Source organism: Archocentrus centrarchus, chromosome 23, assembly GCF_007364275.1.
Source record: "Archocentrus centrarchus isolate MPI-CPG fArcCen1 chromosome 23, fArcCen1, whole genome shotgun sequence".
Classification (NCBI taxonomy): Eukaryota; Metazoa; Chordata; class Actinopteri; order Cichliformes; family Cichlidae; genus Archocentrus; species Archocentrus centrarchus.
Window position 1 is genome coordinate 2,219,843 of NC_044368.1, and position 72,089 is coordinate 2,291,931.

The following is a 72,089-nucleotide window of genomic DNA, read 5'->3' on the forward strand; positions in this document are numbered from 1 at the left end:
GTGTAGCTAGCCTGTTTTACCATGCTAGCATAGTGCCTGTCAGCTGGCTAACTGTTAGCTGGCACTGGTTAGTTGTTAGACAGCTACATTTGTGCTTAGCTGTCCTATTGCTAGCTATTTACTGTTTAACTGGCTAGCAGTTAGCCTAGCAAACTTTTAATCAGTCAGCTAGCTATAGCTGGTTCCACGTTTGCCTTTTCTGGCAGTCTGGTGGCTAGCCTTAGCCTGTTTTTAGCCATAGCTCGTTAGCTCTCCACTTCCCAGCCTTACGAAGCACAGACAGAATGACGTGTTTTTAATTTCTGTATTTTAGTGTTTTTGATGGAGAAAAAATGCCTGAAAAGATGAATATTTGTTTGAATTTCACGAGCACCAGTTTGTTCTTTGTAATGAACCAAACCTGATCACCGAGGGGGGGTTAAAGAGGGTTTATCACAGAGGAGATGGGAGTTAATAGACATGTTATAAATAAACTCAAAGTGCATGAATTAAAAAAAATAAATTAAATGTTGGAAACCAAAGTGTGAATGAAAGACAGTAAAAATGTTTTTAATAGCCATTTTAAATAGTATTTAATAATTTTTATTGTACAGAAAATTAAAAGGTGATGATTGAACTTCATGCAGCAGAAAGTACCTTTCATATAAGCCCAGAGGACAAAAAAGTTTATCTAAAGATAAAACCAACTTCTACACAAATCCTCAGGAGCAGCTGAAGATGTTTCTCCAAAGATGGCTGTAAGCAGCTTTATGCTTATTTCTTTAGCTTCTCCATAAATTTTCCTCTAACCATAGGGAGGTCCTTCCATGTCGTGGTTTTCTGAGGCTGGAGAACGATGCGTCGTGAACGCACCATCTTAAAAATGGAGCAAACAGAGGGCTTCCATACAGGAAGCATCTAGCATTAACGTCAGTGATGTTCAGCTGCTCATAGCAGCACTGGGTGGTGGGTGAGTCCAGCTCTGAGGTCAGCGATTGAAGCGACTACCATGCTGCCTGCTGAGGTATGCAGGGTGTGGTAAACACATTAAAGGGTAACCTGTAATCTGCAGTGAGCTGCAAGGCACCCTCAGGTGCACTTACAGCTCTTTCTGGCATGAAGAAATTTCATTGCCACTTCCTGCTGCGACTGGGCTCAAATGATGCCGATTTATTTATATTATTGATTGCATTGGAGTAAATCTGCTAATATGCTGATCGAAGTTCAGTCTTGATAAATTTATCAGACGGGGTGGGATAGGAGATGCTTTTTATTTATTTGCTACACGTTAATATTTATTAATCTAATCTACATATTATGTGCAGTTCATACTGTAAACTTGAATGTGTGTGTGTGTGTGTGCACGAGTGCGTGTATGTGTTTATTGTATGTAGTACCGCGTGTGTGTGTGTGAGAGAGATATCAAGGTTTTCTTAAGGCTTGTTCCCTCAAATACACACATTTACACACACACACACACACAGCTGTATCTGAACGCACTCTAAAAATTCGGAGGCGGGTGATGATGAAGATGATAATGATGAAGAGGAGGTGGAGGAAGGCTGGCTGTGAGCGGCGTCGGCCTGGTGATGTAATGTAGCACGCAGGAAGCGGACGATGATGCCGCGACACTCAGAAGGAACTGTTAATGTAAAAACACAGACACTACCTGCTCCGCCCATCTCAGGGGAAGCTCCGCCCCCCTCCTCGAGGAAAAGGATAAGGAGGAAGAGGGGGGGGGTCCTCTCTGATGTTTTTGTTTGTTCTGAGGATTTGACTGGTTGTTTTTTGTTTTTGTTTTTTTTAGTGAGATGAAGTGCAGAGAGTCGTAACTGTGTGCCTTCAGTATCTCATCGCCATGCCACACCCACCCACCCAACACACACACACACACACACACACATTTTCAGTGGTGATGTCATAGTGTTAGTCACAAAAATTAACAACAGAACCTCCCAGGAAGTCCTTCAGTATCCTTCGGTGCCACTCACAGCAGCATGGTGAGCTTTACTGGCCAGAGTCTGGATGCTGATCAACTCCTGGTTTATTTCTTTAAATCCCAAAGACACCACGCCAACCTGTATGACCTATGACCTCTAAATCCCTGATCTGAAATTAGACCCTTGGATAGTTCTGGTTTTCCAGTCCAGCGGAGATGCAAGCACAGTTTACAGAGCCAACAGTAGTGCAGCAGAAAGCTGAAACAGTCTCAAAAGTGGATACAAGCACCAAAATTTCCAGTTTGGCTATCGTTTCCATCCGAGTAAGCAGCTGTTTTGTAGAATTTCAACCACTGGATAAATTTCAGAGGTTTTACTTTTGTTTTTTAAGGCTTTCGACTGTAAGTCAGATTTATAGCTAAGAACTCCCTCCGTTGGTTGCGGTGACATGTGTTGCATGTTGCTTTGGTGGTCTGATGACAGCAGGACTCTGCCCTGTGCCAATTTATTCACATCCATTTAGGCAAATTCCAGGTGTTCAGTGGATGAAGGTTCCTTTGCTTTCTTATCCAGCTCATGGGAGCTCATCCCAGATGTTGGGTGACAGGTGGGGCACACCTGGGGGCCATAGGTTGGACATAGAAGAATACATGTGCCAGTTTCAGTGCTTGTATCCACTTTCCCTGTAATGCTCTCTGCTGCGTGCCAACTCACCAGCCACAGTAGCTTTAAACTGCTCCGCACGGATAGCCACAGGTGTGTGTCTCTGTGTGTGTGTGTGTGTGTTGAGATGTTTGGGGGGGTATAACATGGCTGCACAATGTACAGACACATATCAGCCAACTGTCGCCACGTGTCGCCACGGTACAGACCGGCAACACCTGCTGACGATAGGGCTCAGCTAACACTAGCCGTTCAACTGCTAGCACGCGGCTGCTAGCTGCTGCACTGATGTTTGTTTTCTCTGCAGTGATGCTAACACTAGCCTACTGCTAAATGAATGCTAGTAGCAAACAGCGAGTTTTACCTGCTAGCATCGAGCTCCGCACAGTGGGTGTACGTGCGAGCCATTAGCATTAGCATTAATGTGGTTTTAAAGTGTTCTTTTTTTCATGTTGGTACCTCAGATCGCTCAGTTATTATGATTATTGCCGCTGTCAATGTTGTGACTAACACCCAGGGCATTTGGTTGAATCTACCAAAGTGCATTCCTTTTCAAAGCTAGCTCAGAGCTAGCTGCTCAGACAGACATGCAGGTAGGCAGGAAGTACAACAGAAGGCAAAGAGGAAGTGAGCGGGAAAGCGATTAGGTTGGTCATACATTGTTTAAAATTTTATTTAAAATATTGTCACTGGCTGCAGTCATGCTCATGAAGTTTGATTTAAATAACCTCTCGGTAGCATTCAGTTTTTTTTTTGTTTTTTTTTTAAAACAACCATATTTTGGCTATCTCACTAGCTCAATGCTCAGCTAGCCTAAACACTCATTAGCTATTTAGCTTTTTTTGGGGGGGGTCTTTGCAGCCAGAGGTTAGCATCTGATAGCGTGAAGATGCGCTGTATTTCTGTGATGTTTGCCAGCTGGGTTTTATGATTTTATCTGTAAATAATGTGCAAAGTGTTTGAATAATACCATTTTTGGATGGGTTTGGGTATTAAATGCGCTGATGTGCCACGCCGCAGCCAGTTTTACAATGTACTGTATCTACTGTACAGACCACAGAAGTTGACACTTTTCTAGTGAGCCTTTGTTAAATTTTATTGTGGTGCAAAAAAAAAGATTATTATTAATAAAACAGTTTTATTGTTCATCTTTGTGTGTTTTTTTTTTTTTGTGAGTCAGTGTTAATGGATGCCATGGATGTGGCCGAGAGGAAGAGTGCAAACAAAAAGCCAGCTATTTATTGTAGTCTGATTTTTAGGAGTCCATGAATACAGAATGTAATATAAAAATGCAGAGTAGAAACAGCTGAAAGTAATCAAGCATAACAAAAATTGTAAAAGAAAAAAATCTACCAAAATAAAACAGGAAGTGACTGACTACACAGAGACAAAAGCCTATCACACTTACAGAATTAGACAAGCAGGAAGGCTGTAAAAATAACAGCAATACAAAACAAACCCTTAAATACATGTAGATAAACAGGAAATGAAACAAACTTAAGGCTCAAGACACAAAGGAACATGACAATGAAGCATGAGTTTGGCTAAAGTTTTGTTTGTTTTACACAGTTGTGTCCATTTTTAGACACTGTGTCGTTGTCAGCTAACATTACCGCTGGTTACCAAGCTCAGCTTAGGAGTCGCACACATGGTTAAATCAGACTAATATTTGGTGGGAAAAATGGGCATAAAACCAAATGTGTTTACTGGAAAATATAAACAGCCAACCATTTAGTGTCTGAGTATGTGATGAAGCAGCACCCACATGTCGTTTTCATCATGAAAAACTTTACAGTTGTCAAGAGCTGATAACTTTGCTGTAGTTTTATTACACCAGGCCAGCCTCGTGTTCATTTGGGGACGTGCTGGTAGTGAGACTTTCTTCTGAGCAGCAGTTCTCCAGCTTTCTGAGGGTTCTTCGTTAGACACTGGCTGCTTTTCCTCATTTTCACTGCAGTCCTTGTACCTTTTGTCAGTTAAGCCACTTAATGCTGATCTATGAATCATTCAAACATAAAAAGGTTTCTATCTCAAGGGATGACTCAGTGTTGTGTCTACACGTAACAGACAGCTTAGCAAAGAACCAGTTTTAAATTGCATCTTCAGGCACTTTGTTACTAACAGCATGTCATAAAAACACATTTATTCCCATTTCTTTAGATGAATCTATGACAAATACCAAAATATTTTGGTACCAACAAGGTGATTCCCAAAGAGTTATTAGCTGAAAGCAGATCTCAGCATGGCTGAAAAAACTGGAGGTCAAAGCAGAAGCATCAGGCCTAGAACAAACCCTATCTCCAGCAGGTGAACAGTATCTGAAACAGGAAAAACATCCAGCAAAGACCTGATACAGGACCTGAGAGATGCATCTGGACCCTCAGCTGATCTGTCATGGTTTGGGCTGCATTTCAGCCAGTGGTATTTTTGAGCACAGCGAAGTGCCATCAGATTTTGATCCACCATGAAATACCATCTGGAAAACCTCTGATTGGCAGCAGTTGCATTATTCAGCATGACAATGATCCCAAACACACTGCCAGTGCAGTAAAAGCAAACCTGGATAGAAAAACACACAATGGAACAGCATCGGGCATGGGTCGGCCTCCCCTGAGCCCGGACCTCAACATTACTGAGGCAGTGTGGCATCATCCTGACAGAGAACAGAACAAAAGGCAGAAACATCCAAAGTAGAGCTTTGAATGTCCTTCAGGAAGCCTGGAGAACTGTTCTTGAAGACTGCTTAAAGAAACGTGAAGAAAGCTGCCTCAGAGAGTCAGACTATGGTGAAGAATAAAGGTGTTCACATCAAATATGGACTTTCAAGCTTGTTAGTATTATACAAACTCTATTCCATGTCTTTCTACAGAGGACACTTCAGGACGTGTTGGGATGCTTCTCTCCTTCCACGGCGTGCTCTCCGATGACTTCTGCCAGACTCTGTGCAGGAAGCTGGGGGATTAGGTGGGAGTTGCCATGACAGCACAATCTCCAAGGTGCTAATGAATGCAGCGTTTTCAAAGAGGAGGATGTGACATCACATGCAACAAGGAGCCAGGAAATGGTGAGGTATGCTGTCATGGCAACCAGCTCGGTGTTATTAGCACTGTTTAGATTAGCACCAACAACAGAAAGTGTTAGATACAGCACACCCAGGACGCCGAGGTGTCACTTGGTAAAAATAGTCTTTATTTACAAGCAAATTTATGTCTGAAAATCCATGAGATCCACGTGGAGGCCGGATATCAAAAAAAGCTGCAAGTCAGAATATTTACCTCTGCTTCAGCATCTCAGCTGCCACATCCTCTGAGTCAAAAACTGCATCTAACTAGTTTACTGGAGGTCCTTTACACCGAGTACGTCATTTTAATCCATAATACATTTTATATTAATGAGTTTTATTTTTGTTTTTTTTAACCTAAAACCAGTATGATACTTTTGTCACGTCTTATTCTGTCAGGCCAAGAGTAAAAAATAAATGAGTTTACTATTATAAAAACTCATGATTCCTACTCATGATAACTAATCAATATCAGTGGCTGGTTTTTGATGCCTGAAAAAATGATGAAACCAACATGTCCTTAGGGCCTTGGCTGGATTGGATGATTCCCAGATGACGCTCCTTGTGACAATAAAACCTTAAAAAGTGGAAAATGTTTGCTTTCAAAGTAAAAGTTGAGCCTCAGCACTGCAGCCGGCACATTTCAACTTTTAGTTTGGAGGTCTCCGTTCCCAGTTTGTGTTGCCCAGTGAGCAGTTTGTGAGTGTTTGCAGGTAAGTCGGCATCTCCCAAGCAAACTACAGACAACTGCGGCAATCAGCAACTAAAGCAATCACAAATAGATTTTGCAAACTGCTTGAAAGATAGTTTGACTGTTTTGTAGCAAACGTTTCCTGCCAGGGGTTCACTTTAGGCTTGAATGGGACTCTGCAATCAGTTTTACAGTGACTGCCATCAACTTCCAGCAGCCACATGGTTGCTCCAACTGCTCCAGGACTTGCACAGATGGCATAAAAGAAGGACAATTTATGATTAACAAAACATTAACCAATGAGCGTTTCATAATCCTCCATTTCAAAACATGATATGTCCAAGTTTAAGGCACTTCCACATTGTTTTCATTTGTCTGTCTCAGTTGCTTTGGTGGCTGCGGCTCAGGTCGTAGAGCAGGTTTCCCAATATTTGGAAGTTTGGTGGTTTGATCCCTGGCTGCTCCAGTCTGTGTGCCAAAGTATCTTTTGGCCAGATGCTGAACCCTGAGTTGCTCCGATGTGTTCATCAGAATGTGATTGTGTGAGTGTAGCAAATTGGTGGACAAATTACCATTATGTGGTAAAAGTGTGCTGCCTGGTGGCTAGCTACACAGCTATGGTTACAGTGATATAAACACACTAGCACAAGGAAGATGGAGGATGAGGATTAAATTGCTATCAATGAAAGTTCATGTTGAGAGCCCCTGATGGGCGGAGACAGACGTCATCATATGACAGGAAGCAGTCACTGTAAACAGACCAAACTTTAGACAAGTGCATCTGAGATGATCCAACCACAGCACGAGGTGAGTCACTATGGTGCTGCAGCATGGTTTGGTCTTCTTGCTGTGAAACCGTCCTGAAATCTTAGTGATTCTTTCCTGAAGCATCTGAATATTTGGTGTTCAGGCCACAGCGAGTGTTTTTTAAAGACATCCAGAGCGAATAACCAATAGCTGGAATTTTCCAGTAACAATCGACAGGCGTGTCAAACAAGGTGTAAAGACTGGACATTTTTCCCGTCATTACTACCCTCATGACTCAACAAAAGCATGAGTATGCTCTTTGAAAGCACAGCTGTTCCTGCCCTCTGATAGCTTCAGGGATTTTTGCACCACACAGATAATTGTTGAACTTGAACTGCTTCCAGAAAAGACGTATTCAGAGTCTGTAACCTGTCCTGGGTGTGGGACACAAAGAATGCGGAAACCTGCAGCACAAGCAGCTGCAATCATTTAATGCTCAGGTTATAATATCCTGTTATCGCTGATTTAAAAAACAACACAAAATTCAGTTCGATCTTTTTTAGTGTGTAATATTTGTTAACTTAGGCAGCTGGGTGTTTTGAACTCACCGAGCATCAGTATGTTAGGTTTTTGCATGTTGGAAGAGTTTCAAGGGTTTAACGCCACCTGACTAATCTGAAACTCACGCTATCTGCTTATTATGGCCAAAAGACTTTATATCATCAAATCAAAAAAGTAATGTCAGACAAATTCAACAAAATTTTTCCTTTTCTACTTGTGTTTTTTTTTTTTTTAAATCACACTCAAAATGTGAGTGTAGAGAGGTGGTGCCATGTCTGTACTAAAGGAATAAATACATTTAACTGTTTATAAAATAGCAACCAGCTGCAAAACAAGGTGTCATTTCAGCTTGTCGTGCTCCTCAGTTCTTGTAACACAGGCTGGAGACACGAGTGCACCGACGATTTTGACACGATCAGCTGTGGTTTGCGTGGAAGGAGACAACTCGTCTGCAAACATTCACCAACTACTCTCCAATCAGTATTAAAAGAAGTCCAATGCAAACCAAAACCATCCAAATGATGGACATGTTAATGTCACGTGGTTAGTAGTTACATGAGTGCAGAACCTCAATAAATGGCTATGGGGCTGTGATGACATCACTAATACAGTGACCATAAATGAGCCTTAAGGGGCCCTCTCAGATACACTTCTTAATCAGATTCATGTCTGATTGTCAGTAGTTTTCTAGAATAAAATATTTCAAGGGATGAAGGCAGGAATGTTTTAGGACATTTAAGCACTCAGTCCTTCAAAGTTTTAGGGTAGGCTAAATATCTGGTAGCCAACTACGGCTCTGTGGATGTGGACTCAGAGGAGCGTAGCTCCGGTTAACACGGCTTAGTTATCCCTCTAACACAGCACGACCGCCGCTGAAGCACCTGTTACTTGCCCTTACTTGCTGTGAACAACTGGTCAACACGGAGCATTTCACTTAGACGGCAGATCAAACATACTTTGAATGTTAATTACGTGACCGGTTTCTGAAAGCTGAGAAATTGTGCTTCGCATCCAACATTGGATTATTGTGGGAAGTTTTGCCAGAAGTCCATGAAAGGCGGCACTTTTGAAGTACGTTCTGTCGCCAGCAACGGGTTCAGTATTAAAGGGTTAAAACGAGTCAGCCCTACAAAGCAGCCAGCTATGGGGCTGCTCCTTTTAACCAGCTGCGCACACATTGTCCACAAAAGATGACAAGAAACACACAACACAATGAAATTCAAAGACATCCAACAACAGCCTGCACCCTTTTCAGCTCGGCTCCCCAGAGTCACTTTCTCAGCCTTTCCAGTTGGCTATTTACAAAAGTTCTCAGTGAGCTCAGAGGTTAGGTACACCTATTACTATTACTCCTACTGACACTTAATGCACCATCAAAGTGTCTCCATTTTAATCTTTCTTTAGCCATCCTCTCAATGGATGCCCACATATGACGCAACTGCTTTATCTCCTCCTCAGCTGTGTTTCTCCATGTCTACTTAGGTCTTTCCCTTCTCTGTTTGCCCACCTTTGCATCATTGTTCATACTGAGGATTTGGCTGATCCATCTCCATCTCCCCTCACTGCTCTCCAGGTCATCCAGAAAGTAATAGTTGGTGAACTTCTTTGTCTAGAAGATTGTCCAGATCTTTCTCAGGCATGTTGCATGGAAGAAGGTGAGCTGTCAGGGTGGTGTTGGGTCACGCCTCAGCTTTCTGACCCATATAGAAGGGCTGAAGGACGCAGCTCCTGTGGAGTTGCAGTTTGGTGCAGAGATAGTGAAGGCAGGACTTCCAGATACCTTTCATCGATCTAATAAGTCTTCAGACTTTGCACAGCCTGTTCTAATGAAACAAATCCAGCAATCGCCTTTGACCACAATCAAAGGTGGTTCAAGCCTCCAAAGGAAGTACAGCTGGGTTGATGGATGGCTGACGTCCTGGTTTGGTGAAGTGTTTCAGGATTACCAGACTGAGTACTGATGGCAGCCCAGCAAACATTTTAACGTGCAGTCAGGTGGTGATAACCTGTCGATGAACACTGCTGAGGCAGTTTGGACAATAATGACTTGACAATATGAGGCGATGCCCTATGTCTCCTCTCAGTACACTCATCTATACTTTGTGAAGACAAAGTCAAGTTTAAAATCATAAAAAAAAAAACATTATGTCCCCTCAAAGTGACTGTTTATGCACCGTCCCCATAATTCCTATTAAACAAGCACACACAAACACACAGAGGTTGTCACATCTTCTCTCCTGCATGCACATTTCTTATTTTCCACACACTTCTTCTTTCTTGCCTGTCATTAACGAGATAATTGGTTCGCCATGGTAACGAGGTACAGCCATGTGATTGGAGCAGCTGTGCTCCATTTAAGGCTGGGGGGGTGGGGATTAGCAGGAAGGACACGGCTGCTAATTATAGCAGCTGTAGCAACAGGCTAACAGGCTAACTGCTCAAAGGAGCACTGCAGAAGCAGCTGCTGCCTGGCTCAAGGGCAGGTGGTCAGAGGAGGAGTCTACCCATAATGCAAAAGGAAGTCATTCAGGAATCATTTAGTTTTGGATTGTTTTAAAGCTTGATTTCTGTATTTGCTTTGAAACAGACTCGACTGAAGGTGCGTAATAATAATAATAATAATAATAATAATAATACAAACTCCCACTGGGCCATTCAATATAAAACGAGTCACATCTGAGAAAGAATTCCAGCTGACCTCCTGTAGAAAAACCTCAGAAGGAGCATTTGGGCTAAACTTCTAGCTTGTTCACTCACTGACACCAGACTGATTATAATTTAAAACTTATTTTATTATTACTGAACAACAGTTTTTAATGTCCAGAATGAAGAACCCAAAAGATGATTTTGTGTTTTGGGTGGGCGTGAGTTTTCCAGGTTACTTATATCTTATAAATAAAGTGTGCCAAGAAAATATCCCCCACACATCACACCACCAGCAGCCTGAACTGTTGATACCAGCAGGATAGATCCATGCTGTTTACACCAGATTCTGAGCCTGCAGTCTGAATGTTGCAGCAGAAATGGAGACTCATCAGTCCAGGTAACATTTCCCAGTCTTCGGTCCAGTTGTCATGAGTCTGTGTGGGTAGTAGACTCGGTTTCCACCCACCACCCTTACGGACTCCTCTCTCAAACAAAAGTGTTTGTTCATGGTTTTTAGTATCGGTGTGTCACGGCGACGATGCCAGTCAACACCTTGTGTAAATATCTGTGATGTCACCAGCTTTGAAGAACTGCAGCATTTGATCCCCAAATCATCCAAATCAAAGATAGTCACTGAGCATGACAAAGAATTACTCTAATTTTCACCTTTTTCATCATATTTTTCTTCACTAAAATCAATAATTGGTTGTTCAAATAGTTGCAGGTGATGTTCTGTTGATCACGTTAGTCATTAACTGACTCACGGTTGCAGCTTGAATTGACGTATCAGGTTTTAACAGTTTACTGGCACACTGGAGACATTTATTAATGACTCACAGGGAGTGATTTTTCACAGCCCGACAACTAAAAAACGAGGTTATAAAATACGGTGATTGTTAATTAAAGCTTCTCGGCTGTGATAGGTGAGTTAAGAGGAGCACAGTTTAGCTTCATTCTGCTGGAGTCCACAGGTGTTTGAAAGGATCAGGACCAGGAAGTGGCTCATCCTCTCAGCTGTCGGATTAATTTCCAAAATAAACTTGACATTATTTGCCCAGCCCCGCCCACTCCACCAGGTCAGCCAATCAGAGTTGGATTGAGCCAGACGAGCAAAGTAAGAGGTACAGGTGAGTCAGCAGGGAGGTGTTTGTGCATTTCACATTTAGAGACGTCACAATGTTCAAAACACTACTGAAGTGAATGGGACAGACTTTAAATTCTAATAAATAAGGATTCTTCTCCACGAATCACAACTTTATTGTGATGGAGGGGTTTGTGTGTCCCAGTGATCCCAGGAGCTGTGTTGTCTGGGGGCTTTGGCCCCTGGAAGGGTCTCCCAAAGCAAATTGGTCCTGGGAGAGGGGCCAGACAAAGAGTGGTTCCAATGACCTCTATGGAAGAGTCCCACCCTAGAGTCAGACCTGGTGAGGGAGTGCACCCACCTGGCGGCTGGGCCTTAACCTGTGAGTCCCGGCCGAGCGCAGCCCAATGAGGAGACGTGGGTCGTCCTCCTGCCCACCACCAGCAAGAGGGAGGGTGTGGGAGTTTGGGATGTCTGGCCTGTTATTATGGGCCATTCAGTCCCTGTACAGCTGCAGCGAGAGCTTGGTCTGCATTGGTAGCTATAAGTCATCTCTGCTTTTTGTGGATGATGTGGTCCTTTTGGCTTCATCAGGTGGTGGCCTCCAGCTCGTACTGGAGCCGAGTGTGAAGCAGCAGGTATGAGAACGAGCACCTCTACATCTGAGGCCGTGATCCTCAGCCGGAAAAGATTGGAGTGCCCTCTCCGGATCAGGGACAAGTTGCTGCCCCAGGTGGTATAAATATCTCGGGGTCTTGTTCATGAGTGAGGGAAACAGGGAGCGGGACACTGACAGAAGGATCAGGGCTGCAGTGATGTGGATGGATGGATGGATGGATGGATGGATGGATGGATGGATGGATAAGTGGCAATTTATTTACTCCATTTAATGTAAAATATGTTTGAAATTGTGATATTTTAAGTGGCCTTGAAACACGAAGAAATGAGCTCAATAGAAGAATCAACATCCTCCATCCTCCAGGTTGTTATTCTATTTAAATTCTTGATTCTGACCTTTCTTGCTGTTATTTTGGACTTTCCTGTTTATTGATTAATAAATTCTCATTAAAACATCACTGAACTGTGCATATAAACACATATTTGTGTGCATGAAAATATGAAAGACATGATTTCCATAAAAAGTAAAATACCCTCAGTGTTTACAGCCTTTAGTTTGGATTATGAGCAGCTCGATTCTCATGCACACACATGGCTGTTTACACATGTTGATTATCTCCCATGTGCGTATGCGTGAGTCAGACGAGACTGAAACCTCCGTCATACTTTCCCGAGGCACCGCTGAGTCAGTAAACGTCTCTGAGCTGGAGAACAGTGACGTGGTGATGGAGGTGAATCCGGAGGCTGCAGCAGCTCCGAAACCAAAGAAGAAGAAATGCATCAAACACACAGAAACAGCTCCAAACCTCCCTGTGTGTGTGTGTGTGTGTGTGTGTGTGTGTACCACGCTGTGGTAACCTGATAGGGTGTGACTTGCTGAAAGGGATTATGGGTCTAAATTAATATCGTTTACTGTGCAAATGTTAACCCAAACAGGCTGCATGCTCCACGCAGCAGCAGCTGTTTGTGTGTGACATTCGTGGCTCGCTGTAAATTCTTTTGTCTGTTTCCAGCCTAATTAACCGTTTCAGGTTTCGGGTTCGGGGTTTTGTTCCTGCTGTTTTCAGGGTTTTTCAGGCACCTTTTCTGCACTTGGCTGCAGTGAAAAAATGTTTGAGCGTTAATGAAAGCGAAATGTGACAAAGTGCACTGAAACTGCTGCTGCTCCAGAAATAAAAGCGTCAGATGTCTGTGAGGATGAGGAAGCTGTAAATTCTCCCACATGCTATTATTTCATGTCTGCCCAGACCAGAGACGAAGAATCTCATCAGTGATGTTTGTCAGAAATGTTATATAAAAATGATGAGCTTCATGTCACATGCTGGAGAGGCGGAGCCACAGGAATAATCTGACTTTTTGCTTTCTGAGCTGTATGGACCAGAGTCCTGGGACTTTGTGCTTTATGTGAAGGTTTTTAAACAGGAGTTGATGTTTTCTCTCAGAAGTTTGTGGTCTGGTCTTGATCTGAGAACCAAAGCAGCCCAGCTGGAAGCCGTGTGGACCGAGAAGATGATCCTGAACAGGAGGCTGGAAAAAGTTAATTTTTGATTTTTATGAAACTGTTCTCAGAGCCGTGTGGTCACCGATTACATAAACTAGGTCTGGTTAAGATCTACTGGCTGGATTTCCAGGAACATTTGTGGCGACATTGGACGTCTCCAGAGGTGTCCTCCTAAATGTTTTACCTGCGATTTCTGAAAAACAAGAGCAGCCCAATGCTGCAGACATCAGGAAAAAGCTGAAAATTCGCCCCACCACATGAGTGAAATGAGACTCTGCTGTGTGCAGATTTATTTGTGATATTTCTGTGAGAACATCGAGAAGAAGAAGATATGACTCCCGATGTCTAATTCTCTCTCGTTGTGACATAGTGAAGTCAAAGTCCCCTGAGTCCAAATCTGAATCAGTGCTGAGAGTGAATTAAAAAGAATAATCCTGCTAACAAACAAACAAACTAATCCCACGGTGCTGTAAATCTGTACTGTTTGGATCCTCTGTGGACATCAGCACACAATCCACGACTACCAGAAACCTGGTTGTTGCACACACGAGGTTAGAGAGGAGGACAGGTGTAGTGACGTGTTTCCTGGTGCATGCGGAGAATATGATGATTATGATTATGTTACCATTCATATTTGTACGGTATGTCCTGCACGTGTATTTAATTGCATTTGAAGTTTAAGCTGAGCAAGCCCATCTTTCTGTCTATTTTCACGTTTTATAAATTAGATGTACTGTTGTCTTTAATAAAACTTCAAACTAACAACTGAGACCATAAACTCATCAGGACGCTGTTTACTGAGGTCATAGGTCAAGTAGGAAGTAGGATCATTTCTTCAGACTTCTTTTTGCAACCAGAGGAGTCGCCCCCTGCTGGAAATTACAAACACCGCAGGTTTCTAGTTTCTCGCTTCTCGCTCGACTCCACATTTTAGACTCTTTCCGGTTTCCGAGCAGAATGATCTCCACGTGTTTGCACTTTTTAAATCAGTCACGAGTTCATCGCAGGCTCCGCCTCCGTGTTGCTGCTTTGAAGCAGACAGCTGGCGTATATGTGAGCTTCGTCCTGGCTGATCGTGAATGGAGAAGGTCTGCAGGCAGAAATATGAGCAGATGACAGAAAGATGACTCTGCAGCTCTCCCGGCGGTCTGGGCTGTCACCTGAGCAGGTGGAGGTGCAGGTGGTGGTGTGTGTCTCTGACCCATAGACCTACATAATGAAGACAAAAGCCTGCTCACATGAGTGAACTCCTGCAGGTCGATGAGGTCCTCACACCGAAACCTGCTGCTGGTTCCTCGTTCTAGTTTGCAAACCAAAGCAAACTGCATTCAGGGATCGAATACATGACATTAGGTTTGAGATCTCTGGACTCTACTGAAACTAGTCTAAGCTCAAGACTTAGACTACAGGATATTATTGTTGTGTTTTAATATTTGTAACTGTATTTGCTGATTGTTGTGAAACAATCAGAAAGGTGCTATAAAAATACTAACTACAAAAATTGAACTAAAAAGCTCTTTAAGGTTGGATATCTTCATCTCAGCCCATTCTCTCAGTCCCTCTCCAAACCAAATCCAAATCTATCATAATCTGAATGTAATGTGAACTCATTAAAATGCAGCACAGATCTCCACTATCAGCTTTCTATCTCCGTTTTGAGCGCAGCCATGAATGTGAAACCATTCGAGCCCACTCGATAGCCGCTCTAACTTTTAGATTAACGACTGTCAAAGTTTGTATCATCAGAGTTTGTGTGTTGGCTCTCTGGGGCTCAGTCAAACATTTCACCTTCCCCAGAGGGTTCGAACCCCTAAATATAAAACCAGCCATGGAAACTGTCCCTCTACCTGCTTCTGTCCCCGTCTGTCTGTATAATTGAATATAGACTCCAGGAGGCACATGCTGATCTGCTCTGAGGGTCTCTGAGTTCAGGACAAATGGAAAACCGTGTGTGTGTGTGTGTGTGTGTGTGTGTGTGTGTGTGTGTGTGTGTGTGTGTGTGTGTGTGTGTGTGTGTGTGTGTGTGTGTGTGCAGAGGGTGTCAGATTTGTCGGGCCAGAGGTCAGTTTATTTCCAGTGTCTGTCTTCATCACACAGCTTTCTCTCACACACAGTTTCTCATTCACAGCTCTGCATGAATATTACTGAATGAGCTTTAATTAATCTTAATAAGAACCAGCCTGCACTGGTTTATGTGGGTTAAAGCGACCTGTGTTTGTATCCAGTTTTGTGAAAGATGAAAGTGCCTTACAGAACGATCGGCTCTCTTTGAACCCAAACTGTGATCTTTTTGTAGCTTTGGTGCTTAAATGTAACCAAACAGTGACTGCAGAACAATCAGTCCCACACAGGACCCCAAACTCCAGGGTGAGTCCTGAGTGTGACTTTGGTCACACGGCTGAAGCTCCATACAGGCAGAAGTGTCTTTCATTGGGAACGAGTTGAATAATAACTAACAGAGGTCAGATTAAAGTGGGAATGCCCAGCATGAATTCCATCGTTCTGCAGGAACCACAGCTGGTAGAACGGTTCCTGATCTTATCCTCAGGGTCAGTGGATCCATTCGTAGTAAAGAGCAACTCTTCAGTTTCACTCTCATATCCTGCTGCCAAGCAAACGCTGATGTCATCACATCACTGCTGTCCTGGGTGATTCTGTTTAAATACAGTTTATGTTTGGACAAATGTCCTCTGCACAGATTATGTTGAGTGGAATTTTTTTGGAGCTTCAGGGAAGGTGAGTAATCCAGTACTCTGGTTGTAGTCATATGTCTTCTGCTCTCATTCTGAGGTAGGCTTGAGGAGAAGTGAGGGTTTAAGGTGGAGACCATACTCTGTTTCAGACACAGACAGCTGAGACATCAGCAGTGACTGAAGTCCACCTGAAGAGCACATATGTAGCTGGTGCATCTTAGTGTTGCGTCTGCAGAGAAGTCTCCACGGTCTCAAAAAATTTGAAAACAGTTTGAGAGTTTGTTAGTTTGGAGATACAGAAAAGTAATTTACTAACATGGGTACAAGTTTAACAAGCAGTAAAATGCACCAGCTTATTGATTGTAAACAAATTCATCTAAATATCAATTCATGAAGTGCTTCATGAGATTCCTGAGGGCACTGATTTAACTATGAGGGGCCTTGAGAATATTCCTGCACATTGCAGTGATGTCATAGAGTGACGTTTGACCCGTGAAACTCTGCTGCCATCTAGTGGTTTACATTCATTCCTGCAACATGTCATTCAGTTTAATTCACATAGAAGCAAATCACAACAAACAATCACCTAAAGGCACTTTATATTGTAATGTAAATACCATTAAAAAAATACAGAGAAGACCCCAAAAAATGACCTCCTGTGAGCACTTGGTGACAGTGGGAAGGAAAAACTCCCTTAACAGGAAGAAACCTTCAGCAGAACCAGGCTCAGGGAGGGGGGGGGGGTCATCTGCTGTGAGGGGGGAGAGAGACAGGACAAAAGACACACTGTGGAAGAGAGCCAGAGATTAATAATAACTAATGATTAAATGCAGTGAAGGCTTTTCAGGGAGCTTTTAGGACAGCCTGATAATAATGAATTACAATAGTCCAGCCTAGAAGTAATAAATGCATGAATTAACTTTTCAGCATCACTCTGAGAAAGGATGTTTCTAATTTTAGAAATATTGCACAAATGTGCATTGAAGGACATATCCTGGTCAAAAATGACTCCAAGATTTCTCACAGTGTTACTGGAGGCCAAAGTAATGCCATCCAGAGTAAGTATCTGGTTTGACACCATGTTTCTAAGATTTGTGGGGCCGAGAACAAGAATTTCAGTTTTATCTGAATTTAGAAGCAGGAAATTAGAGGCCATCCAGGCCTTAATATCTTTAAGACATTCCTGCAGTTTAACTAATTGATGTGTGTCATCTGGCTTCATTGATAGGTAAAGCTGAGTATCATCTGCATAACAATGAAAATTGATGCAGTGCTTTCTAATAATACTGCCTAAGGGAAGCATGTATAATGTAAATAAAATTGGTCCTAGCACAGAACTCTGTGGAACTCCATAATTAACCTTAGTGTGTGAAGAAGACTCCCCATTTACATGAACAAATTGGAGTCTATGAGATAAATATGATTCAAACCACTGCAGTGCAGTACCTTTAATACCTATAGCAAGCTCTAATCTCTGTAATAAAATGTTATGGTCAACAGTATCAAAAGCTGCACTGAGGTCCAACAGGACAAGAACAGAGATGAGTCCACTGTCAGAGGCTGTAAGAAGATCATTTGTAACCTTCACTAATGCTGTTTCTGTACTGTGATGAATTCTGAAACCTGACTGAAACTCTTCAAATAAACCGTTCCTCTGCAGATGATCAGTTAGCTGTTTTACAACTACTCTTTCAAGAATCTTTGAGAGAAAAGGAAGGTTGGAGATTGGCCTATAATTAGCTAAGACAGCTGGGTCACTGATGGCTTTTTAAGCAGAGGTTTAATTACAGCCACCTTGAAGGTCTGTGGTACACAGCCAACTAATAAAGACTGATTGATCATATTTAGGATTAAACCAGCAGTTTCAAATTTCCTTCGATGTCACCTGCTGGCCCCTGGAACACAATCGACTGTGGTTGCTGGTGTCTCTAGCTTCATGTCCTCCATATTCCTTCTGAGTGAGGCACTCGAATAAGGCTTTTAGGGTTTATTTTTGTTTATATTTCTTATGAAGTTAATTTTATTTTGATTTGAAGAATTCTGCACATGTAAAACCTGGAGAAATGTAGCATTTATCCTCAAACTGTAAGATCATGTCTAATCACTTTTTTGTGAAAATAATGTGAGAACATATAAAACAATGACCACTGTTTTTTCTCTGAAATGTGAATGAACATATTCAAATGTTAAAACCCAAATTTTTGTTACAATAACAGAAAACCGGACATTTGAGAAGCTGCTGTCAGAAGACTTTTGACATTTTTGCATAAAAATGACTTGAAATCTGTGTTAGTGCACTAATTTTCAGCTCTACTGCTGACCTGTGCTGTGATGTGTTTGTGTAGTTAAGCCTCAGTGAACAGTTATTAATATTAGTGAACAAGTGGTTTCAACCAGTGTCTTCTGTGTAGTTTCAAACTCTGTCCTCTAGATGTCAGCACAGACTTTGGATACAGACACACACCACAGCCTCAGCGACCACATTTATGCTACATGTACAAGTCATTATTACTGTCAAAGTGCGCGCACACACACACACACACACACACACACACGCACACACACACACACACACACACACCACTCCCCGTAATCTGTAAGCAGTGGTGGTTACAAAACAGTTCTGACCCACTAAGGTCTGGACTCTGCAGTCCTCTGAGGCAGGCAGTGATGATCGGCAGATTCATCAGGCATGGTTAGGTTTCATCAGCAGGAGTGTGGCCTGCAAACTTGGTAGTGTGTTATTCATACCAGCACTGCATTATTTATTTTACCGTGCCAGATTTGGGCCATAAAGGGGTGAAAATATGTTAACTGCTTGTGCTGGTATCAAGTTGTTGTTTGCAGACTTTAGTCCTGTAAGCTGGAAGATTTGTCCGTCCTTAAACCACAGTCAGTGGGTCCTCACCCCTCCTGGAGCCCGAGCTTTGCAAAGCTTGGTCCAAACTTCTAAGTCAGGCTTTTTTTCCTTTTTTTTTTCTAATACAAAGAGTCTTTATAATGAGCTTCAAGCAGCACCAACCAACCTTCACCTGCACTCACTGGCTCCTTTTCCACCGACAGGGTTCTGGTGCCGGTGCCGGTGCCAGTATTTGAACCGTTTAGTGTTTTTTCCACCATGAACGCACTTCGGTGCTTGGCCAAAAAACGGTTTCAACTCGGGCCCCGCAAGGTAGCTGGTCTGGAACCAAGAATCAGCAGAAGGGCGTGACTCTGCCATCTCAGCATGACGTTTTCTACCAATATTTCACTGCATAATCTTTTCTTTTTCTCTGATCCTCCAAAGTTTCTGCAATAACAAATTTGCATAACAACACATGCTCACAGGTGTTTCTTTTCATTCACCTCTTTCACTCTGTTTATACTCCACTCTGCATTTAATCATTAGTTATTATTAATCTCTGCCCCCCCCTCCCTGAGCCTGGTTCTGCTGGAGGTTTCTTCCTGTTAAAGGGAGTTTTTCCTTCCCACTGTCACCAAGTGCTGCTCATAGGGGGTCGTTCTGACTGTTGGGTTTTCTCTGTATTATTGTAGGGACTTTACCTATAAAGCACCTTGAGGCGACTGTTTGTTGGGATTTAGAGCTATATAAATAAAACTGAATTGAACTGAAAGTTTAGACAAACGTCTCAAACAGAATGGAAACACTTGATCAGCTCTCACTGGTGTTTATGTCCATCAGGTCTAACAGTCTGCTTTTCCTAACTTTATAAACGTCCTTTAGTGCACAAAGCTGCATAGAAACAGTCGCCTTTACATCTGCCACAGAACAGGCCAAGAATTTAAACTCAGCATATTAAAACACCAACTTACAACCTGCTGCAAAGACCCAAGAACAGGAAGGCATCACCTTTGTCTCTGAGCCAGCCCACCTCGCTCAGCTCCGTCGTGTTGATTGTGAAAACCAAATGCTGACTTGCCGTAATTCATCCCAGACGTTATCTTAAGATAATGTGGTTTGAACCACATCGGGTGTCATGTGGTCAAAGACAAGAGAACAAACATCTGACCTCGGCACAGGGGAGCTCACCAGACTGCAGCTTGGTGTAAATTCATGTGGGTTTTAGTTATATTAGTTATATTTATGTCTCATGCATTTTCCTTTTAGACCACCACATGCCTGTTAAAGAGCTTGGTCCTGTTTTAGTATCTACACACCGTTAAAGGCACGTTCCTGATTGGCTGCTTCAATCAAACTGAATGAACCGACTGCATTTGGAGCAGAAAGTTGCCAGTCTGGAGTTTTTGGTGCTTTTGAGTCATGAGTTTGTTTCGGTTTTAAGCCCGTAGCGTCCACATTCCCACGGCTGCTGCAGCCTGTGAGGTTTCTGTGGGAGGACTGAGTTTCGCACTCGAGCACCATCGGGGTGATGGGATCCCAACAGACGGAGCAGACGGAGGGTAAAAGGATGTTTGTGTGGGGAAAATGTGGAACATGCAGCTGATGCTCAGACGATAACACAAAACACACACACAATGACTTTGCGGGTTCATGAGGACGACAGATTTAATGCATTTTATGTGACTTTGGGTTTCAGGGGGGAAGCATTGATGCAGAGTTCCTTGTTAGACGTGAGCTCACTTTTGTAAACTAGAGCCAATCAAAATGTGGGACAGGAGGCATCAAACACGCTCAGACTGTGAAGAGGCCATCAGCTGCTCGGTTCAGTGTTGCAGAGCTGGAGCGTTTCCCTTTCACCTCAGAGCTTCTTCATTCTTTCTTTGGCAGCAGCATCAGTCAGATTTATTTAACAGGGTTTTTCCAGTCTTTGTGACCACTCACACTGTCAGCCACGTTACCTTTTTCACACATATTCATGCAGCACTATTCTTTGCACTTAAGTTGTATTCACACCTATGAGTCAACCGTTAACATTTGGACTGTGGGACGAAGAAAGAGTACCTGAAAAGAACCCACACAGAACAAACCCAGCTGACCAGGAAGCCCCCCGCCAGACTAAAGCTACACACACACACACACACACACACACACACTCACACTTTACTGAATGCAACTTCAGGTTCAGTCTTTTGCACATCGATACTGCAGCGTGCAGACTGGAGGAGCTGGAGATGAAACCACCGACTCTCTGATGGTAGATGATTCAGTCTGAGCCACAGACACCTTTATGTGTGCCAGTTAGTGCTAAAATTTCTCCACCCAAAACTGGAGCACACAGTTTTTGGATGGTCTGTTAGTACGATTAACCGCACAGGAGATAATCAGGGAGTTAGCTGAGCTGAAGCCTGGCAGACAGCTAGCAGCTACAGCCGCCTGTGTCACCATCCACCCGTCAGTCAAAGGAGAAATGCAGCTTCGAGCTGTGCCAGCAGCCAAACGGGTTATTAAAAGAAAACTCACATCACACACAGCCGTTAAGAAAAGGCAACGTTTCCACGGACTAAAGAGTATCATCTGTAAACATGTTTGTTTCTGCTGGAGCCTCAAAAATTCAGCCCTGATGTTCTTGTTTTTTGTCAGAGCTGCAAACACACTTTGATTTTTGCAAGCAGGCTTTGTTCCTGTACATGCTTTTCAAAATAAAAGTAGTCACTTTGACCCGGGAAGCCATTAACAGTAATTAATGGAGCTCAGCAGTGAAATAACGAAAGCAAATAAATAAATCCTGATGATAATAATACAGAGACAGATGCATATCCACACAATATAAATCTGACAGATTTTACTGAATGTGGGTCAAAGATCAAACATGAACATGCTTCACTTTGGACGCAAATATTACAACTTACTTTTATTTATGTTTTCTGCTTTTGCAGACTGTTAATATGAAACAAAACACAACTTCAGTGTGTGTGTCTGTGTGTGTGTGTGTGTGTGTGTGTGTGTGTGGTTGCTGTGAACCCACTGAGAGCTTCCTTTACAACAAGAAACAATACACAACTTCATGGAAATGCCACAGTGAGTTTCTGTGTGATATGCTAATGAGCTGTGTGTGTGTGTGTGTGTGTGTGTGTGTGTGTGTGTGTGTGTGTGTGTGTGTGTATAATGACAGTCAGCATCTTCAGTGAAACCGTGAAGCATCCTGAGACAAATTAAAAACAAAGTGGAAAGAAAGCTGAATCATCTTTAATGTTCACTCAGAATAAAATTCATGCACTTCAGTCTTAAAGGGACAGTTCAGGGTTTTTTTTTTTAACCCCATTAAAACATCTGCCTCCACCCAAATACAGTGCACATGAATGATGTTTTTATTATGCACTGAAAAAAAGTGTTGTTTGTGTGACAGCCTCCATCATACTTCATTTTATTCAATGTAAATTTATTGCATAATTTAAAGCTGCAAAGGCTAAAGTTAGTGCAAGCCTCCCTCCATAACTAAACTTTAACTCTCTTAACACAAACAGAGAACACGGTGTTAAAGGTTAAACAGTTTATTGTTGCAAAGTAGAAACAGATGTAACAGTTTTGAGACATCCCCTCCTCTCCGTAGTTTCCACTGGTACTGGCTGTGAGGTCTGTGGGCACACACACTACTCTGGGCTTTACTTGAGTGGCTTTGGGAAGGGGCTGGGGCTGCACAGAATAACTCACGGGTTTGGAGCCTGAGTTCTGCACCTTGCAGATGCAACAATTTGGTGGCAGCTGAAGGAACTTTAATTTCCCTGACGGAACCCTCCCAAAGGGATTAATAAAGTTTAATCTAATCTAATCTAAGAGCTTCACCAACTTTAAATTACTCGCCTCTGACCAGCTTCCATTTGTGGCAGGTGTGCTGATAACTGATCCTCCACAGGTGAGGTGCAAGCCACAGGTGAGGCACCTTCCCCAACAACATATAAATAACACACCCTCCAACATACAGACACAGAGGGGAAGGGAAGGAGAGAAGAGGAGCTAAAGAAAACACAAACAGAATACATGAAAACTGGCAGCTAACCAGGGAGGACTCCAGGCACCATGACAGTACCCCCCCTTAAAGGGAGCTTCCTGGAGACCCACCAGGCATGTCTGGGTACCTGCAGTGAAACTTCCAGACCAGGATTGCAGACCGGGGTTCCCAAGAACACTCCGGTGTATCCTCCACCAGCCTCTCATCTCGTCTGCTCATTAGTCTGTGGGTGGAAACCAGATGACAGACTAACCTGGGAACCTAGGGCTGTGCGGGGGGGGTATTCAGAGCACAGACTGAACATGCTTTGACATAATCAGGAATATCCTTAATGAGAGATGGCCACCAAAAAAGGCTGGAGGAGAGTGGTGTCATTTCATACACGTCTCAGTTTTTTTGTGCCAGGTTGAAAAAACAAGTGCCTGATCGTGTCGGTTTCTGCCACCATTTTAACGATGTATCAGCGCCGCAGCTCAGAGATTCACAGAGTATCCATGAGAGTATCAGAGCATCCACCAACAGCAATGAGGGACAAGGTGACAAAGAACACACTGTGGTAATTGGGGCAAACACTAATCAAGGAAAACAAGACACGTTTGAACTTGTGAATTTCCCAAGTACGGGGGATTATTTTTCATTTGGAACCCAGTGGACTTGATGACATCACAGCTCAGCTCCAGTTTAAAATTACTGATTGCTCGGCTTTAAAAACTTCATCTCTGAATAAAAACATTATACACAACTCTGCTGCTGACTGAACAAAAACAGGTCAGATGTTAAAATTATGTTATTTTTATTCCAGAAGACTTCCACCACTTACAGCAGACAGATGTTTAGAATACAGTCCAATAAATATTTAAATTTTAAAACATATAATTTGATCATTTCTGGAGCAGGCTTGTCATCAGTCTTCCGGGAACAGGAACATCGCACATGCTGCTGCGATGTTCCTGTTCCTGGTGAAAAGGCTCTCGTGTTCCTTCCTCAGTAAAATATTTTTAATATCAGTTCAGGAACAAATGAAACATTGAAATAAACCAAACATCAGCCGTTAGAGATCATCTGAGTGAATTATATCTGTGTTTAACTTCCACTCAGCGGCAGTTTTGAAAACGATGTCCCGGGAGTCAGGCGTTCTCCCCGGTTATAGCGATCCTCGTCCGGCCGGCGAGCGGACAGCTTGGCTGTTAAAGCAGCGGGAACGCACATCTCCGAAAACGTCGAAGCACTTTTGCAATTAAGCAATATCCTGATAAACTGAGCAGATATTTGATGTTTATTTTGTGTCACAGGATATTTCAAATTTTTTCACAGTTTTAGCTGCTCTCCTCTGCCATTGCTGCATTGGAGTTTCATTTGAAATGCATTCTGGGATACTTGGCTGCACCAAGTCCACACAAGTCAGCACCAATGCATCCTCGATAGAAGGGGCGGAGCAAGAAAACATCCCGGCATTTTGAGCGATGCCTTTATGCAAATTTTGGAATTGGAACAAAACTTGGGCTGAGAGTGACGATGTTTCACAAGTTCACAAGTACACACAAGTACACACAAGTACACACATGTGCACATATTGAGAAACGGCCCCAGACTAAGACACACAAACCTGATACTGAGACAGACGATAAACAAACACAGAGAGGAGGTAGGAAAGAACAGAATGAGGTTATAAAAGATGACTGAATATTATATAATCAAGAACCTAGAAACTCATAAACCAAAACATAATTACAAGAAGCTGCTTACATCCACAAGCTGATCACAGATCAAGTAGATCACAGCTTTGCCTTCATGCTCAGCTCTCTTCACCACAACAGATAAGTTCAGCCTCCTCTGCACTGCAGATGCTGCCTCTGTTAATCTGTTAATCTGTCGCTCCCTTTTCACGAACGAGAGCCCGAAATGCTGCCAAGATGCTCCACTTGGGGCAGCAACTCATTCCCAACCTGAACTATGCTTGCCACCATTTTTCCTGTGGAGAATCGTGGCCTCCACAGCTTCACATTCAGCTGCAAACTGTCTAAGTGCAGTTCAGAGGTCATCACCAGATGAAGCCAGAAGAACCAGATCATCATGCGAGAAGCAAACATGTGATCCTGAGGCCACTGAAGCGCACACCATGTGACAGAGGTTAAAAAGTAATGCATTACGTTACAGCGTCACCACCACTTCATAATCAGCTTGTGGATGAAGGGTGTAGTTTACTGTGCATTTACCTCTGAGAATTCTGACTTTACCTTTTTGATATTGGTAGCATGTTAGTTTTGCATTTGCATGCATGATCTTCACATACGTTTGACTTGAAATGAACATCAGACACTAACAGTAAGTGGACAATAAGGAAAAGCAGAACAGACCCTTAGAGTTTATTAATCCTTTGATATGTGAGAGGTAGCAACACAAGTTTTCCCATCGTTTTCCTCCCTGATCAGAGCATTACTGTTGACTCTCCATGGTTTATTATCACTGGTGCTACAATAACTTCTCCATTTTGAATTCTTCAGCTGCCTTCAAATGTAAACACGCCAGTGGTTGGATCAGCAGAACTACAACCTCAAAGATCACAGACCAGCTGCAGTTTAACCATCTATTTCAATATTATTTCATACTCTACTCAAAAAACTTAAAGAAACACTTTTTAATCAGAGTTTAACATAAAGTCAGAGTCACTGCTGGTAGCATGAGGTCATACCTGGACCCTACAGAGGCTTCACAGGTAGTCCAACTCCTCCAGGATGGCACATCAATACGTGCCATTGGCAGAAGGTTTGCTGTGTCTCCCAGCACAGTCTCAGAGCATGGAGGAGATTCCAGGAGACAGGCAGGAACTCTAGGAGAGCTGGACAGGAGAAGGTCCTTAACCCATCAGCAGGACCGGGATCTGCTCCTTTGTGCAGGAGGAACAGGATGAGCCCTGCAGAGCTACAAAATAACCTCCAGCATCCACTGGTGTGAATGTCTCTGAGCAAACCATCAGAAACAGACTTCATGAAGGTGGTCTGAGGGCCTGACGCCCTCTAGTGGGCCCTGTGCTCACTGCCCGGCACCGTGGATCCAGACTGGCATTTGCCATAGAATAGCAGAATTGGCAGGTCCACTATTGGTCACCCTGAGCACATGTGACAGATGTGAAAGGGTCTGGAAAAGCCATGGAAAACATTATGCTGCACTTAACATTGTTCAGTATGACCGGTTTGGTGAAGGGTCAGCGATGGTCGGGGGAGGTATATCCACGGAGGGACACACAGACCTCTACAGGCCAGGCAACGGCACTCCTGACTGCCATCAGGTATCAGGATGAAGTCCTGGGACCTCTCAGACCCTACGCTGGTGCAGTGGGTCCTGGGTTCCTCCTGGTGCACGACAATACCCGGCTTCATGTGGCGAGAGTATGTAGGCAGTTTCTGAAGGATGAAGGAACTGATACGACTCACTGGCCCCCACACTCACCTGACCTAAATCCAATAGAACACCTCAGACTGTCCAGGAGCTCAGTGATGCCCTGGTTCAGATCCGGGAGGAGATCCCCCAGGACACCCTCCATCCATTAGGAGCCCTGACATTATCAGGCATGCTTACAAGCATGTTGGGGCCACACAAACTACTGAGGACCATTTTGAGTTGCTGCAATGACATGTTCCAGTCTGCTGCATCATTGTTTCCAGTTAGATTTTTGGGTCATCTTTGAATTCAGCCTCTGTAGGTTTTTCTTTTTTTTAGCAGTGAATAAATAACCTTTTTCCTGTGAATTTCTTTGTTATTCATATGTTATTAAGATTATTTCTATCTGATATGCCCTCAGTGGTTAGATAACAATCTGTGATGTGTTTGCTTATGTGTCAGATATTTCCTGCTGCTAATATGAACAGTAAAAAAGAAACTTTTCAATTCATTTATTTTGATTTTTCTTCTGCAGTGCTTTTATTTAGACATTTAGTGCTTTAATGCAACTTTACGACAAATCCCTTTAACAGTAGTGACGTTCCCATTAAAATCAGCTGTATTTGTGTTTAGTGCTAATCTATGTTTATATTATACAATCCTGTGAAAAACTAAGTACGCCCCAAGAGTCAGTAGAACCACTTTTACCAGTTATAAGTCAAAGTAATAGTTTCCTCTATGACTATCAGTTTCTCCCATCACTGTGGTGAAATTTTGGCCCACTCTCGTTCACAGCGTATCTTCAGCTCAGCGAGGTTTGCAGCGTTCATTCATGCACAGCTGTCTGAAGGTCCCAGCGCAGCATTCAGTGGGGCTGAGGAGGTCTGGACTCTGACTGGGCCGTTGAACCTCCTTCATTCTTTTCTTTTTCAGCGCATGTGCTTGGGATTATTGTACTGTGGATGGCCCAGTTTGGTCCAGGCTTCAGCTGTTTGTCAGTTCATGGTTGACTCAGTGACTGCAAGGAGCCCAAAACCTCGGCCCTCCTCCACCGTGCTCACAGCTGCTCTGAGCTGTTTGTGCTGATGTGCATTCTGGACAAACATCTGCACTTTGGTCCAGAGGAGAGAAGAGCCTTTCTCCTGGCAGTTGTGATTTTGTGCTATATAAATTAAACTGAATTGAACTGAAACCTTCCAAACAGGTTCAGGGTTTTTCTAATTGTGCTGTAATGAATTTTATCCTATAACATGCTGACAGAGGTTTGGTCCTTGAGTGTTTTGCAGTTTTCTGAGCATTGCACAGTCTGACCTTGGGATGAATTTGCAGCTCCTGGGAAGATTGTGGCATTGTGTTAATGCACACCTGAATGCTCCAGACCTGCAAACCTCCAAAACTTCTGCTTTTATAGAGGTGCTCACAGTGCCAATGATCAGTTAATCAAGTGCATCTGATTTGCAGCACCTGGCTGCTTCCTGCCCCAGTAGTTCCCATGGAAGCAGTAAAGGTGGACCTTTTCTCAGGACTACATGTTTAAAAATCACATGTTAGCATTTAGCCTCACAGAGCTGCTAGCATGCCTGCAGACTCTCGTTAAAGTCGTTTTCTGCTGCGTTTTGTTTAATTTCAGTACTGATAAGTTCTTTTGATCTTAAGTGTCAGACATTCTGTCCCTCAAAGCAATCCAGCACCACGAATCTGTGGTTTCCTCTCCTGTGGATCTCTTTAAAGGCACAGGCGTTGGTTAAACGAGCTGCTGATGTTACCAGAAAACAAAACATGCTCCACGGCGCCTGTTCACTGCAGCAGCTCAGAACTTTGAGTTAATCCATTCTGAATATTATCTGCCATTTGAAGACATGCAAAAACGTATTTCCATTTTCTCACAGTAGCACCTGCAACTCGCTGACTCACACTGAAACCCACACTGACACACACTTGCAGAGCGGCCACAGAAACAGAGGTGGGGGGTAAAAGTTGAGTCTCTCTGTCTCTGTGTTGTCATGTTTTCCACTGCAGTCCTGCTGAAATGCAGCAGTACGCCCCCTCGATGCTTTATATTACATCCACACCATGCAGCAGTACAAACACAAGTCCAAACAGAGACATTATCTACTGGCCTGTGTTGTCATTTATAACTGCCAGGATTCTCATTTACCGCCTACAGCGTATTTGCTATTTCTTATCATTTCTGCATCTAAGCTGCTTAATAGCATGCTTCCTGATGCTATGCAAGAAGGCTTCAAGAATGCCTGCACACCGTGAGAGTTTGTACCCAGTGAATAAAAAAAAAAATCCAAATTATGGGCAATAATGATACTTTATTTTACCAAATAAAAGGCCTGATAAACAATAAAATAAAACCCGCTGTATTAGTGTAACTGCAGTGTAACAACAGTGTAAGCTTTGCAATTGTTATGCTATCTGCACAGTTATAAACGCAGTTTTTTTTAGGTACACCAAGTATTTCCATGATAACTAAATCACTGAGAAAATGACAGCATTCAGTTCTGATAAAAACAGCTTAAAGTGTTTGTTGACTTTACACCAACAAAGAAATTGAATGTAAATTTATAAATAAAAGAAGCACTAGGATTGAACCTTGGGGAACTCCACTCATGAGGTTGGTTTGCTAAGTCTTCACTCTATGTATAAAAAAAAAAAAGACAAAAAGAAACTAAAAACAGATCCCCTTAAAAACATTTTTTACTGCCTGTTTATCTTCGCAACAGTTGTGAAGTCCCTCAAAGACTCTTCATTGACCACACACAAACACACAATGCTGCAGCTCTTGTTTCTGTGGGGAAGCACAGCTCTGGTTCTTAGAAGTCACAGCCTCACACACAAACACGCAGTCACTTCGCAGTGCACTGTGGGTAAGTGCTGCACTTACTGTAACAAGGGCTACATGACATTTACCAGAAGTGATGTCACGGGAAGTGACATCACAGCTGTGGGTTGCAGGGTGGGGGTCTAACTCGTAGCTGCAGAAGCACCCAGACCCGCCTGTCTGCCTGCAGAGGCTCGTGGTCTGTAAGTTTATTGTTGGGGCCTGTGCAAGTTCACAAAACATGGAATCAGTCTAAATTAATTAGTTTTTAAATCTGTATCAACCTTTGAAAAATAGTGGAAAATGACTAAGAAGTCACAGGTAAAGATATTACCTTATAAGAGAATGATAAGCTTATGAAATGCAAAGATAAATATTTAACCAGCGGATCCTGGCTTTTATGCTTGTGACACAGATGATTTTACATGGTTTCATTTATACAACCAGAGCCAACAATGGAGTTGCACAAAGTGCCATGAAGCTGCATCACTTGAATAAATGCTCCACATAATGTACAGTAAGTAGAATATATAAATGTGTGTGCCATTTTTGATTCATCAAAACAAACTGCATTCATGTGAAAAAGAGCTTTCGTGACTCCCTGCAGTCAGTCTCTGCAGGCCTCAGTTAGCATGCTAGATGTTAAAGTTCATGACGGTACAATTAGAAAAGGACTGAACTTGGAAGGAGTGCCAGCAGAAGGCCTCGTCTCTCTGAAAGAACATGGCAGCATGGCTTAGGTTTGCAAAGCTGCACCTGAACAAACCACAAGCCGTCTGACAAAAGTGAAGATGTTTGTCCATAATGCACAGCAGCACATTTGGAGAAACCCAAACACAGCATATCAGCAACACCTCATACCAACTGTCAGCACGGTGGTGGAGGGGTGATGATTCGGTTTTGTTTTGCAGCCACAGGACCTGGGCACCTCGCAGCCACTGAGCCAAGCATGAACTCCTCTGTACACCAAACTATGCTGGAGTCAGATGTGTTGGCTGTAACACGTTCCGAAGTTACGCATTACTGTAAGCACATTACGTTTTTCATTAACACAGTGAAGTAATATGTCACGGCACTAAATTCAGTAATAACATTAAAGTTACAGTTAGGATGTTACTTGTGTAATCTGCACGACAGGCGGCTAGAACAAAAAAGACGCTTTTTTTCTTCCTGCAGTCGCTCTCCAATCGACTGATTTCAGTTTGTGTGGATGGAGGAGGGAAAAAGTGGAACATCTAAGCTGTTGAGGAGTGGCAACATGAACATTACTTTTATTTTTATTGCACAAAAGATCACAAGAGCACGATGGTAAAGTCCAAACTGAGTGCAGGACAGACACAACTGGATTATGCTGCTAACACAACATTGGCTCTTTGCAAGAATCTGCAGAGACAGCATGCTAACACAAAGCTAGCCAAGAACCCAGAACGATGCTAAAGCTGAGTGTCTGCAGACCTGATATACTGCAGGTAACAAAGTCAGTGATAAGAGTCAGGCTTGTGGCTCCCGTTTCTACCTGTCCACGTTTCTGCAGTGTGGATTGTGTGGATCACTTTAAAGTTTCTTTGGGCTGATTTTCTTTGTGTTGCTGGTTGTGTGTTCAAACATAAAAGCTGAAAGGCAGATCCTGCATGTCCTCATTAGGATAGCAATTTGTGTCAGCGTGTGTGGGACTCAAGCCTCAGGTTTATAGTTAACTGATCATTATGTGATTGAAACTGATTGAAATTCTTCTCTATTTATGCCTTCCTCTTTATCAGCACAGCTCTGGTACATAAACAGTTCACGGCACATTATTCTTGTATAACTGTGTATGTGGTGATTAAATGTGACACTGGTGTTATCATGTGTCTAACTTGGTTGTTTTGGTGTCATCACCACAGCTTGTTTGAGTTTTGGTGCAGTTTGGTTTCCTCTTGGTTTGGTTTTGGTTTTCCTTTCTTTGGAGGAACCTTTGAGTTCTCTACAGCCTTGTTTTCTATATCTGCAGCTCTGGTGGACATTTGAGATGAGCTCTGATCATCACGGAGCGCACTCTTCCATACACCAGTTGTACATTTAGAAACATGTTATTCCAAGCAACACTTTGTCATTTTACTGTTTAAGCTTCCTCTTACTAGTTTTCTTTTCCGCTTAAACCTTGCTCATGGATCCAAGGCTGCTGGGGAGGGGAACCTGTCATGTACTGGGGTGTTGAAACGAGGCAGAGACTGATGCAGAAAACAAAAAGTCCAAAAACAAGCCAACAGAAAGCCATTCACATGAGTCCATGAGGGTAACACACTGGATAGTGCAACCGACACTGAGTCAAAGGAAGGACTATTTATACACATATGAGGTAATCTGGGAGAGTACTGAGGCACAGCTGAAATGAATTTAGGCAATGCTGGGAGAGAACGATGCCTCAGACAAGTAAGCTACCAAAACAAAACAGGAAAAGAAACTCAAACATCACTGAAACCCAAAACACGAGTGAATATAGCAGAAGGGGAAAACACAGGAGGATGAGACAGACAGGACTCCATAAACTGGAACTGAAACAACCAGAAGTGAGACTGGAAATACTTCAGAATAACAGAAGCACCAAAACAGGAGCTGAATATGGGGGAGAGAAAAACTCTAGAAATACATGCAAATAGCAACTAAAATAGAACCAGGACTAAAGTCTTGATGGAAACTGAGTAAACAAAAACCTATAAAGTAAACAAAACAAAATGCAACCAAACAGGAAGTACATTTTAAAATATTCAGTGCTTCAAAACTCGGGAAGAGATGTGTTTTGGTTTATTTCTGATTAATTTGATTCTTAATGTCACGGTGAAATGTGGCCTTCTCTTGCTGATAATTAGTTGGGAGCGTGATGCGGCCCACATGGGCCTTCCGGGTTGTTGCGTGTTTGTCTGTGCGTTAGCTGGTGATGCACTGCAGCAAGAGTTACACTGAATCATGTCTGCAGCAGGAGAGGATGACCAGCATTTCATTTTACTGTGCAGAAGTTACACTTTTTTTAGGACCGGTCTCACGGCACTTTATTAAATGGTCACAAAGGATGAATCAACTTTTAGGTGACCATGGACACAAATTACATTTTTCATATCAGTGAACACAAATTTGTGAGTAATGCGCTTCATATTCTCATATTGTTCCCCTGCCACTGAGAGTGCACCTTGGATGGTTCAGTGGAGAACATCTGTTTATTCTCCTGGCGTCTATCTCTGGTGTACCTCTTCAGGCGGTGAGCCGAGGCTGTGAGTCTTTGCTCGGCCGTTTCTGAGGCCTCAGGTATGGACAGCCTGTTGTACCCTTTCTTCATCACACCTTTCTGCAGCTCTGAGAGCTGCTTCCTCCGTGCTGCCTTGATTTTAGCCTTCTAAAAGACATAGCAACCATTGTATTTGAACCCAAGCCATGATATGTTTTTCTCAACCTAACCTGGTAGATTTTAATGCCTAAACAAAACCAGTTATTTAAAAATGATGTGAAAAATCTGTGATGTGTATGACTTTGGTGAGGACTCGCTCCTCCTCCACCCCTCCAAGTACATATGAGCATATACTGACAAAAGGTTGTGTTCAGGGACACAATAATGTTGGAAATTCACATTGGGGAACATGAAGAAAACTGGTTGTGACTGTATCACGAACTGCCATGAGACGGGGTTGGGTCGGAGTCCTTGTGCATTCTCCTTCACTCCTTTCCTTCCTAATGTTTTCCATTAAGGTCGAGGAAAAGAGATCAGGAAAAAGCACAGAGGAGATTTTTTTGGGACTTTGACCATAGCCCGGGTTTTTGGAGGACCAAGGACCAGTCACATCAAACCTACTACAAAGTGCATCATCATAAAAAAACAGCAAACACATGAAACATAATCTGCTGCATTCTGTTTTATTCAGGTGCATTTGTGTGCCTGTGCCAATCAATAAATTAACAATAAATAATCAACAATCAACAACTTAAATAGCAAATAAATAAAGAAAACTACAACATGTCAGTAAAATAGAAAGTGAACTACTACAGTACCCAAACTAACTGTTCAGAGTCGTCGTAGTACATTTAAGTACTTTGTACTGTAAACATCATCAGTTCTCATCGACCCTGCAGTGGAGAAGTTGGGAAACGGTGACAAAAAGTCAACTTACAGAATAAAATCATGTGAAAATTTCACAGGAAATTCATCACATAAAAGACGTTTCACATGTTTTGTAATACTTCGACATGATATTCAGAATGTGATCAATCTGAAAACCTTTCAGATGCAAAGTTCTGTCCAATCAATAATCAGCAGTCAGTCTGGACCCGCCCATTTCTCCACTACAGTCCAATCTCAGTGCATCAGGAGGAAGTTTCACTCAAAGAATTCAGATTTGTTTTGATACATTTATAAAAATACAATAAAAAGTTACAAAATATTTACTAAAAAATACATTATAACCAGCATTAAACATTATCTCTGTTTCCTGAGCTTTTAATAATGTGCAGTTTTTAAAAAGAAAAAAACAAAAAAAACAAGAAGAAGAAATCACTGAGTGAAACTCCATGTTGAAAACTATTAGTTATCTCAGGATCCTGCAGTGAAAATATTCCACAGGATCAACTTGTCATGCTGCTTTCAAGTATCACACCAAACTATTTAAAAAATATTTTTCCAAGGCTCCAATATTATAAGGCTTAGGCTGCTCATCTCATAAATATATTAAAAACTACTAACTCGGCACACTGGCTTCAATTTGAACATTTTTAGGTCGTGTAAAATTCAAATGTCCAGCAAACATCCTCGTTTTACTGTTATTGCGGTTTATGCCCTTCGGGTCACGGTTTAGCCCCTCTGGTGACCTTTGGCCTTTGTTTGCCGCCGCCGTCGGCGTCGCCGCTGCATCTTGATTTCGGGGAGCGAGCTCGCCTCCTCGTACAGCTGCGGCAGCTGCCAGAGCGCTTTGCTCTGAACGATGTGGTCGTCCATCTACAGGAGAGACACACAAAGGCAAGTTCAGCATAACTGTTGAGCACACAGCCACAGAGAGGACGCTGATAGTGTTAAATGACGTCACATAAGCACAGCTGGAAATGAAAACACAGGTTTACATGTTTCAAAGCCTTCCCTGATACTCAGTAAGTAGGACCTTTGTGAGCTTTCAGAATTACTATGACTGCTTTACAGTGGAAGGTAAGCCCTGCTTAAAGATTCACTTTAACCCTGTGAGGTCTAAGTCATCATCGGCGGTAACCCTGATCCTGTCCCTGGAAAAGCACAATGTAAACAGTCTTTTTGTCCCGTAATTGCCATAAAATGTATAAACAGAACAAAAATGACAGCTTTTGATTGCACAGAGTTTGGGGTTAATGTTGGGCCTGGTGCTACACACCATCCCATGGTGTAAGCATCAGATATACACACAACTAACACTCAATCAGTGCATAATCCTCAGAAAGGCCTTCCAGAAACATCACTATGGGCCTTACATAAAGCCCTCATGGACATGGCTTTGAGCCCACCGTGAGCCTCTTTTTCACCACATAACCTTTAAAGCCTTCTTTGAGGTTGTTTGCAGAGACAGCACTGAGCGTTCAGACAGCTTCCTACCTTGATATGTCTGAGGGTCTGCAGTCCCTGCAGAAGCTTCTCCTGCTCCTGATAGCGGTGCCGCTTCAGCTCCTGGACCTTCCTCAGGATGTATTTCAGCTGTGACCTGACATCTCGGCCCGCTGCCGATCCCGCGTTGCTGGGGTCGCTGGAGGCGGCGGTGACGGCAGAGCCAGGTTGCGCGTTGCTCCCGGCAATCTGGGGGCTCGGAGTGGGCAGCTGCTTCAACATGTGGCCGAACAGCTTTTCGTAGGAGTCTAAAACGCCGCCCATGAAGACCAATTTGGTCTGAGAAAGAGAGACACAGAGTTAATGACAGGAAATGTTTACTGCTTTTGTAGTTATACCAGTTAAAACAGAAGTGCATGTGCTTCATGTCTGTTTTTACTAAATATGCCTTTAGGCACCAAAAATGTGACATTTTCCTGATTTTGGGCGTCTCAAAGTCTAAAAGCTAAAAACAGAAGTAAATAAACTTAAAGAAAAGCTGTGGTATAATGACTAGATTGCTTGACAAAGGTGCTAAAACCTTTTTACACAATGGAAAAAACTCTGTGGTTTCCCACACAACAGTTAAGCTGAGTGTAGATTAGGCCTGAAAGGGGAATGCCACTCATTGACTGCTGCTGAAGCTGAGTGTCACATCCATGCTCTGCTGAGAGGAGTGAAACTAGTTTGGATGTTAGAAATGAGAGTTACAAAAGCCGTGATGAAACACTGTCCTGTAACCTGAGAGAGGCAACAACACGATGCAACTGACCAGGTTTAGGTGTGTGTGGGGGGGCAGACTGTGCTAAAGCTAACATGAGTCATTAAAAGTGTCTGAACTGGAAAAAATGTGAAACATGTGAAATGCCACACCTGCCGTGGTGCTTCATGGTAGGTGTGGTGGTGAAAGAAACACTGAACAGGAAAACCCAGTGGGTGGCCATGGAGTTTATGCTAAATACCACCTTCTGTGCACCTATCTGCCAGCCTCTGCCCTGTGTACCACCGTGTGCATGAATTATTTTTTCCAACTTTTTTGACTAACCTGCCAAAATGTTTCTTAGAGTTGAAACAGTGAGTAAAAGCAGCCGAGCGAGCCGGCGCTGACCAAAGTAATCCACGAGCTGCAAACTGACTGGCTAAGTTGGTCAGCTGCAGTACAAGAAATTTTACATCAGTTTCCTTCAAGTTTTCTCCATTTTCTTTTTTTTTTTCCACCGTATAGTTTGTCATTATTTGCTTTAATCATCGTGCTACGGTGACAGTTTCAGGCTCCACGTATAATAAAATCAATAAGACTGCAGTTAGAAAGATTATTAAAAATTTGAAAAGACACCCTCCAGTTGTCTTTTTATTCCAAATCTGAAGCAGCCTAAACCTGAACCTGATCCCGTCTTAGTAAAACACTGTAGACTGGAGCTTCAGCCTGTCTTGGTGCTCAGCACTGAAAACCAACCACAAAGCGGCCTTATAGCAACGCTGATGAAAACTGAAAGTTTGATCTGGATCTGAGAATAGCTGCACGAAGGCTGCATATTGCAGAGCCAGCAAAGCAAAGGAAAAAACCACAAAAACCTCAACACACACTCCAGTGCTAAAAACAAGCAGGTTCAGCATGAAAGACAAAACCTGGAAACACCAGCTGCCTGCTGACTCAGGGAGTACGTGTTAGCCAAAGATGGTGGAGCTCAAGAGCAGGTTCACAACCATCGAGTGCCACCAGAAACGCCCTCAGTGGGGACATTAGCATGGACTCCTGAAGCTAGGAGCATGAAGACTGAGAGCAGGAGGAAGCAGGTGTCCTGGCTCCTTCCAGAGTTCAGAAATATACCTGCTAACATTCTGTCTTCACTCTTCAATAGAAATGTAAATGTCAATGTGAAGCAGGCAGACTTATAAATTCACTTTATCCTCAGCATCTTCATCACTAGAGATGGAGTGGAGGGATACACTGCCTCTTGTCAAGAAATAGTTCCTAGTTTCTTTGCATAGGGATGGGATCCAGCACCGTTTCTGGTCTTTAAGCTGAGCTTTAAGCTAAGTCACCTCACTGCTTCGTGTATTTCCCGTATTCTCTCATTTTCACTTAAGTTTGCACTTAATGTAGTATTTTAGAGCCATTTCTATGGACGGGATGTACTTGTTACATTTTGGGGACAGCCTACATGTTCCCATTGATCAAATGACTCTTACCTCCATTTTTCCACTGAGCTGCTCATTCGGGAAAACGGGCTTCCCATCAAATCTTTCCTTGTTGGAAATTTTCTGCAAAAGACACAAAAATAGATGTTTACATTTTGTTAAACATGAATAATGAAGAATAACCTCATAAATCTGTTACAAAGTGCTTCACAGTTGGGTTTTATCCCAAGATTAAGGAAACGTTAACCTATAAAAAACTGAGCTGACCTGATGGGCCGAGGGAGCCTGTTAAAGTTAAAGACCCTGATCAGATGACTGGAGCCGTTTAAATGGAAATGATAACATTTTAAAAAAGGAGATTCTGAATTTCAATGGAAGCCGGCTAGTTCTTGTTAGCAGGCTAGCTGCTGCTTCAGGGACCTGAGTGAGGATAATTTAGACTAACAGGTCCAAGTTATTGGAACTTAATCTTCAACCAATGACTAAAAATGAAAACTTGGAAAGTAGTCCCACTGGTGCATTCAAAGGCAGTCAGGTATACTGTGTGTGATGTCACATCTGAGATTGTAAATAAATTTATAAAGTTGCCTAAAAAAAAGATAAAAATTATATATATATATATATATATATATATATATATATATATATATATATATATATATATATATATATATATATATATATATATATATATATATAGTTTTTTTTTTAATATTTTTAAAGTGTTTTTTCTTGCAGTCATAAACAAGAGTGATAATAATCCCACAGCATTCATAAACGATGGCATGGGTTCAGCTGTTTCTGTGTTTATAATCTTCTGTTATTAGTGGTGCCTTCGAGGACTGGCATGAAGTTTACATTTGTTAAAAAAACAAAAACCAAACAAGCTGCAAAAATGGCAGCGGATGGTGCATTCAGGGACACTCCTATCTGTCATGTGAGTCTGACTCATTGACTGTCCCTGAATCCACCATCCCAGGCAGCATCTCTGCATCATCACATGACTGATATCAGTCTCATAAAGTTTACTACATGCAAGTTTACTGCAGAGGCTGTGTGTGTAATATTTAGCAGCTCGTGGGTGAAAATGGTCCTTTAACCACACACTAAAGTGGAAAATGCTAAAGGCTTCTTTGCACGTGCGTGTGTGTGTGTGCGCGTGCGTGCGCGCGTGTGTGTGTCTGTGTGTGTGTTTGTGGTGAGAGCATCACTGTGACAAATGAGAGGAAATACAAAGCCTGTAGAGCTACACAGACGGGTACCACACGAGTACTAAGTAGAAGTTGGAGTGAAGCGAATACTCACATAGTGCTGCAGGAGGCTCTGGATGGTCCTGTTCATTTCTTGGGGAATGTGGGATCCTCTGACCTGACAGGCAAAAAGCCACAGGCACAGACAGACCGCTGCCCTCACAGTGGTAGCCATTGTATCCCTGCTTGTTTCACCTCCGAATGCTTGTCGAGTCTGTGGTTTGATTCCCAATCCGGGCTGGTGTTTTCAGTTCCTGTCGGAGCAATGCCGAGGTCAGATACAGGCTGAGCGGAGTCCTCTGAGTGGCTGACTGGCTGACTGACTGATGGTCTGATTGACTCTCTGACAGTACCTCTCTTACCATGAAGTTGGCTCGAACTGTTTGACTTGTCTTGAAAGCTTTTATTTATAACTCGGTGAGAGAGTGGCAGAGAGACATAGACATACATGCACAGAGAGAGAGAGAGAGAGATGTCGCGATGATCTAGGTGTGAAAATGTGGTTGTGCAGTTTCCTTTAAATCAACAAACTTCATAGAAGAGGGTGAGGGGTCGGCTTTCCACTCATGCACATCACACCTCAATCATCTGCTCACTGCAGAATTTTATGTCTCCCATCTGTTTTATCGAAATTTGTGCTTTTACTGGTCAGACCTGAAATTGCAGAGGGGGTCTAACAGAGGCCTGCATGCATGCAACCCCCCCCAAAGCGTGCAATGAGGTTCCAGCAGCAACGCCTGGAAAGCACGCTGTGTGAAAGGGTGAGGTGGCGGCCTGCGTCGGAAATCATTAGATCCAGCGAAGCCGTTACGGAAACCATTACACCTCCAATGAATCCACTTCATCTGGGAATTCACAGCCACCTCTGAAGGTTTCTGACGGCATGCGTGTGCCACACCTCACCGATAAACTAATGCATCAATTTATCACTGTCACTTACAAGTTAATAGTTTGATTGAATGAAAGCTCAGTCATTTCTTAACCACTTAACTGGCGGCTAAAAAAAACAAAAAACGCCTGAAAAAGCATACCCAAATTAACCTGTGAGGTCATCAGTTTTGATGAATCAGACTATAACACTCAGAATATGTCTTTTTTTTTTTACATTTTTCTCCAAATCTTGGCAATCAGGGTACAAAGAAAGTAATTCTTTGCATGCTATTCTATGCATGCAAAACAATTCACATTTACAAGCTTAGGGTTAAGGTTCAGAGCTGGGGTTAGGCTCATCACAGGGTTAACCTCCTAACATCCACCGGGCCTGATAAACTGTTAGGAACTGTGAATTTTCACTTGTTTGGCACATCCAAACTGAGATACTATAACAGAGTTAAGTGAAAGATCTGAAAGGAAACGTGTACACGCTTCATCAGCATGCATGCTAAAACACCACCTTACCCTCAGCCTCAGTGGGTTAGGGTTTGGGTTAGGCGGCTGGTGCCCGGGTGGATGTTACAAGTTTAAACATGTAAATTTATAAAACAGAAAAACAAACAGGGGGAAATTGTGTGCTTACAGTTGTGGGACTGATGCACATTTGGAGCTCCAGCAAAAATTTATGGCATTCACAATGAGCTAAAAAGGCTTTTAACCCTGTGAGGTCTAAACCACCATTGGTAATTTATTTATTTTATTTATTTATTTTTCTTTTTTTTGGGGGGGGGTGATCATCAGATTTTGAATTATGTTACTTAGAGTTATTTATTAGAGCTATTTATTTATTTTGTCCCCTGATCCCCAATTCTTTGAGCATTTGGGACATTAAACTGCTGAGTGGATGATTTGGGGTCCAAAGGAAAGGCAGCTCACGTCATCATGCAGCATCCTCCCCTTCCCTTTATTTATTTTCTGTTTGAGGATCTCTACCTTTATAAGGTGATTTCATATGTAATTTTTATCTTTACATTTTTTTAAACTAATTTTAGAATCCGTCTGACTCCCCATTTATTCTGCTTGTACAGAGTTGTTGGTTAGAGTTTCACATTAAAGTCCGAGGACAGTCATGGTTACGGCCATCGTCGGTGATGGTGCAGACCTCACAGGATTAACAGAAACAGAAGTTAACATACAAACAAATGTAATGTGACCCACGCGTTGGGAAACATTGCGCGCATTGTAACATGGTGGAATATATGTGCCTGTTGCTGCTGACTGGGTAACACCTATGACACATCTGCCAAACACGAGAAAATGCACCTCAAAGCCCGTTTCCCGCTTTTGCACAAGGTTTAAAGGAAACTGGTTCTTCAGGACAGAAACCGAAGCAACGCGTTGCACAGGTTGAAGCTGCATCTGGACAGGTAGTGTTTGAGGTTTTACTGGAAATACTGTAGCTTTTTGATAATGTGTATTTACACTGGGGACTACTGAGGCTCTAATACCTGCGGGGAACCCTGAAAGACCCTTATCCTGCAACGAGCTCTAAAAGCAAAGATCCTTCTGTTCCACCACTGAAGATGTGCCTTAGCTATTTAGCTTATTTTAGGCCATAATTTTGCATGTGCAGCACGTTTATTGTGGTGCAAAAAGCTGCAGAAATTTGCAGATGCAAACATACATGGAAATATGGTATATAAGGCAAAAACAGAGTTTGCACAATTTTAATAAGCTTGAAAATCAGTATTTTATATGGACGCATTCATTCTTCAGCACAGTCTGAACCCACTGTGGACACTCACATCAGAGTGCTGCTGATTTTCAGCACACTTCACATTACCATTTAAATCTGGTTCTTTGCTAAGTTGTCTGTTATGTGCATGCACAAAACCGGTTCATCTTCTCAATTAGGAACCTTTTCTATGCCTTTGTGATTACTGGACTGAAAATGAGTGAAGAAGCAGCGAGTGAAGAAAACCTTCAGAAAGCCTGGAGAGCGATTGCTCAAGGACGCTTCAAAAATTTCCTTGGAAGCAAAATATATAGAACTGATAGGTGGCTCAAGACTTTTGCACAGCACTGTAGGATGTTTTCACTGAAAATGAGTCTTTGACATCTTTACTACAGAAATGAAGTGAGTATATCTGTTAAACAACATCATAGTTTCATAAATAATGTTTGATTATCAGGGTGATGTTATATTCAGGCCAGTTTGGTACTTTGAGTGTTCATGTTATTGTGATCCAGTAAACACATAACATGGATCATTCTGCATAGTGAGGACTGTTAATTTTTTGTCAGAGAAACTCATATAGATCCTGTTTCTTAGTTTTATATCATGGAATTTGCTGACAATACACAAAATATAAAATATCAGCAAACTTGTACTGTATCTGTAAACTGTTCAGACCCAGAGCAGCTTAAGTTCTGTCAGCTGCAGCTTTAATGAAAACTCGATTAAACTTACATGATGAGAAGTAAAAAGAGCGGCTCAATAGGACTGCACATGTGAATAATCTAAAGGGCACTTAAGTAACACACCCAGCTACCTGAGTCACACAGCACCGTGGACTCCAGCTGAGAGTGCGTGAAGATTAGCGTGCATGCAAATGAGATAGACGTTAGACAGAAGTAATGCATAAACAGTAACAGTAAATCAATAGTAGTGGACAAAAATGTTAACATTTGGAAATCGGGACACTCAAGTAACCAAAAGAGTTTAATTTGACCTTTATTAAACTATAAAAATAAAACGGTTTTTCAAAATAAAAAAACTTCCCTGGACAAGCCCCCAGTTACACTACAGACCAACATATAGCTGATCATGTAAAGTGGGGACAGAAACCAGAATTTATAAAATAACTGAGGTCTAAGTCATCTTCAGTGATGACCTTATCCATAACTTATCAGAATATGTAGGGTTTTTGTTCCTCCTAAGTCTTGTCAATCAGCAGGTAAAAATAAAACAAGCCTAGCTGACATCGTCTAAAATTCTTTACATTTTTCTGAAAAAGTTCTTCTTGCTTTTCTCCAAAGAGACTGAGAGAATTTCAAATCTATGTTAAGTGTAGATGAATAAGCAGCCATGAGAGGATGATGAGCTCCAACAACAAAGGAGTGCTCACCATGCAAGCCTCTTTTTTCAAAGTAAGACAATGAATCCCCGGGACTTCCTGAAGACCACCAAGAGTTCAGCATTTGCTACAAAGAGCAGGTAGAAGCAGATAAGTATAGAAAAAATAATATCAAATCTCAAACTGAATCTTATAAGCTGGACCTGTCCTGGTTACTTCAGAGTGACATCATGAAGGTGTTTAGGTTTTTTTACACTGAAACTGTAGCAGTAATGACCTCTGTTAATAAAAGTTTGTGTTTAAAGTGTCAGGGGAAAACGTCTGAGGACAAACTACTGCAGAAAATGTCCATATAAACCAACGTGATGCTGTGTTTTCACACTGCTGCTGCATATCTTTACATGAGTGCTATAAACAGGACATCTTCAAAAATATAATGTTAAGTCCTTAAAGCATCGCATTATATTATAAAGAGCAGTGGATAATTGTAGAGAGGAGACTGTCAGGTAAGATGATGACAGGAAATGATGTCATTCTAGGTGTGAAGGCTTCTATTGAGTAATCAGAGCGGCGTGCAGTTCCCCATTCAGTTTAAAGGAAACAGATGTGATGTACAATGCACGGGTTTTCTTGTCAGCTCCACGCCCGTTCATGAAAAAAATTTATTCTTTGGCAATAGCTATGCTGAGAATATTAGTGCAACATAGAGTGTGTGGAAAAAACCCTGCTGCCACTTGTATTAGAGGAAGCCAACTAAAAACGAGGTGTAACCACAGAAAGGTCTGACCTTCAGAGAAAATGATTCACTGCAAATGAAGTCTTTGTGGAAAAAATGCATTCTGCTATTCCATCAGTTAATGAAGACCACTCGAGTTTGCAAAATGATGCTCATTGTTATTGTTACTATAATATCTCTGCAGCTCTACAACTTAAACAGATTAGTGTCTGTGTTGCACCAACCACACGAACAGTCTCCTGCAAATCTGGCCTTTAGTCTGAGGCAGGAACCGATGGAGATAATGATCATAAAGGGGTCTATGTCTTCTTCTGAGAGACTCTGCAGGTTATGATGGCTGTTTGACAGATATCTTTACTTCATTTCTGCAGTAAAGATGTCAAAGACTCAGCGCAGACAGCTGCATTGTGTCTGTGATGGACAGAACAGATAAACTTTACTCATAACCTGAATATAAAGTCACTCGCTGGTTTCTGAAGCTATGATTTGAATAGGTTTGGTTTGATTTAGGTTTTTTCCTCCCTCTGGCTTTATCATCTATTTTACTCTAAATGGGGTCAAATGAACAACGTGCTGCATTAAATAAGACTTCAAACTAATGAGGACCATAAACTCTACACAAGAGTGTTCACACAGGGTGTAAATTGTGTTATAAAGTGTGTCTCAGTGCATGAATGCTAAAATGCCACCATCATCTCAGTGTGATCCCAGAACAAGATTCCCAGCAGGAAATCCTTTTTCAGTTCTGCAGCACAGAATTTATATGTTTGCATCACAACCCCTGCTAACATTTCTGAAGTGGTCTTCATGTGAGCCGGCCTGCTGATACACATCCACTGCAGTGTGAATAGCCAAACACAGTGCATGAACTACAACCACCACATGTGCTGTAAGAGAAATTCTTTAAAGTTTGCACATATCTGCATCTCCTGTCACCTTTGTTAGCACAGGAAGCGCTAAAGCAAGTGAGGAGCGACCTTTGGCTTGGTCTAAAGCGACAGCCAGTGCGAGGCTAAGGTCACACGAGGCCCCGAGCTCTGCAGGAAGGAGACAAAGAAATGCAGGAAACAGGAAGACAAACAGGAAGGCAGACAGGTACGCTTTAGTGATCATGTACAGGTGTGACATTGTGTGGGTATTCCCAAGCCTCATGCACAGACAGAAGCGGCAGTTGGGGTTTCACAGGTGAAAGTTTGTCTCAGTTTTGAAGAATTCACAGAAAATTCTTAGCAAATATCAGTCTGCATTTTAATGATTGACGGGATGATGAATTTATACTGAAATTCAGCTGAATTTCTCAGAAAAGACTGACTTTTGAAAACTTTTGCTCTTAAAGATGAAACTTATTGTTAAGGTTGCACATTTTTATGATCTAGTAAAACATTTTCAGTTCATAAAAAGTCATAAAACTGGCTTTACTCACCCCAGTAATGTACTTATTCACAAACATATTTGTGCTTCAGTTGATGGGAAATATGCAGAGAGAATGGGTTAATGGGATTACTGTTTGAAATTCCAGTTACTCTCAGCCTGGGGGAGTGGAAGCACTGAACCTAAGCTGGGCTCTGTGCCTTGTTTGCTTTGATTTGCTATATTTTTCTCCATGTCTGATTTTGTAATCTTTTTTTAACCTTCTAAAGGTAACCCGGTCTCTCATGAACAGTAATTTTAATCCAAATTACTATTTAAGGTGAAAAATGTTTTCACCTTAAATAAAGGTGAGATAAATGAAACTCTGTACACACGTCGTGTCAGGAAGAACGCGTTCACAGGACTCTGAAAAACAACAGTATCTGCTGGTTTCTGCAGCAGCTTGCAGAGACCATCTTTAGCAGCAATAACTTGAAGGAATGCTTTCCTGGGTGACTTTATCGGTCTTTCACATCATTGTGGGCCGTTGCAGCACCTTGATTTGTTTCTTTTGCAGCCATTCTCTTGGAGATTTGCTGCTGTGCTTTGGGATCATTGTCACTGACCCAGTTTGGTCCAAGCTTTAGCTGTGGGGCAGATGGTCTCAGATTTGACTCTAGGATACTTTGGTATACAGAGGAGTTCATGGGTGAGTCTGAGAGGGAACTCTGGGTTTTTGCAATTTGCAAAGTCTGATTTTGGGGGTGAATTTTCTAAGATGTCCAGTCCTGGGAAGATTGACAGCTGCCTTGTGAATAATATTTCTCGCTGTAGAATGATGGACTTCAAATTGCTTGGAATTGCCTTATAACCATTCCCAACAACTGCTTCTGTAAGACTGCTGATGTCTTTCCTCCAGCAAACCTCTGCTTTTATAGAGGAGCTCACACTTTCTGATGACCACTTAATCAAGTGCATTGGTTTAGCAGTCCCAGGCTTTACCCTAAAGGACTGCATGGAGCACTGTAAGGTAAAGACCCTACAATATTAAAGAGAACCCCAACAACCAGACAATCTCCTGTATGCAAGAACCTGGTGACAGTGGGAAGGAAAAACTCCCTTTTAACAGGAAGGAACCTCCAGCAGAACCAGGCTCAGGGAGGGGGGGTCATCTGCTGTGGCTGATTGGAGGATCTGTAGGAAAACTTCCTGGTTTCCAGGTTCCATTTGGTGAAGCAGAATCTGGAACCATCAACTACTGTGTGACAGGGTTTTAGCATTTCATTTAGTTAGAATGAGTCTGTATTGATAATCAGGGCACTGAGCAGAAAGTCTTTGGCCACATGTCATCTGGCTCTGCTGGAAACAACCCAGTGACTAAGTCAGTAGACATGCTAATGGGTTCATGGGATCATTTCTATTAAAGTGTCATTGAAACCTTTTTAGCTGCACTATTTCAGGAAGAGGACATTGTTCATGACACAGGAAGTAAGGTACTAAAGCAAACAAGGAATAAAAAATACTGAAGGTGTGATCTTAGACTGAAGACTTCTGTTGTCATGGCGGGGGCTGTGTGCTGGGAAGGGGTGGACCCAATTGCAGGACACAAGAGACAGAACTAAACTTAAACTGCTTTATGAAAAAACATTAAACCCAAAAAAACCTAAAATCTCAACCAGGGCAAAAAACACTCACAAAGCCTGGGAGAAGGAAAAAAAACCCAAAGTACTAAACTGGACCACACACAGCTAAGAGGGGAACACTGAGGGCAACAATGACAACACCACAACAGTGAACAGAGGACAACTGAGGGCTTAAATACACACAAGGAAATTAGGGCAAGTGGAAACAGCAGGGAACGACAGGTGAACCAAATGAACCTAATGACAGAGGGGAAGCAAAACTAAACACAAAGCACAGGGAACACGAGACTGTCAAAATAAAACAGGAAGTGACTCAAGGGAACAGAGACGCAAACCTGACACTGAACACTAGGAAACACAAGGAACTAGAAAATCAAAAATAATCAAACCCCACAACAAAAGAAAAACCCCAGAACAGACAAATAAAGCCAAAACAAAAACCAACATGGTCCAACGGACCCCGGACCCCGGACCCTGGACCACGACATCTGCAGGTAATGTTGGTGAAAAATGTCCTGCTTTCCTTCTGAAGAACATCTGACATGCATGCCAAACCTGAGCTCCCAGCAGCCAAGATAACAATGATAAAAGAAACTTCTTTGATTAGATTTGGTACTCTCAGCTTTTTTTTTTTTTATTTAAATTTTTTTTTGTATTATATTTAATATCCAACTGCCAAAAAGGGCAGTGCCTTGAATAGCCACCTGGAGCTGCTCCAAAAGTGAGTCAATCACCGTCAACTTAAATAAAAGATGGATATAGCCACTGCTGTGTCACCCACTGGTGCCCAGCATTTTAGAAAGGAATATATTGTTTTTTTATAGCTATGTTTGGACACAGTGGTAGAGATTTAAGTTATCTTGGTTAGTATATTGCATTTATAACCTGTACAGACACAGATACCCACTAATTAGAGCCAAGTGACAGCTTTCTAAAATCCTAGACTCAGCAAGATTTGAGCACAGACCTCTTGGATGGTCTATGAGTACAATTAACAACAGGGCAGCCATATTATTGGTCAGATAATTGCATTAAAATGCACCAAAAGGCTCCAACAGCACAAACACAGACTAACACAGACATCTAGCAGCTACAGCCGCCTGCTGCAAAGTTGAACATTTTAACATAACTTTTGTTGACAGCCTTGTGTAAACACTAGGCTCCATAAACTCCAATGTCAAAAGTGTCAAACTAAAACAATGAAATAAAATGTTTACGGCCCACTACAGGAAATAATTTTGATCTCTAGATCTATTTTTTTTCTTAACAGCTGTGCAAGAACATAATTTATTTTAAAACTCGCCATTTAACACATAAAGTGTATTTTTAGGGACTGTGACAGAAGGTGCTGTTTTGTCTTGATCAAATTTAATTTAGTTTTCTGCCTGTTTTTTGCTTGTGAAAATTAGCACCCCATTTAATAACACAACCAATTAAAAATACACAAGTTAGCTGGCTAATGCAGCATTAGCTGACATGTGCTTGGACCACACCATCTTCCAAATATTGTCTTTTGTGCCTTCATCAGAAAAGAAAAGGGACAGCAGCAGCTGAAATGTCAAACCCAAGGAGTCAAAACTGTGGTTCACAAAACTCTGTGGTTTAATGATATGATTGCTAAGGCCATCTTTTATGTACAGTTTGCGATTTTCCCCTGAATAAAGAAAAGCTTCGTCCAGGCTAGTATGAGTGGTCAGGGCCATGTGTGAATATTATGTTTGTATGTGAGGCTGTATGTGGAGTGGTCTGAAAGTGAGAACACAGGCTGAATTTTCTCTCTATCCACTTCAATTTGACACAAAGATGATTCAGAATTTCTAAACTCTGGAGAAACCTGGACCCTTTTTTTTCTTCAGCCATTGTCACCTTTTCTCTTGCAAGAAAAGTCCCATCTCTGGGGTTGGGTTTGGGGGTAGCCCCTTTACACATCACCCATGACACCATGACACCAAAAATGGTAGCAATTCACTCCAAAGAAAGCTACACTTTTTCCTCTAAAGGTTTAAGCACACAGATGCTGTTTTCACACCTTTACTCATTTATTTGAAATATCTTGTAGATGCCTGAAGGTTTCTAAGCATATCATCAATGATGTGTTGTTGAAATTGAGGGGGTGGGGGGGTGCATTACACAGTTATTACTTGATACATTACACAACCATAAATCATACATCTGAATATTTCACTCATTCTATATTTTTGAGGGCTGGCAGAAGATGAATGAAAATTTCCTACTGGTGTTATGTTTGAATTCTTCAGCTAAACAGGAAACAGAAGTAAGCCTTTTTTTTATTTCACAATAAAATGCATCAACAGGTGGTGATTTTACTGACTTCACTAATGAATATCAGTATTTAGGGACAGCAGCTGGAAAAACAGCATCATTACAACTTCATATTGAAGCTGTTGCTGAATAGATGCATATTTCTTCTTTTTTATCATTTGTTTGTGGTAGCATCCTAACATTTTTCTTTATGCCCGTGATTTTTATTTGTCTGTCCTTAAGAACAAATTCAATAAAATATAAAGAAAAATGTCCAGTAAGATTGAAGATCCCCGACAGCACGAGATGATTCACAATGTGATTTGTGCGTCCTGAGTGGGGAGGAAAGTCTGAGTGAAGCTCAGTGATGTATCAGTGAGTATGAGTGAAAACCACCCAACACAAAACATGAAATAGTCACCAAAAAGGAATTTACTTGTTGGTCTGCATCATCAGCATTGCTTTCAAACTAATTAATCACACACAACCATAGGTTGCTAGGTAAATGGACTAGTTCTTATATAGCACTTTTCTACTCTGTCTTATACAACATATTTACCCCATTCACACCAGCACTTCCATGATTAACTAAGCTAAGTGCTTTTTATTATCTAACATTCACACACCAATGGTTGCATCAGAGAGCAACTTGGGGCTAAATATCTTGCCCAAGGAATCTTGCATACAAGGATACATGGAGTAGCCAGGAATCAAACCGCTGACCTTCCGATCAGTAGGTGACCTGCTCTACCTCCTGAGCTACAGCCACCCCAGCTGGGGAAAAGTGAGTATTCCAGGACTGGTTGCTAGCAGTCACTTTGCGATGAATTATTTATTAATTCATCTCAAACAACAGTCACAACAACAGTCACCTCAAGGTACTTTATATTGTAAGGTACAGACCCAATGGGATGGCCCCTATGAGCAAACACTTGGCAACAGTAGAACCTTCAGCAGAACCAGGCTCAGGGAGGGGCAGTCATCTGCTGTGAGGGGCTGAGGGGAGAGAGACGGGACAAAAGACACACTGTGGAAGAGAGACACAGATTAATAATAACTAATGATTAAATGCAGAGTGGAGTATAAACAAAGTAAAAAGAGGTGAATGAAGGAGAAACACTCAGTGCATCATGGGAACCCCCCAGCAGCCTAGGCCTATAGCAGCATAACTAAGGGATGGTTCAGGGTCACCTGATCCAGCCCTAACTATAAGCTTGATCATAAAGGAAAGTTTTAAGCCTAATCTTAAAAATAGAGAGGGTGTCTGTCTCCTGAATCCAAGCTGGGAGCTGGTTCCACAGAAGAGGCGCCTGAAAGCTGAAGGCTCTGCCTCCCATTCTACTCTTAAGTATCCTAGGAACCACAAGTAAGCCAGCAGTCTGAGAGCGAAGTGCTCTGTTGGGGTGATATGGTACCATGAGGTCTTTGAGATAAGATGGGACCTGATTGTTCAAGACCTTGTATGTGAGGAGAAGAATTTTAAATTCTATTCTAGATTTAACAGGGAGCCAATGAAGAGAAGCCAATATGGGAGAAATCTGCTCTCTCTTTCTAGTCCCTGTCAGTACTCTAGCTGCAGCATTTTGGATCAGCTGAAGGCTTTTCAGGGAGCTTTTAGGACAGCTTGATAATAATGAATTACAATAATCCAGCCTAGAAGTAATAAATGCATGAATTAGCTTTTCAGCATCACTCTGAGAAAGGATGTTTCTAATTTTACAAATATTGTGCAAATGCAAAAAAGCGGTCCTACATATTTGTTTAATATGTGCATTGAAGGACATATCCTGGTCAAAAATGACTCCAAGATTTCTCACAGTGTTACTGGAGGCCAAAGTAATGCCATCCAGAGTAAGTATCTGGTTAGACACCATGTTTCTAAGATTTGTGGGGCCGAGTACAAGAACTTCAGTTTGATCTGAATTTAGAAGCAGGAAATTAGAGGTCATCCAGGCCTTAATGTCTTTAAGACATTCCTGCAGTTTAACTAATTGATGTGCGTCATCTGGCTTCATTGATAGATAAAGCTGAGTATCATCTGCATAACAATGAAAACTGATGTAATGCTTTCTAATAATACTGCCTAAGGGAAGCATGTATAATGTAAATAAAATTGGTCCTAGCACAGAACCCTGTGGAACTCCATAATTAACCTTAGTGTGTGAAGAAGACTCCACATTTACATGAACAAATTGGAGTCTATGAGATAAATATGACTCAAACCTACAGTAAATAGGTACCGTCATTGCCTAAACCTAACCAAATATTTTTTCTTAAGAAAAATAAGTCATCATTTCCAGTTTTTACTTTTTTCAACTGAGAAACATGATGAAATGCCGTCACTGCCTCATAATGTGGTTTTTTTTCAGCCTTTGAAAGTGGAATTTCATTTTTTTTTTAAACAATAATAATTAAAAAAAAAAAAAAGAAAGTGAAAAATATTAATTTTATGTACATGGCCACAAGTCCGTACATTTGAGATCGAGCTGATGACGAACTAATGTAAAGTAACTAATGCTGCATTAATGGTCACTTCCAGTCTTTAATTAACTGCTGTCCTTAATTAACTCATGAATCATCTGTCATTTCATTTGATTCACTTGACTCTGGAGATTTTCCTCACAGGTGTGAAAATCTGTGGCTGGCTCAGCTGAGGTTTGTAAATTATATATTTGATATTAGTGTGCAGGAAGGTGTGAATGGTTTTGCTCAGAGTTTAACCACTGATCCTTCCTGTGACTCTTTATGACATCATTGTGTGGGGGAAATTCCCTCTATGTGATTGGTTCAGAGCTGGAGAACACAGTGATGTCAAAGAGATGTCACAGGAAACATACAATTGCATTTCCACTCAGAAAATCAGAGACTTTCTTTCTCCCCTTCTAAAATCTCAATTCCTGTTTGCAGTTTTCTTCCTGTCTTATCTGTTATTCCCTTTTTATTGATCTGTCTCTTTTCTTCAAAAGTGAGAGCATTTGTTTGTTTTCATGTTTTAATATGAAGCTGCAGAAACAGTAACATGTATAAAGTCCCACACTGACATCTGAATAACCAAAAGTATGCAGACATCCTGGTGTAAATGCGTGTCTGCACATTTTTTTAGCTCCAATGAAGAAATAATTGATCCTACACTGATTCCTGACAGTCAAAACAGTAACTATTGTGAGAAGAAAAGAAAAATTATCTCTTAATATTTTTAAATAAATAGCATGAATGGGACCTTTTTATAGTATCAGTTATGTCCTTATACGCCCACATTTTCATGTGTCACTAATAAACTGAAACCTGCTATTCAGACGAGTCTCACACATATTACATAATCTTCTCACTTTAACACATTTTTCTGTTAAGTTACTCAACTGGATCCGGTTTGAGAGCTCCGGCTCCACGTTAACGTGTGCACACTGAAGTGATCCTGCACGGGGAAACTTATTTCCATCGCCGTGCAGAGTTTGGGCTTTCCTCCACTGAATTCATTCCACTTGTTTCACTACTGTCTCAGAAATACTGAGTGGATGCAGACTCATCTTTTGAGTGTATTTAAAGATTTTCCAGTTCAGGTCCTTCTTCTGTTACGTTTGGACCACTTCAAGTACGGATGCTATTTTTAGGTCACTGGAAGGCCTGTTTTGAGTATTTGAGCACGCTCTGCATTTTCTGCAAAAACCCATCTGTGAGTGCCTCAGTGAGCTGCTCCTCCCTAGCATCAGTCGTGACCTAATATTATTATATCATGAACGTCCTCAAAGACTCCGCATGAGGACAAAAACCCAACACTGATGTAATTTCAGAGAGGATGCCAATAATGATGTTTGAGAGTGACCAGGAATTTATACTGAAACCCTACGCCATAACCTACGATGTAACCTGACATCTCAAGAAATGTAACCACACGTCAGGTCAACACAGCCCACAGGGATTGTGATTATTGCGTAGGGTTCAGAGGGGATTTCTGGTATGACCAACGCAGATGCATAATTAATAATGTAACTACATGTCCTGTGATTGTCCTGTTCAGCACCATCGATTCCTCCTGTGCATGTCCGACTACTTCTTCACTGCAGCTTGTGAATTTATCAGTGAAAGAATAAAAACATTGTCTCTATATAAGGAATAACAATCATAGCAACAACATAAGGATTCACAAATGTGACTCAAATCCTGGACAGAGATCGCTGAAACTATCAGAATGGATGTGAGTTAATGTACAAAGATGTGGAAAAGCTAGTGGGACAAATCTGTCTGCACCTAAAAAAAAACTGACCACGACAAAGAGCAAGGACCCAGGAAGGAAAAAAAAAAATCCCCAAATTTGATTTGTTTCTATCGGCCGGCACCGCATCTAAAACACCGGGACACGACCACATGGTGATTAAAACATAACGGCAGCTTAAATCACAGGTTAAATCACAGGTTAAATCATGAGACCTGCTATGATGGATGGTTTGGAGATGGTGGCACTGACAAAAATACAGGAGGCTGAGCTGGAGGTGGCAGAGCTGAAGATGTTTAGATCTTCATTGGGAGTGTCCAAGATGGAGAAGATTAGAAATTAGTCCATCAGAGGGACAGCTCAAGCTGAGAGGGCCTGGGTATGTGCAGAGGAGGGAGAGTGGATATACTGGACAAAGGATGCTGAAGATGGAGCTGCCAGGCAGGAGGAAAAGAGGAAGACCACAGAGGAGGTTCATGGATGCAGTGAAGGAGGACATGCAGAGGGTTGATGTGACAGAGGAGGATGCTGGGATAGGGGGAGATGGAGGCAGATGACCCACCATGGCAAGCACTAAAGGGAGCAGCCAAAAGAAAAAGAGGAACCAATTTCTGTGCTAGATTTGGAAAAGTTTATGTTGTAGAGATTAATGTAATTTTTTGTGAACGTGCCCCCACTTTGGATTCCAAGAATACTCTACTTCACACTCTCTCACTCAAGCATGTAAGTGGATTTTTAGTGAAAAAAAAAAGCTAAGCACTGCAGCATTATGGTGCTGAACTTAGTTATAGCAAAATTACACAATGCATCAAGTACAAAGAAAATTAAAGAGGACCCAAAATTGAGCCCTGAGGAACTCCAAACATAGCTGCTGACAGGAAACAGTTGTTTCTTGTTCAGTTGTTCAGGCTAGAGAAATTAAATTCAGTTAAATTTTATTTATATAGCACTAAATCACAACAACCAGTGGCCTTAAACTCCAGAAAACTGTTACTGAATTAAAGTTTTCTGGAGTTTATCAAAAATAAGACCCAACTATGGACCAGATAAAACAGACAGAATTCAGTATTTCCTTCAGTAGTTCAGACTCTATCTTAACCTCTTAACTTTTGCAAGCGTCCAGAGTTAGGGTTGATTTGGTTCGGTTTTGTTTGTCATCATTTGGCAATTTTCCAGAAACTGGATGTTAAAAGTTGTAGTGTTAAATTTTTTTTGGTCAAAGATTTTTTATGTGACCTTGAGCCTTTCCCCTAGCCCTAACAGTAGATGGGTTAGCAGTGATCTGGTGGATATTAAGCAGTCATAATAGTGATTTTCTGCAAGATATGTGCTGATCATGCTGTGGAAACAAACACCAGCTTCATCATCTGAAAGGCTGAACCAGCTGAAGCAGTTTCTGCAGACGTTCACAGCATTTTGTCATCATCGTTATTATTCAGCGTTTCAGATTACAATCAAAACCAACAGCTTTCAGCCTGTGTGAAACCTGATAATGAATTCATACGAATCGTGTCTACAGAGATTCTTACCACGCAAAGAGATTTTAAAAAAGACCAAAAAAGAAACCTTTAGTTGATGCTAAATTCTGCTTTTATTTAAACAAATACAATGCAATTATAAAATGACATTTAAAAAAATAAATAAGATAAATAAATCATAAATAGCACACGTTAATTTACTACCAAAATAAATATAACTCAGTTAAGTGGAGCAGTGGATTGAGGTACTGTGTGGCCTTAATTAAGAAAATAAATAAGAGTAATTGTAAAAGTGGAAGTGAACAAGAAACCTGAGCCAGCTTAACTAAGCTATAAATAAAAACTTAGCATATATAAACAAAAATAAACAAACATCTCTAAACCTAAAATTCAAGCTAAGGACTTTAAGTCCAAATTATTGGTTATTATTCAGCTGAAGGGCTGAGTGTGGGATCAACAGCCGCCGTGGGCAATCACAGAAGCCGCCTGGAAGACCCCCAGGTACTCAGCCAGAGCTCTCTTCTGATCCATCAGGTCATCAACCTGCAGATACAGACACCGCTTCCAGTTAATTTCAGACAGACTGCATGTAGGTGGAGTTTCGAAGCCTCCTCCACCGATCATATCAAAGTCATTATTTAAGTAATATCAGATACAGTTCCAATAAATTAACCTGTTTCTGGCACATGCACAGGTCTGTGGGTGCCTGGGTGCCAGCCTCTATAGTTACTGCAAATATGAAAGTCTTACACATTCATTTATATCAACGGATGGAAAATTCAATTGCCCAAATGAAGTTGTGCATTAGATGTGCTTCATCCCGTCCACATGAAAAATCTCAGGCAATGGTTTCTTCTTCCTTTAAAGCTGTGACCTGTGTGAGCTCTGTCTGCACCAGTCATCATAAAGCTAACTCTGTTAGCATGTTGTTTTCAGACATATAAACAGGTTAAGTAGTTCATTTATCTGCATGCATTTCATCCAACAAGTTGAAGCCAAGAGGCACAGTTCGCTGATATTTACAGGAGAAACTTTAGAATTAACCACAATGTTAAGGTTTCATTAAATGGAGGCTAAACTCCTCACAAACCCCAAAGTTAATAAAATAGTAAATTCAAATGAGCTCAGTGTCCTGATATCTGCTTCATTGCCAACAACCATGTGACGACGTCATCAACTACATCTGAAGTTTCATCTATAATTGAATCCATTAACCTTTAACTGAAAGATCACTTCAGTTTCTTTTCTGCAGAAGTTTAATCTCTTTCTATATTAGTCCCTTTCTTTCTTTCTTTCGAGTGGGTGTACTCTCTGCAACAACGTGTCAGCATTTCCTCATTTAGTAACTGTTTAATATCCGTGGCGTAGATTCGTGTAACAAAATTACCTTTCCCCAGAATAAGTCAAAGGAAGCCAAAACTCACAGTTTGTCAACTTCAAATCAATCCACCCGTTCCCTCTGACATGAAGTTTAAAAAGAGTTAAAGATGCTGCAGAAAGGCGGACTTTCTAAAAGCCTGGAATTACCTAATCAGCAGGGGCTATTTTTAGTCCCGGAACAACCCACTGGTGTGTTTATGTGGCAGCAGGATCAACACTACTGTATGTGTGTGTGTGTGTGTGTGTGTGTGTGTGTTTTGTTGCTGATTAAATACTCCCTGTTGCTTCATCACTGCACTAGTTTGGTTTTTGCTCGACGTGCACTGAAACACCAGCAGAGGACTGTGTGACCTTCAACCTGCACCTGCTTCGACCCAGATTTAGTTTCAGTTTTAATCATTCTTCTGGGCTGGCAGAGCCAACAGATACTGTAGGTGCTTTAAAAATGCAACCAGCCGAGGTTTGACCTTACAAACTTACTGCTGATTGCACAAAATTTTGTGCACACTGTATTTTCACTGATATGAAGGACTGAAGCTGCCAATTTCTAAATTAAATAATAAATAAATAGATGATTCAGTTAAAAAAAAATAGGCCGTTGAATGTATCAAAAATTATCTTGAAAATAATTGTGGGCATAAATTATTTTAAATGATAAATTAATTTAAATCATATATCATATTTTCCTGTACATTTATTTTCTTTTTTTAATTTGGTCCTTTACTATTTTGATGTAATTTTTTATTTATTTAGTTTTTATTCATATTATATGTAAAAATGTAATGCAAAACATGAATTTATTCACATTTTATTAATGACCAACATTATTTTAAAAAAGTTTTTTGTATATTTAATGGAATTTTTCTTGTTTATTTATTATCACTTGTGTATTTATTTATTTAGTTCTGACTTTGGTGGTTTTGGTCCTTCACAGCTAACACCGATCCTGGCATATACCCCCCTCCCTGAGTCTATTGAGTTTGTCCTGTCAGAATGGAGTTCTTTGTCCCCACCATCGCCAAATAGGTGCTCATAAACCTTTAGTTCACAAGATAAAGTGCCTTAAAATGACTGGTGTTGTGATTTCACATTAAATAAACATATAAAAGATAATAAAGCATAACTCAGCACAAATGTATGGAACGCTCGTCTTCAGGGCTTTAAAATGAGTAAAGCTAACTGAGTGACTGGTCCAGAAATCCAGTCAATCATTCAGTGTTGCATGAATGGAAGCAAAAATCAGAAGCCTGTTACCTTTATTTGTTTCAGCTTGCCGAGTATGTCCTCTTTGTGGCGGTTCAGGCGGCTCAGGCGGTCATTCAGCATTCCCATCTTTTGCTGGAGGGTCTGAAGAGCCGATTCAATGTCAGACCGCTTGGAATCAGACACCTGGTCCAGCAGACCCACAGAGGCCACGGGGTTTCCGTGGTGTTGATGGCTGCCGCTATGTTTCATGATGCTGGAGAAGATGTGTTTGTAGACACCCAGAGTGGTAATCATCAGCTCCATGTCATTTTTTTTCTGTAGAGGAGAGGAACGGTTTTTAGACCAGTATTGAGTTTGTTCATAGATTGGTCTGTTTATTCCCAACAACAAGGAACAGATTCACTTTGTAACAAACTGTGACACCTGACCATAATACCAGAAAAAAGAGGCTGTTTATCCCCCCAGTAAAGAGTCAACAGCCCCCAAATATCCTGCAACATTTTCTTTAAGCTTTTCCTGTGGTCCGCCTTTATTAGTCAAACATTTTCTCCCGGGGCAAACGCAGCACAGCTTTTGGGTTCTGTCGCTCGGGTGGCCAGTTTAGTCCTGGCTAACCTCTTCACTATCAAACTTAATCAAATTTCCACATTACTGTGTGAACCAGCCTAAAAAACTGAAAGGTTTCCTGTCATCAGCCATACTTGATGACAAGGCCCGACTCTGGGTCCCGTTTAATTTTCTTGGTCCTTGATTTGTCTTGGCTGCTTAAGCCAGCATCTCAGAATAACTCGGTGGTCCTCAAACTAGGGGCCAGGCTGCACTGATGGGACACAGAGGCAATGCGGGTGTGGCTTCGATGACCAGTGTAAAAATCTGGAGATTTTTGTAGGGAAAATAAACAAAATAGTGTTTGGTGAAGCTATGGCAGTGAGCTTTGTTTTACTGAAAATGTCCTTAGATCCTTTTTTATTATTTATGAATGGTAGAAATTATGGAACAAGTGGGTTTTTGGACTCTGGAACTGGCATAATTGAACAAAAAGGTCTTGCATATATGAATGTAAACACATTTCTCTCTAAACACCAACCCAGTATAGCCTACAATTTACTTAAAAGATATAATTCATTAAATCTGATTATGCAGTTATTACCGGGAAGTAAAATTTAGAAAGTAGCAGAAAGAAATAGTGAACTTAAAGATCAGGAGTGCATGAATTGTTTGTGTCTACCTCGCAGGAGGTGTTGATGCTGTTGACAAAACTGAAGAGTTCAGTGTTGCCGACCTCTGGCTGCTTCAGCCCCTAAAACACACAAAAACAGAATTTATTAAATCTGTAATGAAGCCACCGCTCATCCACTGACTGGAGGTTCAGGCTCTTCCAGTCGGCGTGTCAACAGCTTGTATAAAGTTCTAAGTGTCGTGGTTTTATTTTATTTTTTAACTTTATTTTTAAATCTGACAAAGAGAATGGCAGTCCAAGCATTTGATTACTTATGAAAAAAAGACATTTAGAAAGACTTGGAGAAATAAAATAAGCATTGGTGAAACAGACATATATGTAAAGCCCAGCCTCAGGGATGTTACAGGGATATTATAGTTTGGTTTCATCTGCAGAAAACTAAAAGAAGACTTAAAGTATCCTATGACTGCACAATGCAAGAATTTTTTAATAAGCAGTTGTACATATTGCCTCTTTCTCTTTGAAACAGGGTGGAAATCAGAACTAACCACAAGCAGATGAACTGGTTTCAGTTCATCTCTACAAAAAAAAGAAAAACGTTTGAGAAGTGTGTCAAATTTCATCGCAGTCACCATTAAGTCACCACGACTGTTTGTGAGAGTACCTTTATAAATATATTATTCCAAATCAGCTCAGCAATGTAACAGCACTTTAACAAAGCTCTGCGTTAACAGTAATGTAAGTGGTTCAAAAATAAGGTCATCAGTTTATACTGAAAATATGTAAATGAAAATTTACCACCATAATTTTAATCCAATTCAAATCTGAGATCAGGAGGAGCCCTCGCTGAAACCCTACGACATTTAATTTGTGGGCGCACAGCTGAAAATCATCACAAATTACTTCTCTTCTAAGTTTCATCTAAGTTTAAAGAAACAAGTTTCGAAATTTAAATTTAAATTTAGCGCTATTGCTTAAAATATCGCAAGCGAACGTGAAGCTAGATGTAAAACAACTGAGGATCTAAAATCGAGCCTTGGGGGACACCACAGATAAACTTACCAGTTCATTTGCGATGAGGTCCTGCATGTCTGTCAGTGTCCTGGAGACATACTGGCGAGGAGCCCCAGAAACCAGCACGGCTCCCAGTAAGACCAGCACGTACACTGAAACGCTGCACAAAGACATAATCTACCAGAAAATTCAGATCAAACTACCGTAAAAAATCAAAACGCGTCTTCTCAGATGAAGGCTGATAAAGTGCGACAGTGTCTTGTCTACTCACTGATACTCTCTGTTGACCTGAAGGTCTATATATACAGCTGTCTGTATCCTTGTGGTCTGTGGGCTGTGGTTCTGCAGCAGAACCAGAAACAGCAGCATCAACATGACTTTTCCTCTAAAACTAACTCTACTGCTGCTAAACATGCACACACAGGAGACTCCCTGGTCAGGTTTCTGTTCACTTCCATTCTCTGAATGCATGCACAGATTGAGGGGGCCCCCTGGTCAAAGGAAGACCAGTTTACTCTAATTAAGTGGAAATCTGTGTGTTTGATGTGCATGAGTGCTTCCAGGGTTGCAGAAAACCTCATGTTACGAAACTATACGGAGCTTTTGTGCCTCTGTGCAAACTTGTGTGCATGTAAATGTTTGCACATCTTTCAGTGACTTTCAAAATGTGTGAAAATTAAACACATGACAGGCCGAACTATCATGAAACCGTCCTACAATAAAATGCTTAGTGGTCTTCATTTCATCTCAGTTTGCTTTTACTGAGAAACATAATCGATAAAAAACATTAGCTTCTCACCTCACAGAATCTTGCTTCACTTTTGGAGCCATCCTCCACCGACTCCCATGTTGAAATGTCCAACTTTGCAGCAGAAATAGGATGCATTTGTCTCTGGATAGTTTCCCCTGCAAACAACTGTACAAACCTATTTGGATTTTATTAAAGTTTAAGGGTAGGGGCACGACCTCTTTGACTGTGACTCGTGACTTTGCATTTACTAATTTGAGTCAGCGGCCCTCACTGCTGGTTTTGTGTTGTCGGCACCTTTTGGAGCCTTTTTAATGAGATGACATCGTGGCTACTTCCATCATTTATAACAATAATAATAACAGTAATCTCAATAAAAATGCATGCAATAAATGTGCATATCCCTGCACAGACACACTTTTTTCGTGCAAGCATTGGTGTGAAAAAGCCAAAGGGGCACATGAACCGCAACTTCAGCTGACCTGATGGGCTGAGGAAGGCTGATTTATATGCAACTATCTGCAAAGTGTGGTTGCCTCTGGATTTAAAACAATAGCACGGAGTAGATAAAAGGCCCAGATAAGGTGTTTGCAAGATCAACCGCTGAAAAGAGGTCTCAGCAGCTCTGCTGGGGAAGGTCACGTGAGGCGTGCAGACATGTAGGTTTTACTTTTGCATTGTTTCTTAGATGACAGAAGCAAGGCTGGATGAACTTAGATATGTGAGATTTAAAGTTCAAATCAAGGTCAAAAAAGATTTAAAGCATATTATTTGACTCTTAAGTGAAACTGTCAGGGCTGAACACAGGGACCTCCATAGAGCTAAAGTGAAACAATCGCTGAGGTTGGTGAGGCCTTTGAGGTTGTTAGTTTTAACAGCGAGTAACGTCAGCACAGCAGTGGTTACAGAAACCAGTGAATGTGTGACAAAGGATATATATATATATATATATATGTATGTATATATATATGTATGTATATATATGTTCCTGCAGATTTGTTAACTGCATCCATCCCAAAGATGCTGTACTGGACTGAGATCTGATGGCTGTGGAGGCCATCTGAGAACAGAGTGCAGTTATCTTGAGGTACACTGAGGTCATAAAGGAACTGACCTGGTCAGCAACAATACTCAGGTAGGCTGTGGTGTTGAAATGATGCTTAATTGGTCCTAAGGGGCCCAGAGTGTGCCAATATTCCCCACACCATCACACCACCAGCAGCCTGAACCTTGCATGGATCCATGCGTTCATGTTGTTTACACCCTACATCTGAATATCACAGCAGAAGCTGAGACTCAGCAGACCTTTTAACAATCTTCTGTTTTGGTGAGACTGTGAATTTTAGGCTCAGTTTAAACCGTGGGAACACTAAAAGCAGATCAGCAGTTTCTGAAACATTCAGAGCAACAACCACGTTCAAAGTCACCTACATCACTGTTCGAACTTCAGCAGGTTCTCTTGACCACGTCGAGGTGCAAATGCACCAAGTTGCTGCCATGTGATTGGCTGATTAGATATCTGCATTAACATGGAGTTCAACATGTGTACCTAAAAAAGTGGCTGGTGAGTGTGCATGTCCCCATATGTGAGTTAATCCCATTTCCTGATTGTGTGATCAAAAACATTTTTTGTATGTATTTGCTGTTGCAGTTTGATTGCATGGTTAGAACTTAAATGGAGTATTTAAGTTGCATTTGGCTTTATTTTTTTACTGCTTCTGTTTTAGTTGACAAATGTTTTATATGTTAAAGGAATAGAAAGAATTTCAGGAACCGTCCTGCAGCCGGTGGTTACTGCTTCTGTGTTTTAACCTTTGACGCACAGCCTGACTGAAGTGCCTTCAGGCCTCAGGAGGCAGAAGTCCTGCAGCCAGGCACACAAATACGAACCTGCTTACTAAGTAATTCCAGTCAGAGCTTACCTGATCTTTATCAGGTGAGGCTGTTCCGACCTTTGGTTTCATTGCGTCTGAGTATGTTTGTATGTGATCATCTGTGGTTTTAGTACTTCAGTGACTGACGCAGTGACTGACTAACTGAGCGGCAAACTGAGCCAGTGATAACGGTCTGAAAGGACTGAATGCTATCAATGCATAAAAGTGGTTACTTTCATTCAGCCTTTCTGTGTTGCACCACGTCTCACGACATCAAATAGTCATCTCTGTACAGCGAACGCTCAGGCCGGTGGATGCTGTGAAAAGCTGGAGAGGCTGTTCTTAACTTTCACTCTGAAGGCGCTTGAACCCTGAAAGCTGTGATCTTTAAGTGCTGTACGAGCAGAGGTTAGTGCAGTCAGGAGAAAACCCCTTTGTGTTTGCACTGCTGTTCATTAAAGCATCCATCATAAAGAGTTTGGAGGCCTGTGTTTCCTTTTGCTTCCGCTGCCTGTGCTACACTTATCTCTGTATCAGTCACACCATCTGACTCTAATCTCAATTTGGTTCTTTTCAATATCCTCTTAACATCCAGCAGGGGAGCAGGGCGTTAGCCACAGGCTAAACAAGAACAGTTTTGGAAACTGGAAGATGGGGGGTTATAAAATCAGCTCCCTTCCAGTTCTCCTAAAGGAATGTCGAGCAGGAGAAAATTCCATATAAAGAGGAGGCAGTGACCCTAACCCTAACTCAAATCCTATACAGGTCACCGGCAACACCGTGGATGAATGGAGGTTAAGTCTGTTTTTGCTTGGGACTCGAATAAATCTATATAATGTTTATAATAATAAACCTGACTTTCAATAATGCTTTAGACTCCAAAGGGCTGCAGGATGACTCAAAGGCTCCAAAGGTCCTGATCTGGTTCTGCCTTCATGCTACACAGTGGTTGTAGCTCTCTTCTGCCACATGTGGGCAGCATCAAAAATATATGGAACAACCAGTAATGTAGGTAATATTTGCTGTGTTCCCACCTTGTTAATGACAGAAGAACAAAGAACACCTGTCTCACTGTCCTCATGCATGTCCTGCACCACCCTCACCCTTCTCTGCCACTCCTGACTCCCTCATGCAGAAGCACAGTTCTTCTCCTGGCACCCTGTCAGATGCTTTCTGTGGATCCACAAAGATGCAGTGAAGCTCCTTCTGACCTTCTCTATCCTCCTGCATCAATTCTCTCATCTGTAGTGCTGTTTCTCAGCATGAAGCCATAAATAATCTTAAAACAGTACAAACTGTCCTCATAGACCTCCTGTGGTCATTCCATTTTCACTTACAGAAAGTCTTACAACCAATCAGCTTTTAAAGCAGAGCACCATTACCCTAGAGCAGGGATCCCCAAATCCAGGCCTCGAGGGCCGGTGTCCTGCAGCTTTTAGATGTGTCCCTGATCCAACACACCTGAATCAAATGGCTGAATTACCTCCTCAGTATTCAATTCAGTTCAATTCAATTCAATTTTATTTATATAGCGCCAAATCACAACAAACAGTCGCCTCAAGGCATTTTGTATTGCGGGTAAAGACCCTACAATAATACAGACATGCTGTGGAAGAGAGCCAGAGATTAATAACAATTAATGATTAAATGCAGAGTGGAGTATAAACAAAGTAAATAAGGTGAATGAAAAGAAACAGTCTATTGTGGGAACCCCCCCAGCAGCCTAGGCCTATAGCAGCATAACTAAGGGAGGGTTCAGGGTCACCTGATCCAGCCCTAACTATAAGCTTGATCATAAAGGAAAGTTTTAAGCCTAATCTTAAAAATAGAGAGGGTGTCTGTCTCCTGAATCCAAGCTGGGAGCTGGTTCCACAGAAGAGGGGCCTGAAAGCTGAAGGCTCTGCCTCCCATTCTACTCTTAAGTATCCGAGGAACCACAAGTAAGCCAGCAGTCTGAGAGAGAAGTGCTCTGTTGGGGTGATATGGTACTATGAGGTCTTTGAGATAAGATGGGGCCTGATTATTCAAGACCTTGTATGTGAGGAGAAGGATTTTAAATTCTATTCTAGATTTAACAGGGAGCAGTCAAGTTCTCCAGAGTCCTGCTAATGTCTTCTATATTTGACTCAGGTGTGTTGAAGCAGAGACACATCTAAAAGGTGTTGGACTCCGGCCCTCAAGGCCTGGATGTGAGGATCCCTGCCCTAGAGTGACACATGGCTGGAGGATCTCTGTGTTGAATACCAGTAGACAGAAGAAATGCTGCACAATCCAACTATTCTTCATTTGAACTCCAAGTAGACGTAGTAGATGACGGGGTGGAGTTTGGATTTGATTAACTTCCATCAGCATGGATGGATGGATGGATGGATGGATGGTTTTTAGAAATCTACCTCAACTAAGACAAACCTAACCTTAATCCCACCCATGGATGGACTGCTGACAACCTGGTCAGAGCTCTATCCTCATTAGACTCTTATGTAGTCTTTAATTTAGCATTTAGATGAGACAGACTTAAAAATATAAATTTAAGATACAGATACATATTTTAAAACTCTGGCAAGTTTCTTTGATTCAAAGAGGTTTGTTGTAGAGTTATAACTCTTTGAATTTTGGGTGTCGCTTCAGATGGAAAACTTAAAATAATCCAGGGCTTAAGGGGGTAATGACTTTGGTTTTGAAATATGTAAATCAATTGCATATGTGTAATATTCGTGTGTCCACATTGGTTGGAAGTGAAATTGTGGCGGGAAGAAATGCGATCATCATCGTGGGTTGTAGTGCCACTGCGCCGGTGGAAATATCATCAGTGAAGGTTAAGTATTACCGACGAGAGTAGAAATGTCAGCGCAGCAGGAAGACGCGCTCTCCTTGCATCATCTCTTCTGGTGGAAACGCTACCACAAGGCGTGCAATGACATCTGAATCATCAGTGCGGCGAGAAAATGCCATTGCGCCAAGTACAAAAATAATTTCTAGGTATTCCCCGATAAAATTATTTAAATTGAATCAGAGTTAATGAAAGAATTTTAATATTTATCTTTATATGTGTACACATATGCAGGGTTCAAAGGTCACATTTACTGAAACACAGATTGTAAATTCCAGTTTGCTGATATGTTGCTTCCCATATGCTTACCACTGTTATTGAGTGATCATGGCAACCATATGAAGGATACCAAGAATTAAGTGGACACGCTCATCTCTGTTTCCCTGAATTAAAGTACCTGACACATCGTTACCAGAATAACTAGTAACGCATTTTGGAAAGGAGGCCTTAAAATGTAGATCCTGTTTCTGCTACGGCTCTAATTACGGTGCAAAGTAAGAAGATAATTATAGAGCTGCTCTCATGGGTTAAATGCGTTCTTGTTGCCAGTCTGTGTGCACATTGAAACCTAGCTCAAAAGTGAAACCTTCCCCCACTTTCTTTCCTGCTTCTCATTTCTGCTTCTGATTTCTGTGAGGAGGCTGAAAAGCCAGCAGCAGCAACACAATCCAACACAAACTCACATGGATTACAGAAAAATCATCAATATTAAAATACCAAGAGCGGACTGAGGTTACCCTGCTGGCAGTTCATCCGCATTAGCATGTGCGCTAACAGTAACTCATCGCTGCTAACATTAAGAAAAAGCCCAGTTTAGTCTGGCAGAATGGGCACATTCAAAAAACTGTCTTGGTCCTGGGTGTGAACCCAGAGTATTTCAGAAACTGCTGATCTGCTGTGATTTTCCCACACAGCCATCTCTAGGCCTTATAGAGCATGATGTGGAAAGGAGGAAACAGCTGGTGTGCAGCAGCTCTCTGGGTGAAAATCTTCTGTTAACTCAGAACCTGAAATTGAGGCCTAGTCTGATGAGTCTCGATTTCTGCAGCAACATTCAGCTGGTCAGAATTTAATGTTAACAACATGGAAGCATGGATCCATCCTGCCTTGTATCGCTGGTTCAGGCTGCTGGTGGTGTGATGGTGTGGGGGATATTTTCTTGGCACCCTTTGGGCCCCTCAGTAGCAACTGAGGATCATTTAAATGCTACAGCAGGGCTCTTCAAATCCAGGCCTCGAGGGCCGGTGTCCTGCAGGTTTTTGATGCGTCTCTGCTTCAACACACCTGAGTCAAATATAGAAGTCATTAGCAGGACTCTGGAGAACCTGACTGCATACTGAGGAGGTAATTCAGCCATTTGATTCAGGTGTGTTGGATCAGGGACACATCTAAAACCTGCAGGACACCGGGCCACGAGGCCTGGATTTGAAGAGCCCTGTGTTACAGCCTACCTGAGCATTGTCGCTGCCCATGGCCATCCCTTTATGACCATCTTCTGTGTACCATCTTCTGACAGCTGCTTCCAGCAGGATAACGCACCATGTCACAAAGCTCAGATCATCTCAAACTGCTTTCTTGAATAGGATGATGAGTTCACTGTCCTCAGATGGCCTCCACAGCCACCAGATCTCAATCCAATACTGGGAGAACCTTTGGGATGTGGTGGAACGGGAAATTCACTTCTGTGTGAGGCTGTCATGCCAGCATCTCATTGAAGAACATGAAGAACAAAGGCAGCTCTGAAGGGCGTCCAACCTGGTACCAGTGAGGTGTACCTAATAAAGTGGCTGGTGACTGTGTCTTTAATTGGTAGCTTTATCATCTCAAAGTCAACCTTGTTTTCATCAGAGGCCTTCTTACAGTCAGGCATACAGGACGTCAGTTGCAGCGCACAAACCCAAGAAACATAACCAACTTACTGCTTTGGAGAAAAAGTCTTTAACAAAATGTAGTTTAAAAAAAGATCCAGCTGAACTGAAATATTGAAGCATGTGACATCAGCATAGATTAGATTTGATCAGAAGAATATTTTAGTCTTTTTAATCATGCACTCTATTATTAAGTATACAGTACAGGGCTGAGGTAGTCCTTCCTACCTGCCTCTCAAACACATGCTGACAGAAAGCTTTCAGTGTAAACTTTAATTCGCTGGAATTCGCTGGTTGTGTTCTTTATTTAAAGGCACTCATTATGTGTGTGTGTTTTTCCTAGAAGTCGCAGCCTGGGTGTTGTTTTTTTGTTGGTTTTCTTAGTGCTTCTTTTTTTGCTTCTGGGCCAACTGTCAGTAACGCAAACACAAACACACACCACATCCTCTTGTGGTGGAGGGTTGAATTTCCCACCTACATAAACTTGAATGGTACCAATGACACTGTTTGCTAATGATCATTAACAGCTCAGCCTCTGCACAGGAACAAAATCAGCTGGTCTGCTGCATAAATGAAACTTTAATGACTTTGGTACGATGGTCCAGCGGGTAACCTGTTGTTGCATTTAGCTGTTGAGTTTTCAGCCTCGCGCAACTTCAACCCAGTTTCCAAAATGTAATTAAAACATAATTACAATGATCTGAAAATCTGCTGAACCCTATATTTAAGTTATTGTAGTGCACCACATAAAATCAGCTCATTTTGAGTTTGATACCAACAGTTCCTTTCAAAGAAAAACTGGATTGTGTTTCCGAGCGCTCGGTGTGTGTTCGATAACTCCGGGGACCACTGGCTCATTGCTCAGTGTAGGATTTTAGCTGCTGATTTTAGCCGTCACCCACTGGAAACAGGCACCATGTGTTTCCAGTGGGTGACAGTTCATCTGGATAGCAGCTGATGTTGCACCAAACCTGTGTGCAGTCATGTGAAAGAGAAAGTTTTTGCAGGACTCTCTGCAGTGCTGTGAAACATCATGAGTCCATGATCCCGAAACTTGTAGAAGCTCCATCAGCAGCAGTAAGCTGCAGTGATGTTTCCTGTGTGTCAGTCACATCACTGTCGAGGAGTTTGGTCCACTCTTATTCACAGCGTAGCTTCAGCTCAGTGAGTTTGCACCATTCATTCATGCACAGCTCTCTGAAAGTCCCCCCAGGCTGAGGTCTGGACTCTGGGCCGCTGCAGCAGCTTCATTCTTGCTGCTGTGTTTGGATCATCATCCTGTTGGTGCCCCAGTTTGGTCCAAGCTTCAGCTGTGGGACAGACAGCCTCACACTAGAATACTTTGGTCTACAGAGGAGTTCATGGTCCACTCAGTGACAGCAAGGAACCCAGATCCTCCTCCACCATGCTGACAGCTGTTCTGAGGTGCTTGTGGGTTCCTCCAAAGGTGCTGCTGTGCATGATGGACAAACATCTCCACTTTGGTCTCGTCTGTTCCAGAAGCCCTGTGGTTTGTTCAGGAGCAGCTTTGCAAACCTGAGCGGTGCTGCCGTGTTCTGTTAAAGAGAAGAGGCGTTCTCCTGCAACCCTTCCAAATCAGCCGTATTTGTTCACTCTTTTCCTAATTGTGCTTTTATGAACTTCAACATTTAACATGCTAAATGAGACCTGGAGAATCTGAAATGGAGCTCTTGGGTCGGCTAAGGCTGCACCATTTCTCACAGTCTCGGGGACATTAGTGCAAACCTGTGCAGGCACCATCAGTGCTGAAGGATATGTGCAGACGTGCACTTTCTCTTTCACATGACTGCAGCTTGCAGGCTTCGCCATTTTTAGCACGACGTTCCAAACAGTGTTTTCGAAAAGCTCTCATGATGAGGAGCTTCATCTTTGAATGAAAGTCTTTGTCTGTTAAACACACCGGAAAACGGAGGTCATCCCACAGTCACCGCGGTCCCGAAGTCAACACATTCAGTTACTGACCTTCAGTTGGTCACGTAGTGGTTTCTAAACTCTGATATTAAAACTGCAGCAGTGATGTTTTAAAATATGAACTTCTATATGTCAGGAAACCTTCTCACTAATGTCACACAGCAGCTGTTTCCTGTCCCTGACAGTCGAGACAGAGTGGCTGAGATGACGGGCCGTAAGACGGCTGTTTATTTTTTATTCTTTGGACACGTTTGATGGGAGTCGACAGTTTTAATGCTGAACCTGGTTAAGGTGACTGCCACAGAGGTGCTGACTCAGCGTGAGGCGTTGATGATGATGATGCTGTGAGTTTAGTATTGTGTCACTACGTGGGGGCGGAAATCTCACTGTGGCTTCTGCTGATTGTCCAAATGCCTTCGTGGGAGTTTCCACTGACAGGGAAGGGACGGGATCGTGACTCAGAGCTACTTTCAGGTGGATTTTTTCTTTAATCCTTCCACTGATTCAAAGTCAATTCCAGCCTCAGATTCTGAACCCTGTTTTAACTTTTCCCCTTTAATTTTCATGTATTCTTCTTTATTCAGTTTATAAAGTTTCAGGCAGACATGGTTGTCTATCAATCTGTCAAATATCATGTTCCGTGTACAGGCTCACTCAGTGAAACCAGAAAAACTGCAACATGTTTCCATCCCTGAATTTTGGCACAAAAAACAAAGAAAAACGGCCCAAATGTTGGAAGCTGCTAATTCTCCAAAGGCCACTCCTCCGTAATTATTCATCCAGGTTTGATGAAACTAAACTCGAAGGAAGTGAGGATGCAAATCCTATGATGGTCTCTCTTTTTGACCTTTTGACCTTTACCTGGAGCTGACCTGGCAGGCGGAGCTCAAGTTTCTTTGTGTGTGAACTGTGGAGGAATGACGTCCCTGTGCTGATTAATGTTTCATATTAAGTCTTTAATTTGTGGGTATTTCAGTTGTTAGGTAATAAAGTCAAATGAAATATGAAATGATCATAAACAGATGACAAGACATAAATTTAAAAAACTCATGTAAACAGTGCACACAGGTGTAAAATGTACAACAAATACGAGGGTGGGCTGAAAAGTTCATAGGCTGACCAAGAAGGAGTTATCATACAGTTATTCAATTTGGCATGCCTTAAATTCAGCCTTTACTGATGCCAACTGCATGTTTTCTTTCCAGATAAACCCACACTGGATACAGAATTGAGGACTTGGAAAAAGTAGTACTAGAAACATTTTGTGAAAATGGATCAAATTCGGCACTGTGGTGTTTATCAAATATCTGCAGACAAAGGGGTTAGCCCCCCACGGACATTCGTGCTGACATAGCTGCTACATTAGGGGATGATGCTGCAGCTTTATCAGCTGTGCAAAAGTGGGCAGCTGAATTTAAGAGGGGTGGGGAGAGCCTTGATGACCCAAGGTCCGGATGTCCTGCCACAGCCACCACCCAAGAAAACCTCGACTGTGTTCACTACATGATGATGGATGACAGACGTTTTTAATCTGATAGATAATGCTGTAGGCACCTCCCGTGAACGAGCTGAGAACATTCTGCATAACGAACTTGGCATGTCAAAGGTTTCTGCTCGGTGGGTGCCACGACTTTTGATGCCTGATCAACAGCGCACCAGGCCGGTCAGGTCACAGGTGAACTTGGCACATTTTGAGGCAAATCCAGCTGGTTTTATTGAACGTTTCCTCACCCAAGATGAATGTTGGTGTCACCACTTTTAGCCAGAGACCAAACGGCTGTCCGTGCAGTGGAAACACCCGTCTTCTCCCCCACCAAAGAAGGCCAAGGTGGAGTCATCAGCAGGGAAGGTGATGGTCTCTGTCCTCTAGGATGCAAAGATCATCGTGTTCATCGACTACCTTCAAAAAGCCCATGCTATCAATGGAGAATACTATAACAACTTACTGAGACAGCTGCAAAAGCCAATCAAGTCAAAGCGGCCTGGAAAACTGATGAAGGGGGTCCTGTTTCACCAGGACGATGCTCCTGCACACAAGTCCGTGGTTGCAATGGCTGCTGTGTGCGACTGCTTTGAGCTGGTTGATCAGCCTCCAAATTCTCCTGATTTGGCGCCATCGACTGTTTTCTGTTTCCCAACATGAAGAAACACGTGGCTGGGAAGCAGGATCAGACCGACGATGAGGTCTTCTCTGCTGCTGAGGACTTTTCTGAGGGTCAGGATGAGAGCTTCTATACCACGGGAATCCAAGCACTGAAACACTGATGGAAGAAGAGTGTGGACCGCGGGGCAGAGGATATGAAAAATAAAACACATTTGGTCAAGTTTGACCATTGCATCGGGGGTCAGCCTGTGAACTTTTTAACCCACCCTCGTATGAAGAATACAGTCTGTCGTATGCAGACCCACACACAGATTTACTCTCCACACAGATGCTTCACAGCAAATAAAGACTGAGCTGCAACAAGAACAATATTAGGGGGCGGGGCCTGTTTCTACAGACCCACAACAGCAGGTACAACAGTCTTCAGCCTTGCAGCAGTGTGTGAGTTATCAGATTGCATACAGGTGAGTGATTACTGAACTCTTTCCAGGTGTGCAGGCAACACAAGCATGCATACCTGAAACACACCTGAGGCCTCTGAAACACACACACACACAGAGGGAGGTCAGGGAGGCAGTTTGTTTGGTATTTAAAGTCACTATAAAGCTGTGCAGTCCCACCTGTGCATAGAAAAACACAAGTGTAGTTCGATTATAAATAAAAACATAGCAGCATGAAAATGTTTTAATTTAAATTTGAATGAAACTCACAGGGAGCCACTGCAGATGGAAACAAGAGCCACGGGTTTGAGACCCCTCGCCTCTGTGATCCTGATGCATTCATGACCTCCCAGATTCACAGGTGTGATTGTCATCTGCTTTTGTTGGCGGTTTATGAGAACGTGTCCTTATAGAGGCCACAGGACGTGATCAGCAGCCTGGACGAGGTCAGAGGCCTCCTGGTTTCCACAGCACTCCACAGAACTGAGGCCAACAGGAGCAGCGGGAGCGAGAAGAAGCAGCACTCTGTGCATCCTGGAGGTCTCCCACCCTCTCATTTGCGTCTTTGTGGAGAAGGATTCAAACTGCAGCAGGCTAATGAGTCCACACCCTCCTCCAAACTTTAAGCTGATGACCAACGAGTGACGTCAGCGCCTTTAAAACTGTACGGAAGACTGAGAGGGCCAACGTTTCTGGCATCACAAAACTCTCTCTGAGTTATAATTCAGTAATATTTATCGCAGATATTAACCCTTTAAGCCTCTCGCCCTATGACAGCTGGGATAGGCTCCAGCCCCCCCGCGACCCTGAACAGGATGAGCAGAAGCAAATGGATGGATGGATTAACCCTTTAATGTGTGTCATATTTGATAGTTTTTTGAGATTTATATGTTATGTTTGTTTTTTCCTCAAGGTTAATTGGGGAACTAAATAATAAATAAATACATTAAGCAATTAACTGTAAAAATAAAAAATCCCAGATGTAACAAATATGATAAAACTCATATATTCTTTTTTCTGTCAGAAGGTTAAAAAAATTCAACACAGAGATGCGGCCTGCAGCGCTGTCGTTCCACATCCTGACCAGCAGAGGGAGACAGCACTCTGCTTCCCTCTCACTGAGAAACCAACACACTCACTCACCAGTGATTAAGATCAAAACTAGTTTATTTCTCTCAAAATGTAACAAATTCTTATAAATACAGCTAAATATATTAAAAATATCTTCTTTCATAATTCTGTCAAGTCAGTATATTAAAGCTTCAAGTATTTTTAATCCTTCAGAATCTTCAGTAAGTCCACAAATACAATAAATTATCCAAAATAACTTACTTTGTAAATAAACTTCATTATACACACGTAAAATATTGTAAATACTTCAGTAATTTAAAGGCTCCCAGCCACACAGCTGACAGTTTTTCACGTTATACAAAAACTTTTAAAACTTTCACTTTTTTTTTTTTTTTTTTAAAGGCATTTTGAAGCAGGTCTGAGGTTCTGATGGACGTTCTTTAAGTAAAGAAGATCCACTTACACAGAGTAGTTCAGTCCATCAGTGCATCCAGTCAAAAAGAAAATGCTGCTGGTTTTCTCCGTCGTTCAGAAAATAGGTGCAAAAAATCCTGTTAAAAAGCATAAATATTCCAACAATAACAAGATACGGCCGGGATGGGCTCC

The 72,089-nt window shown here is 42.0% G+C and overlaps 3 protein-coding genes across 4 annotated transcripts in view; 1 reads left to right on the forward strand and 2 right to left on the reverse strand.

Annotated features, from left to right (window-relative positions):
- Positions 1 to 3,684, forward strand: part of dyrk2 (dual-specificity tyrosine-(Y)-phosphorylation regulated kinase 2) — a 23,595-nt gene extending 19,911 nt beyond the window's left edge. For both annotated transcript variants that reach the window (XM_030719852.1, XM_030719850.1), the window contains one exon: positions 1 to 3,684. This exon is cut by the window's left edge and continues 1,344 nt beyond it. The gene's annotated coding sequence lies outside the window, so the exon portion shown is untranslated.
- Positions 3,685 to 33,989: 30,305 nt separating this feature from the next.
- Positions 33,990 to 38,379, reverse strand: LOC115773709 (interferon gamma-like). The gene is made up of 4 exons (XM_030720585.1): positions 38,260 to 38,379; positions 37,006 to 37,077; positions 34,825 to 35,112; positions 33,990 to 34,203 (listed from the first exon to the last, which is right to left on the reverse strand). Exons 1-4 carry the CDS (start codon positions 38,377 to 38,379, stop codon positions 34,060 to 34,062), a joined length of 624 nt encoding a protein of 207 aa, XP_030576445.1. The 3' UTR covers positions 33,990 to 34,059.
- Positions 38,380 to 54,289: 15,910 nt separating this feature from the next.
- Positions 54,290 to 58,991, reverse strand: LOC115773787 (uncharacterized). The gene is made up of 5 exons (XM_030720706.1): positions 58,888 to 58,991; positions 58,665 to 58,776; positions 57,651 to 57,722; positions 56,471 to 56,737; positions 54,290 to 54,379 (listed from the first exon to the last, which is right to left on the reverse strand). Exons 1-5 carry the CDS (start codon positions 58,989 to 58,991, stop codon positions 54,290 to 54,292), a joined length of 645 nt encoding a protein of 214 aa, XP_030576566.1.
- Positions 58,992 to 72,089: the final 13,098 nt, after the last annotated feature.

Coding starts and splice junctions, on each gene's coding strand:
- LOC115773709 (XM_030720585.1), bottom strand. CDS start 38,379: ATGGCTACCACTGTGAGGGCAGCGGTCTGTCTGTGCCTGTGGCTTTTT. Junction 35,113..37,005: donor AGCTCAGTGGAAAAATGGAG/GTAAGAGTCATT, acceptor TCTCTTTCTCAG/ACCAAATTGGTCTTCATGGG. Junction 34,204..34,824: donor AGACCCTCAGACATATCAAG/GTAGGAAGCTGT, acceptor TCTCTCCTGTAG/ATGGACGACCACATCGTTCA.
- LOC115773787 (XM_030720706.1), bottom strand. CDS start 58,991: ATGTTGATGCTGCTGTTTCTGGTTCTGCTGCAGAACCACAGCCCACAG. Junction 57,723..58,664: donor ACCTCATCGCAAATGAACTG/GTAAGTTTATCT, acceptor TGTGTGTTTTAG/GGGCTGAAGCAGCCAGAGGT. Junction 56,738..57,650: donor GCATCAACACCTCCTGCGAG/GTAGACACAAAC, acceptor TCTCCTCTACAG/AAAAAAAATGACATGGAGCT.